The 72,089-nt window shown below is 47.1% G+C and overlaps 1 protein-coding gene across 2 annotated transcripts; it reads left to right on the top strand.

Moving 5' to 3' along the window:
- The first annotated feature begins 14,380 nt into the window (after positions 1-14,380).
- TMEM230 (transmembrane protein 230) lies at positions 14,381-60,602 on the top strand. 2 transcript variants are annotated; one of them, XM_063932055.1, is made up of 5 exons: positions 14,381-14,538; positions 16,888-16,991; positions 19,977-20,095; positions 57,807-57,929; positions 59,545-60,602. In XM_063932055.1, the coding sequence occupies exons 1-5, from the start codon at positions 14,450-14,452 to the stop codon at positions 59,683-59,685; spliced, it is 576 nt and encodes a 191-aa protein (XP_063788125.1). In that variant the 5' UTR covers positions 14,381-14,449; the 3' UTR covers positions 59,686-60,602. The 2 variants fall into 2 exon arrangements, with proteins under 2 accessions (XP_063788125.1, XP_063788126.1); XM_063932056.1 differs by lacking the exon at positions 16,888-16,991 and having other exon boundaries at positions 14,383-14,538.
- The last annotated feature ends 11,487 nt before the right edge of the window (positions 60,603-72,089 follow it).

The raw sequence follows: 72,089 nt of genomic DNA, 5'->3' as shown, positions 1-72,089 counted from the left end.
ATAGTCAAAGCTTTAGCCTGTTGGTGCCTCTGGATCAAGATCCAACTCTACACCCGATGTATTCCCTGTGGAACCCAGTGTACCTCGCAGAAAGAGATTTAACTACGGTAAGTCTACCATAAATCTTTTTTTTTCCCAGATATGTCAATAATCAACCTTTATCCTAGGGGGTGCCATGAAACAAATGCTGATACTCTAGGGCGCTGTGATTCAAGAAAGTTTGGGAACCACTGGGCTAAGAAGGACCCAGCATCTGTTTCCAGCATGGGGAGAGATGTTCTCTTCAAGTGCATGCACTGCACCTGTGTGTAGTGTGATCGGCATGATCCTGGAACTATTCTTTTTCCTCTGTGGTGCCAATCCTGGTATGTCTTAGGTCTGACCTGGTTTGGAACTTCCAAATCTGTTTGGTCCAGGACCTCAGCGGAAAAGGGGTATAACTGTGCAGGTTTTAGTGAGATCCAAGCTTCAGCACAGGTGGTTAAAGCGAATCAGAATAACTGAGGTACTAATTAAGTCACATACTTAAGCTTGGATATCACTGAACCTGAACTGTTAGTGTACCTTCAGGGCTGAGGTTAGGCTTCCCCGATTTAGGGGGTAATTCAGACCTGATCGTAGCAGCGGATTTGTTAGCAGTTGGGCAAAACCTTGTGGGTCATTCCGAGTTGGGTCAGGTCTGAATTACCCCCTTAAGCATTAGGATTCATCGTAGATGTAAAGTAGGGGTGGCTATTGACCATGGATTATTTGAAATTATCAATTATCTATGGTCAATTGTAACTACTTTTCTGCAGCGGGGTACACTGGTATTCCACAGGGAATAACATTGGGGTGTACAGTTGGATCTTGAGCCGAGGCACCAACAGGCTAAAGCTTTGACTGTTCCTAGGATGCACTGCACCACCTCCTCTATAGCCCCGCCTCCAGGCACTGGAGCTCAGTTTGTAAGTTTGTGCCTGCAGTGCAGGCAGCTAACAGGTGGGGCTGCGCTAGGCAGCCCTGAAAAGAGCTTTTTTTAAAAAGAAAGAAGACTTCAAGGGCTGCAGCACAGGCATGTCAGTCTGAAACTCTGTGCTGCAGCTCCCTTAGCGGCGCTGCATACTCCCGCACCCTGGTTGCCGGGTACTTGCAGCGGAGGCTCTCCGGTCTCCTTAAGGCACATATCACCGCTGCTGCTCTCCTGGATCGCATGGCCGCGCTTCAAGGAGGTGCTAAGAGGGGCCGCTAGCTGGGACCCGTCGAAATCGCTATCCGGTCGCGGTCCCAGGAGACGGACCGCGCCGCTGGCGTGGACACTGTGGCTGTGCAGGGACCCCACTATATCCACCAGGGCAGGGAGCACAGGTCGGATTTACTAAAATCCATTTAACATATGCTCCATAGTACCCGGTGGTGAAGTCCAGCAGAGGGGATAAGGTGCTGACCAGTAGCCCCTCCCCCAGCTCCAGGCGCCATCTACAGCAGGTGTTCCCGCCCTGGAGCTGCATCTCTCTCTCTCTCCCTCACTCCCTGTCAGCGTTTGGGCGCCATTTCACAGAGCTGCGCTGATCCTGGGACTGCTAGGCACTGTCTCCTCTAAAGCCACCTATCTCATCAGCGCTGTGCATTTACAGGACACTTAAGTATTCTACATGTCGTTTAGACAGCGTTAGTTAAGAACAAGTGCACTCTATATGAATATTTCTCTAACGTCCTAGTGGATGCTGGGAACTCCGTAAGGACCATGGGGAATAGCGGGCTCCGAAGGAGGCTGGGCACTCTAGAAAGATTTAGGACTACCTGGTGTGCACTGGCTCCTCCCACTATGACCCTCCTCCAAGCCTCAGTTAGATTTCGTGCCCGGCCGAGGTTGGATGCACACTAGGGGCTCTCCTGAGCCCTTAGAAAGAAAGTATAATTTTAGGTTTTTTATTTTCAGTGAGACCTGCTGGCAACAGGCTCACTGCAGCGAGGGACTAAGGGAAGAAGAAGCGAACTCGCCTGCTTGCAGCCGGATTGGGCTTCTTAGGCTACTGGACACCATTAGCTCCAGAGGGATCGACCGCAGGCCCAGTCCTTGGTGTTCGGTCCCGGAGCCGCGCCGCCGTCCCCCTTACAGAGCCAGAAGCAAGAAGAGGTCCGGAAAATCGGCGGCAGAAGACATCAGTCTTCACCAAGGTAGCGCACAGCACTGCAGCTGTGCGCCATTGCTCCTCATGCACACTTCACACTCCGGTCACTGAGGGTGCAGGGCGCTAGGGGGGGGGGGGCGCCCTGAGCTGCAATAAAAACACCTTGGCTGGCAAAAATACCACAATATATAGCCCTAGAGGCTATATATGTGGTAAATTCCCCTGCCAGAATCCAGAAAAAAGCGGGAGAATAGGCCGCGGAAAAGGGGCGGAGCTATCTCCCTCAGACACACTGGCGCCATTTCTCCTTCACAGATCCGCTGGAAGGAAGCTCCCTGGCTCTCCCCTGCAGTCTACACTTCAGAACAGGGTAAAAACAGAGAGGGGGGGCACTAAATTTGGGCGCAATACATATATAATATAAAAAGCAGCTATAGGGTACATAACTTAGTTAGTCCCTGCATTATATAGCGCTCTGGTGTGTGCTGGCATACTCTCACTCTGTCCCCCCAAAGGGCTTTTGTGGGTCCTGTCCTCATTCGGAGCATTCTTTGTGTGTGTGCGGTGTGTCGGTACGGCTGTGTCGACATGTTTGATGAGGATAATGATGTGGAGGAGGAGCAGATGCCTTTAGAAGGGATGTCACCCCCTGCGGGGCAGACACCTGAGTGGATGGGCTTATGGAAAGTAATGAGTGCACGTATAGACTCCTTATATAAGAAAATCGACGACATGCCAAATGTGGGACAGCCGACTTCTCAGCTCGTGCCTGCCCAGGCATCGCATGGGTCGTCAGGGGCTCTAAAACGCCCGCTACCTCAAGCAGACCCAGATGTCGACACGGATACTGACACCAGTGTCGACGACGATGAGTCAAACCTGATGCCCACTAAGGCCATTCACTGTATGATTGAGGCAATGAAAGAGGTGTTAAACATTTCTGATATAACTACTGGTACCACTAAAAAGGGTATTATGTTTGGAGAGAAAAAACTACCCGTAGTTTTTCCCCCATCAGATGAATTAAATGAAGTGTGTGAAGAAGCGTGGGCTTTCCCTGATAAAAAAATTGGTAATTCCTAAGAAGGTACTAATGGCGTTCCCTTTCCCGCCAGAGGATAGGTCACGTTGGGAAACACCCCCTAGAGTGGATAAAGCGCTCACACGTTTGTCTAAAAAGGTGGCACTACCGTCTCCGGATACGGCCGCCCTCAAGGAACCTGCTGATAGAAAGCAGGAGGCGATCCTGAAGTCTGTATATACACACACAGGCATTATACTTAGGCCAGCTATTGCGTCAGCTTGGATGTGCAGTGCTGCCGCTGCGTGGTCAGATAAACTGTCAGAAAATATTGACACATTAGACAGAGACACGATCCTGTTAACCATAGACCATATAAAAGACTCAGTCTTATATATGAGAGATGCACAAAGGGAAATCTGCCGATTGGCATCAAAAGTAAGTGCATTGTCCATTTCTGCTAGGAGAGGCTTATGGACTCGCCAGTGGACAGGAGATGCAGATTCAAAAAAGCATATGGAAGTGTTACCATATAAGGGTGAGGAATTATTTGGGGATGGTCTCTCGGACCTAGTTTCCACAGCAACGTCTGGGAAGTCAGCATTTTTACCCCATGTCCCCTCACAGCCTAAGAAGGCGCCGTTTTATCAGGTTCAGTCCTTTCGGACCCAGAAAAACAGGCGTGGAAAAGGCGGGTCCTTTCTGTCCAGAGGCAGAGGTAGGGGAAAAAGACTGCAACAAACAGCAGGTTCCCAGGAGCAAAAGTCCTCCCCCGCTTCTTCTTCCAAGTCCGCTGCATGACGGTGGGGCTCCACAGGCGGAGCCAGGTACGGTGGGGGGCCGCCTCAAGAATTTCAGCGATCAGTGGGCTCGCTCACAGGTGGATCCCTGGATCCTTCAAATAGTATCTCAGGGGTACAAACTGGAATTCGAGGCGTCTCCACCCCACCGGTTCCTAAAATCTGCCTTGCCGATTGCTCCCTCAGACAGGGAGGCGGTGCTAGCGGCAAATCACAAGCTGTATTCCCAGCAGGTGATAATCAAGGTACCCCTACTTCAACAAGGCCGGGGTTACTATTCCACACTATTTGTGGTACCGAAACCGGACGGTTCGGTGAGACCCATTTTAAATTTGAAATCCTTGAACACATACATAAAAAAATTCAAGTTCAAGATGGAATCGCTCAGGGTGGTTATTGCGAGCCTGGACGAGGGGGATTACATGGTATCCCTGGACATCAAGGATGCTTACTTGCATGTCCCCATTTACCAACCTCACCAGGAGTACCTCAGATTTGTGGTACAGGATTGCCATTACCAATTCCAGACGCTGCCGTTTGGACTGTCCACGGCACCGAGGGTATTTACCAAGGTGATGGCGGAAATGATGATACTCCTTCGAAAAAAGGGAGTTTTAATTATCCCGTACTTGGACGATCTCCTAATAAAAGCGAGGTCCAAGGAACAGTTGTTGGTGGGAGTAGCACTATCTCAGGAGGTGCTGCACCAGCACGGCTGGATTCTGAATATCCCAAAGTCACAGCTGGTTCCGACGACACGACTACTGTTCCTGGGTATGATTCTGGATACAGTCCAGAAAAAAGTGTTTCTCCCGGAGGAGAAAGCCAGGGAGTTGTCATCTCTAGTCAGAGACCTCCTGAAACCAAAACAGGTATCAGTGCATCGCTGCACGCGGGTCCTAGGAAAGATGGTGGCTTCTTACGAAGCAATTCCCTTCGGCAGGTTCCATGCCAGAATCTTTCAGTGGGACCTGTTGGACCAGTGGTCCGGATCGCATCTTCAGATGCATCGCTTGATAACCCAGTCTCCAAGAACCAGGGTGTCACTACTGTGGTGGCTGCAGAGTGCCCATCTTCTAGAGGGCCGCAGGTTCGGCATACAGGACTGGGTCCTGGTGACCACGGATGCCAGCCTTCGAGGCTGGGGGGCAGTCACACAGGGAAGAAACTTCCAAGGACTATGGTCGAGTCAGGAGACTTCCCTTCACATAAATATTCTGGAACTAAGGGCCATCTACAATGCCCTAAGTCAAGCAAAATCCCTGCTCCTACAACAGCCGGTGCTGATCCAGTCAGACAACATCACGGAAGTCGCCCATGTAAATCGACAGGGCGGCACAAGAAGCAGGATGGCGATGGCGGAAGCCACAAGAATTCTCCGATGGGCGGAGAATCATGTACTAGCACTGTCAGCAGTGTTCATTCCGGGAGTGGACAACTGGGAAGCAGACTTCCTCAGCAGACACGACCTCCACCCGGGAGAGTGGGGACTTCATCCAGAAGTCTTCCAGATGCTGGTAAACCGTTGGGAAAAACCACAGGTGGACATGATGGCGTCCCGCCTCAACAAAAAGTTAAAAAGATATTGCGCCAGGTCAAGGGACCCTCAGGCGATAGCTGTGGACGCTCTAGTGACACCGTGGCTGTACCAGTCGGTTTATGTGTTCCCTCCTCTGCCTCTCATACCAAAGGTATTGAGAATAATAAGAAAGCGAGGAGTAAACACCATTCTCGTGGTTCCGGATTGGCCAAGACGAGCATGGTACCCGGAACTTCAAGAGATGCTCTCAGAGGACCCGTGGCCTCTACCGCTCAGACAGGACCTGCTACAACAGGGGCCCTGTCTGTTCCAAGACTTACCGCGGCTGCGTTTGACGGCATGGCGGTTGAACACCGGATCCTAAAGGAAAAGGGTATTCCGGAAGAAGTCATTCCTACGCTTATTAAGGCCAGGAAAGATGTTACGGCAAAGCATTATCACCGCATATGGCGGAAATATGTTGCATGGTGCGAGGCCAAAAAGGCCCCAACAGAGGAATTTCAACTAGGTCGATTTCTGCATTTCCTGCAAGCAGGAGTGAATATGGGCCTAAAACTAGGCTCCATTAAAGTACAGATCTCGGCTCTGTCGATTTTCTTTCAAAAAGAACTAGCTTCAGTACCTGAAGTTCAGACATTTGTGAAAGGAGTGCTGCATATTCAGCCCCCATTTGTGCCTCCTGTGGCACCTTGGGATCTCAACGTGATGTTGAGTTTCTTAAAATCACATTGGTTTGAGCCACTAAAAACCGTGGATCTGAAATATCTCACGTGGAAAGTGGTCATGTTATTGGCCTTGGCTTCAGCCAGGCGAGTGTCAGAATTGGCGGCTTTATCATGTAAAAGCCCTTATCTGATTTTCCATATGGATAGGGCAGAATTGAGGACTCGTCCCCAGTTTCTACCTAAGGTGGTGTCAGCGTTTCACCTGAACCAGCCTATTGTGGTGCCTGCGGCTACTATGGATTTGGAGGACTCCAAGTTGCTAGACGTTGTCAGGGCCCTGAAAATATATGTTTTCAGGACGGCTGGAGTCAGAAAATCTGACTCGCTGTTTATCCTGTATGCACCCAACAAGCTGGGTGCTCCTGCTTCTAAGCAGTCTATTGCTCGCTGGATTTGTAGTACAATTCAGCTTGCACATTCTGTGGCAGGCATGCCACAGCCAAAATCTGTAAATGCCCATTCCACAAGGAAGGTGGGCTCATCTTGGGCGGCTGCCCGAGGCGTCTCGGCTTTACAACTTTGCCGAGCAGCTACTTGGTCAGGGGCAAACACATTTGCAAAATTCTACTAATTTGATACCCTGGCTGAGGAGGAGCTGGAGTTCTCTCATTCGGTGCTACAGAGTCATCCGCACTCTCCCGCCCGTTTGGGAGCTTTGGTATAATCCCCATGGTCCTTACGGAGTTCCCAGCATCCACTAGGACGTTAGAGAAAATAAGAATTTACTCACCGGTAATTCTATTTCTCGTAGTCCGTAGTGGATGCTGGGCGCCCATCCCAAGTGCGGATTGTCTGCAATACTTGTAAATAGTTATTGTTAACTAAAGGGTTATTGTTGAGCCATCTGTTGAGAGGCTCAGTTGTTTTTCATACTGTCAAACTGGATATAGTATCACGAGTTGTACGGTGTGATTGGTGTGGCTGGTAAGAGTCTTACCCGGGATTCTAAATCCTTCCTTATTATGTCTGCTCGTCCGGGCACGGTGTCCTAACTGAGGCTTGGAGGAGGGTCATAGTGGGAGGAGCCAGTGCACACCAGGTAGTCCTAAATCTTTCTAGAGTGCCCAGCCTCCTTCGGAGCCCGCTATTCCCCATGGTCCTTACGGAGTTCCCAGCATCCACTACGGACTACGAGAAATAGAATTACCGGTGAGTAAATTCTTATTTTAGTACAAGTATTCTGTGATATATATCCAGTGTTTACTGTGCATTGTTATATCTGTATCCATACATAGCTATATATAGTATTACTAATCCAGTGCAGTTTTATTGATTATATGTAATAATTTCTCAGTGTGTGTTTCAGTCACTTGATACCGCTTAAATCCTCTGTGAATTTGCGGTCACATAACACAGGGGTTTTTGTCAGGTATTGTGTTTGTCTGGCTATATTGTACTATTACGCCCTACGGCTACATTCCCAATAATGTCTGCTACACAGGGTGGGAAATCCGCAGACGCTCCTGCATCATGCAGTGCTGACGTCACGGATTTATCTGAGAAAAAGATTTCTGCTGAGGGTTCAGGTAGTGGGTGTTCAGCCCCCCCTAGTCAGCCCGCAGCACCTGTGGCACATCAAGACCCACCTTGGGCTGCATTTTCCAATATGCTGACTATGCGTGTAACATGGCTTACGCCCCCTGTGGGACCTCCTGTGCTATTACAGCCACATATTGTCTCTGTATTTAATCCACCATGGGCAGATACTCTGTCAACCCAGTTACAGCAATTAAATCACTCCTTGATTAAACAAAAACCTAACCCTCGCCCTACTGGGACCAAAGGGTCATCTAAGCGGACCATTTCTTCCTCACAATCTACTAATATTTTGGATGATTCTTCCGATTCTGATCCATCAGACGCTGATACTGCTGCTTCTGATGATGATTCTACAATACAGGTTGATGTCCCTGACCTAGTGGAGGCTATCAAGCTGATTCTTCAGATTGATGATGATGTTGACCCTCCTGACACGTCTAAGAAACCTGATAAGTTCAAACGTCAGAAGGTTACTAAATTCGTTTTTACCACATTCTGACCATTTAATTGACGTACGTCAAGAATCGGTCTTCTACAGGAAATACATTTTCCCTGTCTAAAAAGATGCTAGCTCATTATCCTATTTCTGCGGATTTGATTAACAAGTGGGAAACCACGCCACCAGTGAACTCACATGTAGCCCGTCTTGTGGTGTCATCTACTCTGCCTGTCACCACTGTCACCTCGCTGAAGGAACCGACAGATAAACGTGTGGAAGGTTGCTTGAAGTCTATTTACACCCTTACAGGTGCTGTACATAGACCCACTATGGCAGCCTCTTGGGCTGCAAAATGCATTGAAGCATGGGTTCAAGCTATTGAGGAAGAGCTACCTCTTAATTTTTCTGACACTACCAGACAATATCTGTCATATATTACCACAGCCTCCAATTATATTCAGGAGGTGGCCTCTATGCAGGTGTTATGGTGGCTATGGCATCTACTACGTCTATCCTAGCTCGTCGAATTCTGTAGTTACGGTCCTGGTCGGTGGACCTGGACTTTAAGAAGACCTTGGAGGTGCTCCCTTTTAAGGGAGAGATACTATTTGGGGAGGATCTGAACAAGATTGTGACCGACTTGGCGTCGGCCAAGACTGCGTTTCTCCCAAGTACTAATCCTTCGGCTCCGAAGGCTAAGAGTACTACTTTTCATTCCTTTCGCCCTCCGGGTAAAGCAAAGGGACAGGCGTACCCGAGACAGTCTCGCACTTCCAAATCCTCTAAGCCCAAACCTAAACGTTCTTGGGCCGCCCGTCAGCCTTCTTCCAAACCAGACAGTCCTGCTGCATGATGGGGCAGGCCTTCCCCTGGGGGACCCCAGGGTGAGAGGCTGACATCTGAAGTTTGCCCAAGTATGGTTAAAGACCACTTCAGACGCCTGGGTGCAGGAAGTGGTCTCTCACGGGTACGCGCTCTCATTCAGGAGTCGTCCCCCTCGCCAGTTTTGCTTGACGGTTATCCCTTCGGATCCGTTAAAAGCACAAACTCTACATTTGGTTGTAAAATCCCTCCTGGATACTGGAGTAATTGTGCCTCTGTCTCAGAGAGGCAGGGCATACTATTCGAAGCTGTTTCTGGTTCCGAAACCGAATGGATCCTCCCGGCCTATACTCAACCTCAAATCTTTGAACGAATTTGTCAGGGTATCCAAATTCCGTATGGAAACCCTGCACTCTATTGTAGTGGCGGAACCCAAGGACTATATGGTATCCCTGGACATACAGGATGCTTACCTACACATACCTATTGCCATGTCGCATCAGCAATATCTGCGGTTTGCTATTGGCAACCTACATTATCAATTCCAAGTCTTTGCCTTTCGGACTGACCACGGCTCCTTGGATCATCACCAAGGTCATGGCGGTCATGACGGCACTTCTCCGCCGTCAGGGTATCAGGATCCTGCCGTATCTGGACGACTTGTTGATCCTGGCGAACTCCCCAGAGGTTCTTCTCCGTCATCTGGAGCTGACGGTCCAAGTCCTACAAGCCCACGATGGCTCATCAACTGGAAGAAATCCTCGCTGGTCCCTGCTTAGAGCATGGTGCACCTGGGGGCATTACTGGACACACACAACCAACATTTGTTCTTGTCTCCAGAGAAGGTCCTAAAACTTCAGGACAGAATCAGATGCTTCCTCTCTCGTCCAAGAGTGTCGATACACTCGGCGATGCAAGTACTAGGCCTCATGGTGTCGGCTTTCGACATGGTAGAGTACGCTCAATTTCATTCCCGCCCCCTACAGAGATTAATCCTTTCCAAGTGGGACGGCCTGCCTAACCGGATCAGGTCTCAAATGATCTCCTTGACTCCAGAGGTCCGTCTGTCACTGAGCTGGTGGCTACAGGACCAACAATTGAGCAGGGGTCGTCCCTTCTGGATCTCCAACTGGGTCCCCCTAACGACGAATGCCAGTCTGCGGGGTTGGGGTGCGGTGTTGGAGCAACACTCTCTTCAAGGTCGGTGGACCAGGGAGGAATCACTCCTCCCGATAAATATTCTGGAATTGCGGGCAGTGTTCAATGCGCTAAAACTTGCCCTGCCTCTGGTACAGAACAGGCCTGTTCAAGTACAGTCAGACAACGCCACCACGGTGGCGTACATAAATCATCAAGGCGGAACTCGAAGCCGCATGGCAATGATGGAAGTGTCAAAAATCCTTCAATGGGCAGACCGCCATCTGCCAGCGGACTTCCTCAGTCAGGACGTACACGCCGGAGAGTGAAGTCTTCATCCGGAAGTCAATTCCTAGTGGACAAACGGAGCCTACCAGATGTAGACCTGGTGGCGTCTCAACACAATCACAAGGTTCCGGTCTTCGAAGCAAGAACAAGGGATCCTCAAGCAGCGTTCGTGGACGCGCTGGCAATTCCATGGAACTTTCGGCTGCCATACGTGTTCCCTCTGGTGTTTCTTCTGCCCAGGGTGATACGGAAATTTAAGCAAGAAGGAGGAATACTACTTCTAGTCACTCCAGCGTGGCCCAGACAGCACTGGTACTCAGACCTGCAGGGTCTCTCGATAGAGCGTTCTCTTCTACTTCCTCAATGACCAGACATCCTCGTTCACGGCCCTTGTGTCTACCAGGACCTGGCACGACTGGCTTTGACGGCGTGGCTCTTGAAGCTTCACTCCTGAGGGCCAAAGGATTCTCTGAGGCGGTCATTCAAACTATGTTAAAAGCCCGTAAACGAGCTTCAGCTCGGATTTATTATAGGTTCTGGAATTCTTACTTCGCCTGGTGTGCTACTAAGAATTATGATGCATGCAAGTTTAGCACTGCCAGACTTCTGGCTTTTCTTCAACAAGGCCTGGACTTAGGCCTTCGTTTGGCCTCCCTCAAGGTTCATATGTCTGCCTTGTCGGTGTGGTTTCAGAGAAATATTGCGTCTCTTCCTGATGTTCATACTTTCACTCAGGGTGTTTTACGGATTCAGCCTCCCTATGTCCCTTCTGTGGTTCATTGGGATCTGTCTGTTATTCTGAATGCCCTGCAAGAGTCTCCATTTGAACCTCTTGACTCTGTGGACCTTAAATGCCTTACACGTAAGGTCATTTTTCTGTTGGCTATTGCCTCTGCTAGGAGGGTGTCGGACTTAGGCGCTTTGTCCTGTCGTCCACCCTTTCTAATTTTTCACCGTGACCGTGCAGTTCTTAGAACTCGCCCTGGTTATCCACCCAAGGTGGTGTCATCTTTCCACCTTAATCAAGAGATTGTGGTTCCGGCCTTTATCTCTCCTGGTTTGTCTTCCAAAGAGCGGTCTTTGGATGTGGTACGGGCTCTTCGTATATATGCGGAGAGGACTGCCTCCATCCGGAGGTCAGATGCTCTTTTTGGTTTTCACAAACGTGGCTGGCCTGCGAATAAGCAAACTTTGGCCAGATGGATTAGAATGGTGATTGCACAAGCTTATGCACAGGCTGGGCTCCCAGCTCCTGCTGCTATCCAGGCCCATTCTACTCGATCTGTTTGACTTTCTTGGGCTGCACGCTGTGGCGCGTCCCCGGAACAATTGTGTAAGGCAGCTACGTGGTCCTCAGTGAACATGCTCATCTGGTTCTATGCTTTTGATACTTCCGCCTCCCAGGATGCTTTCTTTGGACACCGGGTTCTTGTACCCGCTACAGTGCGTCCCCTCCCATGAGGAACTGCTTTAGGACATCCCCGATGTTATTCCCTGTGGAAGACCAGTGTACCCCGCTGCAAAAAAGGAGATTTATTGTAGACTTACCATAGTTAAATCTCTTTCTGTGAGGTACACTGGATTCCACAAGACGCCCACCTTGACGCACTTAGCTTCTTTGGGTTTGTATGCCATTAGCCACTGGTACCTTCTCCTGTTGTGAGAATGTGGGTCTATGTGGCTAACATCTACCATCTCTATTTTACCTGCTACTGCATTGGACTGGTTAACGAAACTGAGCTCCAGTGCCTGGAGGTGGGGCTATAGAGGAGGTGGTGCAGTGCATTCGGGGAATAGTCAAAGCTTTAGCCTGTTGGTGCCTCGGATCAAGATCCAACTCTACACCCCGATGTTATTCCCTGTGGAATCCAGTGTACCTCACAGAAAGAGATTTAACTATGGTAAGTCTACCATAAATCTCCTTTTACCATTGATGGGTTAGAACCAGATGATTTCCCACCATCGATGATACAGAGCTATCAAATAAAAATGGTAACTACTAAATACAATATGTAAATATCTGTGACCAATGGTAACTACTTTTACCATTCATGGGTTAGAACCAGATTATTTCCCACCATCGATGATACAGAGCTATCAAATAAATATATATTTAAAAAAAACATAATCCAGGGTGTTGGGACACAGCATAGCTCCACCCACTGATACCCATGAAGCCACTCACCCATGCCTGGATTGGCCTGCAACTCACTGAACATTAAATTAGGGTTTACCATCAGTCTGAGAAACCATTGATGGTTTCTTTACGAATGGTTTTACACCATCAAGGTTATCCATCGATGGCCATCCCATGTGAAGCCATGAACATTTTTATGTGTAGGCTGACCATATTATCCCTTTAACCTGGGACACTCATGAATTACACAGGTTCTGTGGCTGCTTAAAACCAGGTAAAATGCAGGCTTGTAGTCAGCCAGCCACAGAACCTGTGAAATTCATGAGTGTCCCAGGTTAAAGGGATAATATGGTCAGCCTATAATACAGTCAAGTTTTTGCATGGTTCTGCCAAAAGATAACCATTCAATGAGCCTTAATATACAGTCTAGATGGTGTTGCAGGGATGAACTTTAAATTGGGAGTCAGCTGGGAAGATTTTGTGTGCAATGTATATGCAAGAGGTTCCTAAACTCGGTCCGCAAAGCACCGTAACGGCCCAGGCTTTAAGTATATCTATGTTTCGCCACAGGTGGCGTGATTAGTACCGCAGTCAATTTAATGTAACCATCTGTGCTAAGGCATGATTGCTTTAAAAACTGGTCCGCATTGGGAGCCCATGATATGCCACTGTGTGATGATGGGAGCAGGAACTTCATATAATCCAGCTCCGCCCCTGGCTTCTAAGTACCTACCTGGCATCACTAACGTGGCCCAGTCACCTATACGGTGGAGGGGTCTTTACTTGCAGGTGAAATCACTATGGAGCCCATCTATGCAGGTTGTTATGTCACCTATGGTACCGTGACCATATTATCCCTTTTACCTGGTACGCTCATGGATTACACAGGTTCTGTGGCTGGCTGACTTCAAGCCTACATTTCAGCTGGTGTCAACCAGCCACAGACCCTGTGTAATCCATGAGCGTCCAAGGTAAAAGGGATAATATGGTCACTCTACCTATGGCCAGTGTGGCTGCTGAGGTGGGTATCCGTTCACATGGTCGACCATGTTATGGTCGACAGTCATTAGGTCGACCACTATTGGTCGACATTGACATGGACACATGGTCGACACATGAAAGGTCGACACGTGAAAAGGTCGACATGATTTTTTTAACTTTTTTTTCTTTTGGGGAACTTTTCCATACTTTACGATCCACATGGACTACGATTGGAACGGTAAAGTGTGCCGAGCAAAGCGCTAGCGGAGCGAAGGCACCATGCCCGAAGCATGGCGAGCGAAGCGGTGCACTAATTGGGGTTCCCAGTCACTTTACGCAAAAAACGACACCAAAAAAAGTTAAAAAACTCATGTCGACCTTTTCATATGTCGACCTTTCATGTGTCCATGTCGACCAATAGTGGTCGACCTAATGACTGTCGACCATAACATGGTCGACCATTCATACCGGAACCGCTGAGGTGCCTTGTTCGGCTCTATAAAGAGAGCATCAGTCTCATGAATAGTAGTTCTGCTGCTCCATACACTTGCAGCAGTCACCCCGTAACCTTACGTGTGGGTAAGAAGCAGCTGTAGCCTCACAGTCAGCAACAGCTGAGGCCCTTACATCAGCTAGTGTTAGCTTAGGCCTGCCTGCTCAGCCCACAGCAGCTCCAGGGCGGATGTGCTCTCTCTGACCCCATAGACAACTTTATAATTAGTACACACAGAGCTTTCACTCCGTTGGACATCGATAGTTTCAAGCGACATCTACATTAACAGACAGTGTATTACCGATGGCCATTTTATTACTTCCGCCAGTAACAGGGCACGCAGAGTGACAGGTGATCCCGCCTATCAAGCCTCCAGCAGCGGGGAGGCGGGGCAGCACGTCATGTGACTGACCATGCGCAGATGGTGGGGAGCTGGCAGCAATTTCCTGTTACACCTTAACCCGGGGTCTTCTGTGTGTACGATGGCCGCGCAGAGCAGCAGGTACACGCGTTACTATTATACTGGGCCCTGCCGGGCAATCACTTGAGCGACACAGACGCATCTAGTAACTGCACTGCGTAGCAAAGGCTCAGCAGCAGCTCCCTCCCACTGCCTGTGTACTGCTCTGTTCCCATGCAGAAGTACTGTACTTGCCATATAGTACTTGTACAATTACACGCTTGTGTATGCTCATTGTTGTGGTTTCTTTTTATTTTAAGCCAACCTGCTATATTAGTAGTGATAGGCAACGTGATGGGTGGCTTAGTGCCCTTAGAAAGGGCCACACAGACAAAGGGGGATATGTACTAAGCAGTGATAAAAGTGGGTAAGTTGCCCGTGGCAACCAATCAGCTGCTCTGAATACTTTTATCGTATGCAAATTATTAATGTTACGTCAATGCTGATTGGTTGCCATGGGCAACTTCTCCACTGGCTCACCTCCACTTTTATCACTACTTAGTACATCTACCCCTTAATCACAATGATACATTTAATACAAGAAAGAGACCCCTGTCTGTATTATTGTAAGCAGAAAGCTGTTCTGCAGATCGCTGAACTGTATTTTGAAAAGCACAGCAGCATTAGTCTGGCCTGTATAAACCGGCTTACCATACTATCCCTTTAAACCGGGACACTCATGAATTACACAGGTTCTGTGGCTGGCTGACTTCAAGCCTCCATGTCACCTGATTTTAATCAGCTAGAGAACCTGTGTAATTCATAAGTGTACCAGTTTAAAGGGATAAACCTAAGCCTATATATAAATAACTGGCAATAAATGGCAAACATCTGACAATAATGCAGGATAGAGCTGCCGACCATAGGCTAATAAGCCCTGTATATCAGCGATGGATTAAGGCAGTTCTCCGATCCCACAGGAATATCCAACATGTTTGATTTTCCCAATTTGCAGATCTTGACCAAAAGTTATCTCGATCGGCAATTTTTAACATGCAGAAGTTTCCAGAAGCCTAAATGAATCGCCGACCATCAATGGCCACCGCTCGGCGTTTTTGATCAACAAAATGTATTGGATCGGGGAGTTGGTACCCTGATGTCTGACACACACAAAACTCACGTGCCACATACCCATCACTTCTAGATTTCCTCACAAATAAAGATTTAGAGGGAAATGCATAAAACCTTCTAAAGTGGAGAAGTTGCAGCCAATCAGCTTCAAGCTAGTACAGTCTAAAAAAATGTAAGGTAGAAGCTGACTGGTTACTATGGCAAATTTTCCACATGTCCACTTTTACACTTTTTAGAAGGCTTGACATATCTCCTTCTAAAGGTGCATACACACTTGACAAGAAAATCAGCGACGTTGCTAATTTTCACCCTTCCTGAGCGATGTTGCTCATTTTCTTGGCAAGTGTGTATGCCGCTGTCGACCAGTGATGCCCAACCCTGCGGGTCGTTATCGACCCTCTCTGTTGGCCGTGCAAGCGGCTCAATCTGGACTGCCGTCCAAGAGCTGCCTGCCCAGCCGATGCATGACGTCACTAAGCTATATGACCGTCATGTCGCTCGGTGTGTATGCCCGGCATGGGAGGGAGTAACACTAGGCGACGTCGCTCATAGATCACGTCGCCTAGTGTCTACCCACCTTTAGTATGAAGCGGTATATTTACTAAACAGCTGTTTTGCCATTGGTTTTAAAGCAATGATTGATTGATTTAGACAATACATAGTGTTTAGTAAAAATAACTCCAAGTGTGTCTGTGGAAGATAACATGGTGTGTGCTGACCTTTGAGCACTGTGTGGCTTAATATAAAGACATCAGTAAAGCAGAGTTGCACCAACACAATGGTCTCATATTTAAAAAAAAAAAAAAACACTAGTCACATGAGGAATACAGTATATAATTTATATGAATCTCTGACACAGTGGGAATTGATAGGTAGAGTGCAATGCGGGAACAGTAGAAGAAACTAATTACTTGCATTATTTAATGTGGCAGCTGTGTTTGTAAAAGGTTGAGAGAGCCTGTATTGCTCTCCAACAAGGTGACATTTGTAGTAAGGGGTAGAAGAAAAAAAAGCATAAGAAGTATAGAAAGTCCCAATCAAGTGATGAAATAAAGCTGGTCTGAGTAAAACACAATCCACAATAACATTTGCTAAAGGGCAAACAGAAAGCACATTGCACAATCAGTACATAAGAGTAGCACAAAGGATATAGGCCCTCATTCCGAGTTGCTCGCTAGCTACTTTTTGCAGCCGTGCAAATGCATAGTCGCAGCCCATGGGGGAGTGTATTTTCGCTTTGCTAGTGTGCGATCGCATGTGCAGCCGAGCGGGACGAAAAAGTTTCTTGCAGTTTCTGAGTAGGTCTGAACTTTTACTCAGCCCTTTAGATCACTTCAGCCTGATCGGTCCCGGAATTGACGTCAGACACCCACCCTGCAAACGCCTGGACACTCCTGCGTTTTCCCTACCACTCCCAGAAAACGGTCAGTTGACACCCATAAACGCCCTCTTTCTGTCAATCTCCTTGCGAACGGCTGTGCGAATGGAATCGTCGCTAGAAGCATTGTACAGCAACAATGCTGTTTGTACCCGTACGACGCGCCTGTGCATTGCGTTGCATGGGCAGTAGTAACCTGATCGCTGTGCTGCGAAAATCGGATGCGTGCGATCAACTTGGAATGATGCCCATAGGCCCTCATTCCGAGTTGTTCGCTCGCTAGCTGCTTTTAGCAGCTTTGCACACGCTCAGAGCCGTAACTACGTGTGTGCCAAGGGGGCTTGGCACACAGCGCAGTTGCCCTGGGGGCGCACGGCCAGCGGCATGTAATGAGTCAAATTGACTCATTACATGCCGCCTCTAAGTCTCTGCGCCGTGCGCCGCTCTGTGAAGCTAGAAGACATCAGCGCCGGAGGAGGGAGGGGGAGCAGGGAGCCGCAGCAGCGCTATGTTATTGGTAGTAAGCGCCGCTGCAGCATCCCCCTCTCCTTCCGTATTGGCTGCCCGGCAGCCAATACAGAAGGAGAGGGGGATGCTGCAGCGGCGCTTACTACCAATAACATAGCGCTGCTGCGGCTCCCTGCTCCCCCTCCCTCCTCCTCCTGCTCATCTCACTGCCTGCACCGAGGGAGCAGCACGAGGAGCCTGTCAGCGGGGAGAAGGTAAGTATATTCCCCCCCCCCTCTCTCTCTCTCTCGCTCGCTCTCTCTCTCTCTCTGTCTCTCTCTCGGACACCGCCTGCCGCAATGTGTAAAAAATGGGACTGGCTGCCACAATGTGTAAAAAATGGGACTGGCTGCCGCAATGTGTAAAAAATGGGACTGGCTGCCGCAATGTGTAAAAAATGGGACTGGCTGCCGCAATGTGTAAAAAAGGGGGATGGCTGCCGCAATGTGTAAAAAATGGGGATGGCTGCCGCAATGTGTAAAATGGGACTGGCTGCCGCAATGTGTAAAATGGGACTGGCTGCCGCAATGTGTAAAATGGGACTGGCTGCCGCAATGTGTAAAATGGGACTGGCTGCCGCAATGTGTAAAAAATGGGACTGGCTGCCGCAATGTGTAAAATGGGACTGGCTGCAGCAATGTGTAAAATGGGACTGGCTGCCGCAATGTGTAAAAAATGGGACTGGCTGCCGCAATGTGTAAAAAAGGGGGACTGGCTGCCGCAATGTGTAAAATGGGACTGGCTGCCGCAATGTGTAAAAAATGGGACTGGCTGCCGCAATGTGTAAAAAATGGGGTCCTGGCTGCCGCAATGTGTAAAATGGGGTCCTGGCTGCCGCAATGTGTAAAATGGGACTGGCTGCCGCAATGTGTAAAAAATGGGACTGGCTGCCGCAATGTGTAAAAAAGGGGGACTGGCTGCCGCAATGTGTAAAATGGGACTGGCTGCCGCAATGTGTAAAAAATGGGACTGGCTGCCGCAATGTGTAAAAAATGGGGTCCTGGCTGCCGCAATGTGTAAAATGGGGTCCTGGCTGCCGCAATGTGTAAAATGGGACTGGCTGCCGCAATGTGTAAAAAGGGTCTATCTGCCGCAATGTGTAAAAAGGGGGACTGGCTGCCGTAATGTGTAAAAAGGGGGACTGGCTGCCGCAATGTGTATAAAGGGGGACACCGTCTGCCGTAATGTGTAAAAACGGGGACGCTGTCTGCTGTAATTGTAAAAAAGGGACGCTGTCTGCCGCAATGTGTAAAAAGAAGGACCGGCTGCCGCAATGTGTTAAAAGGGAGACTGGCTGCTGTAATGTGTAAAAAGGGGGACTGGCTGCCGCAATGTGTAAAAAGGGTCTATCTGCCGCAATGTGTAAAAAGGGGGACTGGCTGCCGCAATGTGTAAAAAAAGGGTCTATCTGCCACAATGTGTAAAAAGGGGGCCTGGCTGCCGCAATGTGTAAGAAAGGGTCCTGGCTGCCGCAATGTGTAAAAAGGGAGACTGGCTGCCGCAATGTGTAAAAAGGGGGACTGGCTGCCGCAATGTGTAAAAAGGGGGACACTGTCTGCTGTAATGTATAAAAGGGGCTCTACCTGGTGTAGTGGCGCTACTGTGCAGCGTAATTTGAATAATGTAGACTACTGTGCACCGTAGTATGAATTGCTATTATTTTGTGGCCACGCCCCTCCCCCGTGAAGCCACGCCCCTAGAAATTTTTTTGCACGCCTACGGCGCGCACTGCCCCTGTCTTACATGGGGGGGGGGGGGGCGCCGCTGCCGCCTACTGGGAGTGAATCTTAGCTTTGCAGAATTGCGAACGAAAGATTCGCAGAATTGCGAAAAGAAATTTCTTTGCAGTTTCTGAGTAGCTCGACACTTACTCTGCCACTGCGATCAGTTCAGTCAGTTTCGTTCCTGGTTTGACGTCACAAACACACCCAGCGTTCGCCCAGACACTCCCCCGTTTCTCCAGCCACCCCCGCGTTTATCCCAGAAACGGCAGCGTTTTTTCACACACACCCATAAAACAGAGTTTCCGCCCAGAAACACCCACTTCCTGTCAATCACACTACGATCACCAGAACAAAGAAATTTCTTCGTTAAGCCGTGACTAAAATACCAAACTTTTTAGCAAATTTACTTGGCGCAGACGCACTGCGAACATTGCGCATGCGCAGTTTGCGACAAATCGCTCCGTGCGAAAAAAAATAACGAGCGAACAACTCGGAATGAGGGCCATAGTGCAGTGGTTCCCAAACTCAGTCCTCAAGGTACCCTTCAGCTGGTTACACACTGAGCGATATGTTGTCTGATCCGGGTGATCGGACAGACATATTGCTCACATAGTCGCATACCGTCAGTGTGTATGCCCGAAATGCACGTGGCTGAAGTCGCTAGCGACATCATCAGGTTTTAATGTGCTCAGTCTTGTAATTAAACTTGGTCTTCTCGCTGTTTTTTGTTGTTTTTTTAGCAACATTTCAGACAGAATTGCAAATGATTGGTCTTTGTTTAATGTTATTTTATATTCTAGGAATTAAGTTCTCCCTATATGCAATGATGCCCTCAAGGAGTAGCGCAACTGTAATGCCAAATAGCAAAGTGAAGTACTCCAAGCTTTCTGACACAGATGATGGCTACATTGATCTTCAGGTATGGTTACATTATGTGGAAATTAAACATCAGATCAGTATCTCTTGACCCAGTATATGTACAGCACTGGAATAGACACATGGGGCACCTTGCGGTATCATTGTAAACAGTTTGTTAGACGCTCTGTTACTGTTTTCTAAAGAGCCATGCATAATCCATATCTGGCAAATGGGAATGTGGTACAATGCCCGCGCCCATGTAAATCTGTGTCCCTTCTGTGAGCTAGGCTAGTACCATTACTGTGGCACATGCTTTCAACCACACCTGAGTATAGGATGGTGGTGTCTGTCTTGTTGATTCCAAATGCTAGAGTATAATGGCAATAAAGGTGACACACACCTGTTTTGAATAACAAGAACAAAAATTCTTCCACCTGCACTAAAAGTAACAGATATACAGTACAAATAAATCGGCTGTGAAATAAGTGGAAAAACACAGATCACTAAGGGGGGATTCGCCATGGGCTAATTGAAGCAGTGGGGGTATTCAATTATACCCCTTTTCCACTTGCTAGCACGGGTCGCAGCCAGGAGCCTGACACGGCTGCGACCCGTGCTAGAGCCCCCTTCTACACTGAGCTCACCAACCCGGCATATTGCCGGGTTGGTGACGCTGCTGCTGACGCCGCCCTTCCATACACTGTGAACGGGAGCCGTGTCGCATCCGTTTACACTACACAGCTTACCGCAAAGCTACCCGGGTAGGATTCCCGGATCACTTGATCCGGGAATTTGCAGGGGGAACCTTCTCCACTAGAAGAAAAACCGGGTAAATGCGCGCCCCCGCGCATTAACACGTGTTTTTAGAGCTAGTGGAAAAGGGGTATTAGCCCTGAAGACAGCCCACAGGCTGCAGTTCACAAGGATTTTTTTTCAAGCCTGAGCTGGTTCGAAAAGAAATCCCAGGGCGAGAAAAAGAATATTCATAGAAGTACTTGTTGGAGAAGGCCAACAAAAGGAGTAGATTGCTTTTTTGGAGCACTCTTTTCAAATGTATTATATGACTAATTTGACATGTTTATGGTAATATAAAACTTAACCTTTAATATACTTCCATAAAATAGAGTGGGGTAATTAAACAGCAATGTCCATAAATGAACACACTAAAGTCAATGCGCGATCTGTAATGCACCCCCTATCTATTATGGGTGCCAATATCCATTATCAAATAACAATACATTTGTGTGGTGAATTTATTATGCAAATTATTCCTATATCCTTGGACGTCTATAATCATCCTGTTAAATAGTCACTAACAAATTACTCAACGTGACATTAAATTAGTGGACGTATGTAATTGTCCTTAAATAATAACAGCAAATTGCTTAAAATGACAATAAGTTAATTCATAGTCAAAGCCAATGTTCCAATTATATTCTCAGCATAGAAATTTTCTAAATTTATCACCACTATTTATCACCGCTACAACAAGAATCTATTGCAATACAATACCACTTCTACTGTCAAATAAATCGATTAATAATCAAAAACAGTATCCAGCGATATTACCAGCATAGAAATTTTCCATTTGTTACTGCTACCACGTATGTATACTGCTGTTCAATGCAAATCCTACTATCTAACATATTACAGAGCTAAATGCAACATTGTTTCATTAAACATGGTAAGTACAAATGGTGTTTAAAAATCCCCACAGGGCGTCACATTAAACATACTCCGGCTGCCTCTATATAGTATGAGTCATATCGAATTATCCACTGAGTATGTTTGTTATAATAGACCAGGGGTGGCCAACCAGTCAGAGACAAAGAGCCAAGAAATCTTGTTAGGTATATCAAAGAGCCGACTTTGAGCCGAAGACGCACTTGCAAAAATGGGGTGTGACCTTGTGCCTGCTAGGCCACACCCCTGGTATAAAATACATTGAAAAAGCCAGATCCAACATAAAATACAATGAAAAAGCCAATTCTACATCAAATAATTGATAAGCCAGATCCGCATAATATGTATTGAAAAGCCAGATTCACATAATACACTTCAGTTACCCCATGTGTCACTCCAGCCAGCAGCCTCTTGTGTCACTTCAGACAGCTCCCCCATGTGTATTTGGCTCCCTCAGTTCTTAGTCTACGTAGTGCTGCTGCATGTCTGGCTGGAGTGCAGCGGTTTACAGATCTTTTGTGGTCACGTGACTTTGAGTGTTGGGAGCCACATTTGAATAAAGAAAGAGCCGCATGTGGCTCAAGAGCCACGCGTTGGCCACCACTGCAATAGACGTATCAAAGATATTGTGCTCCATGAAAATGTATCACAAATGTAACATCTCTTGTAACACTTGTCAGACTGCCATTAACTTAGGAATGCACATGTTATAATGTAACAACTTCGACTGCCATGGCGATGAGACACAGCGCAATCTCATGCAGATATATAGATACAGGTACTATATGAAAACAATTCTCATTAATTGCACCTACTACAACTCCTATTGCAGACATAGCAAGTACCACTCTGAGATCCTTATACCGCGTCTCACTGAATGCACTTGTTGTGTATAGAATTCAAGCTGTGTCTCCATACTACTTCAATAATGGTAATTGGTCCCCTGCCATTAATATGAAATTCCCTATGCACGGCATGTACCAAATACATTTATTTCGATTAGAAATCAAACTGTAATTAGAGGCCCTTTATTAGGCTGGTCAAAGGCTGTTGCCCGAAAGAAAATGTGACGCATTCAATATATTCAATCATATCCTTTTAGGACATGATGCCCTGTTAGTGTTCAAACATCAACACCATCTGTATCAAACCATATGAAAATATAACCACATTCAATATATTCAGTTATTTGTACTTTTCACAGTGTCACCATAGATACACTTTATGACATAATATATTCCATGGTGTATTAGTGCATATGTGGAGAATAGTAGTCCGTGGCGCAGTCACCCTCATCTGCTGCCCAATATCTTCAATGAGTGGATAATAGGTGAGAGTGAGGGTGATTGCCGGGCCGTTGGAAAAATAGATTTAGCATCACTGTGTCATCCTGTATCTGGTGTTAGATGTATCCTGTTACCTGCGGCATTGCAGGATTCAAATGCGCCAGCAGGAGACAGGTGAATGCCTGAAAAAGTTTTGAGAAGAAATATATATCACCTGACCATGGACGGCAGTGTTTCATGAGCTAGAGACAGGTATAATTATGAGTATAGTCTCAATGCTGTACGGCAATTACCTTATATACCTCACTGAATGATGTAACAACAAGCATGTATAAAGAGTAGCACAGTCCGAAATGCACTGCCCTCATCTGCTGCCCATCATCTTCAACCGAGCGGATGATGGGTGTGAGTGAGGGACATTGCCAGGCTGTTTAGAAAAATAGATATAGCACCACTGTGTCTTCCTGTATCTGGCGTTAGATGAGCCCTGTTGCCTATGGCATTGCAGAGTTCAAATTGTCTGCAGGAGACAGGTGAGTGCCTGGAAAAAATATTGTGTGCAAGTTGTAGTGTGAATTACCAGACCGTAGATAGCGGTATTTCACATGCCGGGACGAGTGTGTAGCAGCTGCGGATAGCGGTTAATTTCACATGTTGTGAGCAACTTCCCCCTGCAGTTAGGAGCCGGGAAGCTGTTGGCTGAAGTCCATAAACTGAACGTACGTTTCACCACGCTAAGGCTTGATCACCAGTTGACTAAAATAGGATTTTAATTACCTACCAGTAAATCCTTTTCTCGTAGTCCGTAGAGGATGCTGGTGTCAACATTAGTACCATGGAGTATAGATGGGTCCACTAGGAGCCACTGGCACTTTAAGAGTTTGATAGTGTGGGCAGGCTCCTCCCTCTATGCCCCTCCTACCAGACTCAGTCTAGAAAATGTGCCGGGGAGACAGACAACTTAGAGAGAAGGATTATACACAGATAGTGGCGAGATTCACACCAGCTCACACACAAGGCAAACCAAGCTAACTAGCTTAAAATATCAGCAACGGCTGAACAATATTACTTAACCAAGTAACAAAACCGTACTTAACCAAGAAATAAGCAGTACTGAACTAAGTAACCACTGCAGGATCACGAAGTGCTGGGCGGGCGCCCAGCATCCTCTACGGACTATGAGAAAAGGATTTACCGGTAGGTAATTAAAATCCTATTTTCTCTTACGTCCTGGAGGATGCTGGGGTCCACATTAGTACCATGTGGATGTACCAAAGCTCCCAGAACGGGAGGGAGAGCGCGGAGGCTCCTGCAGAATTGATTGACCAAACTTCAGGTCCTCAGAGACCAAAGTATCGAACTTGTAGAACTTAGCAAACGTGTTCGACCCAGACCAAGTAGCCGCTCGGCAAAGCTGTAAAGCCGAGACACCCCGGGCAGCCGCCCAGGAAGAACCCACCTTACGAGTAGAGTGGGCCTTAACAGACGTAGGACACTGCAATCCTGCCGTAGAATACGCATGCTGGATAGTGAACCTGATCCAGCGAGATAGTCTGCTTAGAAGCAGGACACCCAAGTTTCTTGGGATCATACAGGACAAACAGAGAGTCCGATTTTCTGTGACAAGCAGTCCTCTTCACATAGATTTTCAGAGCCCTTACAACATCCAAGGACTTTGATGAAATTGAGGAGTCAGCAGCCACTGGCACCATAATAGGTTGGTTGATATGAAATGCCGACACAACCTTCGGAAGGAACTGCTGACGTGTCCGGAGCTCAGCTCTATCTTGGAAGATCAAGTAGGGGCTCTTACAAGACAAAGCCCCTAGCTCCGACACACGTCTAGCAGAAGCTAAGGCCAACAAAGTGACAGCCTTCCATGTGAGAAACTTGACCTCAACCTCCTGTAGAGGCTCGAACCAATCCGATTGGAGAAATTGCAGCACCATGTTAAGATCCCATGGTGCCGTAGGCGGCACAAAGGGAGGCTGGATGTGCAGAACCCCTTTCAAAAAGGTCTGAACCTCCGGGAGGGAAGTCAGCTGTTTCTGGAAGAAAATGGATAGGGCCGAAATCTGGACATTTACGGATCCCAACCTCAGGCCCATATCCACACCTGCTTGCAGGAAGAGGAGAAACCGTCCCAGTTGAAACTCCACCGCAGGAAACTTCTTGGACTCACACGAAGATACATATTTTTTCCAAATAATGATGGTAATGTTTAGACGTTACTCCTTTCCTAGCCTGTATTAGGGTAGGATTAACCTTGTTCGGAAATGCCCTTCCGAGCTAATATCTGGCGTTCAACCTCCATGCTGTCAAACGTAGCTGCGGTAAGTCTTGATAAGCGAACGGCCCCTGCTGCAGCAGGTTCTTCCGAAGAGGAAGAGGCCTTGGCTCTTCTAGCAGTAGATCCAGAAGATCCGCGTACCAAGCCCTTCTTGGCCAGTCCGAAGCGATGAGTATAGCCTGAACTCTTGTTCTCCTTATGAGCTTTAGAATTCTTGGAATAAGTGGAAGTGGAGGAAACACGTACACTGACTGGAACACCCACGGAGTCACTAGGGCGTCCACTGCCACGGCTTGTGGGTCCCTCGACCTGGAACAATACCGCCCAAGCTTCTTGTTGAGATGAGAGGCCATCATGTCTATGATCTGTTACCTCTGTGAACACCTCCGGATGGAGTCCCCACTCTCCTGGATGGAGATCATATCTGCTGAGGAAGTCCGCTTCCCAGTTGTCTACTCCCGGAATGAAGATTGCTGACAGTGCCAACGCGTGCTTTTCTGCCCAGAGGATGATTCTTGTTACCTCTGACATTGCAGCTCTGCTCTTTGTTTCGCCCTGTCGGTTTATGTAAGCCACTGTCGTTACGTTGTCCGACTGCACTTGAACGGCTCGATCCCTCAGAAGATGGGCCGCTTGGAGAAGACCGTTGTAGACTGCTCTCAGTTCCAGAATGTTTATTGGTAGGCCGGCTTCCAGACTTGACCACCTTCCTTGGAAGGTTTCCCCTTGAGTGACTGCACCCCAGCCACGGAGACTTGCATCCGTGGTTAGAAGGATCCAGTCCTGAATCCCGAACCTGCGGCCAGAAGGTGATGTAATTGTAGCCACCAGAGGAGTGAAATCCTGGCCTTTGGCGACAGACTTATTCTCTGGTGCATGTGTAGATGAGAAACCCGACCACTTGTCCAGGAGATCCAGTTGTAAGGGTCGAGCATGAAACCTCCCGTACTGCAGAGCCTCGTAGGAGGCCACCATCTTCCCCCGAAGGCGAATGCACTGATGAACCGAAACCCGGGTTGGCTTCAGGACATCCCGGACCATTGTTTGTATCACCAACGCTTTCTCCTCCGGAAGAAACACCCTCTGCACTTCCGTGTTGAGGATCATTCCCAGAAAAGACAACCTCCTGGTCGGCTCCAAATGTGATTTTGGAAGATTCAGGATCCAGCTGTGTTCCCTGTGTAAATGGGTCGTGAGAAAAATGGACTGTAACAGCTTCTCCTTGAAGTTGCCTTTATCAGCAGATCGTCCAGATATGGAATTATGTTCACCCCCTGTCTGCGGAGGAAAACCATCCTCTCCGCCATCACCTTGGTGAATACCCTCGGTGCTGTGGAGAGGCCGAATGGCAGGGCCTGGAATTGAAAATGACTGTCTAACAGTGCGAATCGGAGAAAAGCTTGATGTGGTGGTACGCATCCTTGATATTCAGAGATACCAGGAATTCCCCCTTCTCCAACCCTGATATTACTGCCCTCAGAGACTCCATTTTGGACTTGAACTCCCTCAGAAAGGGGTTTAACGATTTTAAGTTCAAAATGGGTCTGACCGAACCCTCCGGTTTCGATACCACGAAAAGGTTTGAATAATAACCTTTGTTTTGCAAATGGGGTGGAACTGGTACAATGACCTGTGACTCCACCAACTTCTGGATGGCTGCGCTCGCCATGCTGCGAGCACGGTGGCGCGCTATGCGCGCCACTCTATCTATTCTCCCTCCAGGGAGGTCGTGGACCCCCAAGAGGGAGAAAAGATGTCGGTATGTCGGCGCCGGTATGGTGGTCACCGGGAGCTTGGCCGCCGGCAACCTGAAGACCACCCGTCCGAAAGGACTTGGATGCAGCTAAAGAAATAGGCTTCTTCGTAGCAGGTGCAGCTGAGGGTAGAAAAGGTGACTTACCCGCTCTAGCTGTGGAAATCCACGCATCCAACACTTCCTCAAAGAGAGCCTGACCTGTGTAGGGTAGGGTCTCCACACCTCTCCTGGATTCCGCATCGGCAGACCACTGACGCAGCCAACATCCTCTACGAGCTGAGACAGACATGGAAGATATCCCTGCAGCCATAGGCAGATCCGGGAGGGGGGGGGGGGGCACTCGGGCCCGTGCCCCCCTGTCGTTTCTGACCTTTTTTTTTTTTTTTCCCCAAAAGGAGAACAGCAGCAGCTACTGCTATTTACGTCAGTCAGATTTGATAAAAGAGCCGGCAGGCACTAGGACCCGCCGCGGCTCTAACAGCAAGTCCGTGTGGTAACCAATGGGGAGGCAGGAGCTGCAGCTCCAGCCTCCCCCTACTCACACCACAACCTACCTCCCCCACTGCCAGCCGGCTAGATTCCAGCCCAGACGCAGGGTTCAAATGCCAGCATTGAGTAAGACTGTTCCTTATGACGGCGCAGAAGGCTTCATTAGCCCTCATTGCACCGCACAGTTTCCCAGTACTTCCTTTACCACCATGCTAGGTGCAGTCAAACTTAGCTCAGCTTTGACAAGGCGGCCTGTGTGATTGTGGCAGGGCTGTCCTGCAGATGTCTTATGCTGCTTGTTGGAGATCCAGTTGGCTGCTTCTGCTATTCAAAGATGGGCAGTTCGTGTCCTGCAGTCTGAGTCTCAGTGCAGTGCCCAAAACAAGGTATGCTGCACCTGCCACCACCAACTAAAAACTATAATAATTATGTTGTGCTGGGGTGCATGCCAGGCTCCCATAACTAATGGAACAGGTGACCAACATTTCAAGGCCCAATCAACCTTTTCATCAGGGTAAAACATTGGCAGTAAACCAGGGTGCGCTCCTACAGCCAATCATTACCTGACGGCGTATTCTGTGAGGCCACGCCCCGTGTGATACCACTCCTCTTATCTGGGAGCACGCGTGCCTTAGGTGCATGTAGATATAACTATTACCATTCCCCTATCATGGTGCCCCCCCTTTCATTTTCTTCTGGATCTGCCCCTGCCTGCAGCCATCAACCGAGGTTTTTCATGGATTCCACCATAAATCCTGCAGAATCCTGAATGTTACGTAAAAACAATTCAACGTCACTTTTATCCATTGTATCCAAATCCTCTAGTAACGTGCCTTACCACTTTACTATAGCTTTGGAAATCCATGCACAGGCAATAGTAGGACGTTGTATCGCCCCTGAAGCCGTGTATATGGATTTGAGCGTAGTGTCAATTTTGTGATCAGCTGGTTCTTTTAACTCTGTAGATCCGGGGACAGGTAAAACCACCTTTTTTGAGAATCTGGATACAGATGTGTCAACTATGGGTGGGTTTTCCCATTTTTTTTCCTATCCTCAGGGAAAGGGAAAGCAACCAGAACCTTTCTAGGGATCTGAAATTTTTTCTCCGTGTTTTCCCAGGCTTTCTCAAATAATAGCATTTAGGCCCTCATTCCGAGTTGTTCGCTCGCAAGCTGCTTTTAGCAGCATTGCACACGCTAAGCCGCCGCCTACTGGGAGTGAATCTTAGCTTAGCAAAATTGCGAACGAAAGATTCTCTAAATTGCGAATAGAAATTTCTTTGCAGTTTCTGAGTAGCTCGACACTTACTCTGCCACTGCGATCAGTTCAGTCAGTTTCGTTCCTGGTTTGACGTCACAAACACACCCAGCGTTCGCCCAGACACTCCCCCGTTTCTCCAGCCACTCGCGCGTTTTTCCCAGAAACTGCAGCGTTTTTTCACACACACCCATAAAACGGCCAGTTTCCGCCCAGAAACACCCACTTCCTGTCAATCACACAACGATCACCAGAACGAAAAAACCTTGTAATGCCGTGAGTAAAATACCAAACTTCTTAGCAAATTTACTTGGCACAGTCGCAGTGCGAACATTGCGCATGCGCAATTAGCGGAAAATCGCTGCGATGTGAAGAAAATTACAGAGCGAACAACTCGGAATGAGGGCCTTAATTCCTTAGACGCAGGGAAGGTTAGGGAGGCTTTCTTATTGTCAGTGAAGTAAGCTTCCTCAACCTGCTCAGGTGTTTTATTAGCAATATTAAACACATCTCTAATGGCCTCAATCATCAACTGCACCCCTTTTGCAAGAGGTGCCGCCCCCCGCAACACATCCCCCTCACCGTCTACCGTGTCAGAATCGGTATCTGTGTCATCGTGCATAATCTGGGCAAGAGCACGTTTTTGAGAGCGTACATTAGGGGGCCCTGAGGTAACAGAACCGGGCCAAACTGCCATAGAGTTCTGTAAAACCTGAGTTGCCCTCATTTTGTACAACTCTAGTATAAATCTGAGAAATCATACATTTAAGAGAGGCTAACCACTCAGGCTCCCTTGCTGGGACCTGCGCTAACACAGTGCAATCCTGATTACATGGAATGGGATCATCCTGAGTGGACATTTCCTCTGCAGCATATGACACAGAGTCCCTGGACATAGCTGAATGGAGACCACACACACACACACACACACACACACACACACGGAAGGGCAGACAGAGTTTCCCCCCAAGAATGGCAAGAGAGACACAGATTGGAGCCAACCCACACACAGCGCTACAGTACAGATATACAGCCTCCCCCCCTTCTACAACCCCCCGGTACCGTATATGAGAGCTGGAGTTGATTTGGAGGGACAGCTCTCACTCACAGCGCTTCTGCAGGCATAAAAATGGCACTGAATGCTGCCGGGTCCGCTCTGAGAAGCCCCGCTCCCTTTCATGGCGCTGCTTTGCACTCTTATACTGGCCTGAGGAAAAGTGCTGGCAGCGATCCTGGGACCCTGACAGGCTTGGTGGTCAGTGTAGGGTGTAGGCGCTCGCTCAGGGCACCCATCACAGCGCCGCACTATGTACCGCTGAGCCCCGGAGCGCAGTTAGTACTGCGCTCCCTACCCTGTTGCAGCCATCTTCACACCACCTCCCCGCTTGCCAGGGGGGCCGGTGACTAACTCGCCACTGATTCCGTCCCCTGTGAGTGTCTGAGTACGGAGGATTCTGACGCTTGCCTGGGGATTCAGTCTCCGGTTAGCATCTGTGTAACCAGTGTAGGGTATTAAGACACTGGCTCAGGACGCCCCTCATAGCGCCAACACTGTGTGCCGCTGAGCCTTCCCGGAGTGCAGCTGCTCAGAGCTGCGCTCCTACCCTAGTGCCGCCATATCTCGCCATCTTCTGGCTCTGTAAGGGGGTGGTGGCATGCTGCTGGGGTGAGCGATCCCCTGTGGCGTGAAACGATCGATCCCCTCAGGAGCTCAGTGTCCTGTCAGCAGAGATAGTGGCTCAGACCCCGCAGGGCGGACACTACACCCCCCCACCCCCTCCTTAGTCCCACAAAGCAGGGGGGCTGTTGCCGGCAGCCTCCCTGTAAAATAATAAACTCTAAAAAAAGCTTTTTCTAAAGAAGCTCTGTAGAGCTCCCCTAGATGTGACCGACTCCTCCGGGCACATTTTCTAAACTGAGTCTGGTAAGAGGGACATAGAGGGAGGAGCCAGCCCACGCTCTCAAACTCTTAAAATGCCAGTGGCTCCTAGTGGACCCGTCTATACCCCATGGTACTAATGTGGACCCCAGCATCCTCTAGGACGTAAGAGAAATCTATTTTTCCAACGGCCCGCCAATCACCCTCTCTCTCACCTATTATCCGCTCGTTGACGATATTGGGCAGCAGATGAGGGTGACTGCGCCACGGACTGTACTATTCTCCACATATGCACTAATACACCATGGAATATATTATGTCATAAAGTGTATCTATGGTGACACTGTGAAAAGTACAAATAACTGAATATATTGAATATGGTTATATTTTCATATGGTGTGATACAGATGGTGTTGATGTTTGAACACTAACAGGACATCATGTCCTAAAAGGATATGATTGAATATATTGAATGTGGTCACATTTTCTTTCGGGCAACAGCCTTTGACCAGCCTAATAAAGGGCCTCTAATTACAGTTTGATTTCTAATCGAAATAAATGTATTTGGTACATGCCGTGCATAGGGAATTTCATATGTATGGCAGGGGACCAATTACCATTATTGAAGTAGTATGGAGACACAGCTTGAATTCTATATACAACAAGTGCATTCAGTGAGACGCGGTATAAGGATCTCAGAGTGGTACTTGCTATGTCTGCAATAGGAGTTGTAGTAGGTGCAATTAATGAGAGAATTGTTTTCATATAGTACCTGTATCTATATCTCTGCATGAGATTGCGCTGTGTCTCATCGCCATGGCAGTCAAAGTTGTTACATTATAACATGTGCATTCCTAAGTTAATGGCAGTCTGCCAAGTGTTACAAGAGATGTTACATTTGTGATACATTTTCATGGAGCACAATATCTTTGATACATCTATTGTAACAAACATACTCCGTAGATAATTCGATATGAATCATACTATATAGCAGCAGCCAGCGTATCTTGTATGTTTAATGTGACGCCCTGTGGGGATATTTTAAACACCATTTGTACTTACCATGTTTAATGAAACAATGTTGCATTTAGCTCTGTAATATGTTAGATAGTAGAATTTGCATTGAACAGCAGTATACATACGTGGTAGCGGTAACAAATGGAAAATTTCTATGCTGGATATTGTTTTTGATTATTAATCGATTTATTTGACAGTAGAAGTGTATTGTATTGCAATAGATTCTTGTTGTAGCGGTGATAAATTTAGAAATTTCTATGCTGAGAATATTATTGGAACATTGGCTTTGACTATGAATTAACTTACTGTCATTTTAAGCAATTTGCTGTTATTATTTAAGGACGATTACATACGTCCACTAATTTAATGTCACGTTGAGTAATTTGTTAGTGACTATTTAACAGGACGATTATAGACGTCCAAGGATATAGGAATAATTTGCATAATAAATTCACCACACAAATGTATTGTTATTTGATAATGGATATTGGCACCCAGAATAGATAGGGAGTGCATTACAGATTGCGCAATGACTTTAGTGTGTTCATTTATGGACATTGCTGTTTAATTACCTCACTCTATTTTATGGAAGTATATTAAAGGTTAAGTTTTATATTAACATAATCATGTCAAATTAGTCATATAATTCATTTGAAAAGAGTGCTCCAAAAAAGCAATCTACTCCTTTTTTTGGCCTTCTCCAACGAGTACTTCTATGAATGTTTAGTTCATGATTGCAGGAACACCTCCAGCTTTTTGAATTATTATAATCCCAAATTAGGGTATATAATCTTAGCTGGTTTTTTTGAACAGTTAATGACAATTTACTATTACTATATGTCCAGTGCTGGATATAAATATTAAACTGAGAAAAAGAATATCCCTGGGCATTTAAGCTTCCACCCTTTTTCAGCCGCAGTACATGACCGCATGTAATTGAATTCCCCCCAAATCTAATAACTATATGTACTGTAGACCTCCTAGAAAATCCCCCCGAACATTCTAATTGACTAAATACATAAAAATAATATTGGCTTGACACCAGAGTAGTAATATTAAAACTTAAATGTACTCCATTAAAAAAATCAATCTGTAATAGTTTATGGGCCCTACACACTTGCCGACTGGCCGCCTAGCTGCCCGACGTCCGGTACGGCTGTCGTACAACCCGGGGAGGATCACGGGGGGAGTGAAGTTTCTTCACTCCCCCCATCACCGGTCTCCATAGCCCTGCATGCTAATATGGACGAGATTGTCCATATTGGCCTGCAGGTATGAACGAGCTGGCACCAACGATGAACGAGCGCGGGGCCACGCATCATTCATCATTGGTGCATACACATTGAAATATATCTTTCAGTGAAATCTTTCAGTGTGTAGGGCCCTTTAGTGCTGTTTATAGATAACACCAGGGTTGGCTCGAGGCACGTTCCTTAGGGGCAGCTGTGTTGGGTGCCGGACACTTAAGGCCAGCAATCATCCGACTTGTCAGACAACTGAAATCAGGCATAGGTTCGTCAGCCAATAAGACCTCGCGTACTGGCAGCGGCGGTTCCTTATTGGCTTCCGGACAGCAAGCCTTCATTGGCTCACGAACCGGCGCCATTTTTTGAGATGGCAGAGAGACGGACTGAAGGGCAGGAGAGGCATGCGCTGCACTCTCCTCCCCTCAGCCACGGTGACAGCAGCAGAGGAGCCCGGGGGCAGTGACAGCAGCAAAGGAGCCCCACACTGTGGGGGCGTCATGTGTATCTGGCAATGTGGTGGAGTTATGTGTATCTGGCACTATACCGGGGGCGTTATGTGCAATTGGCACTATACTGCCGACGTTGTAAGGCTGCTAATTGTGTGTGTGTGTGTGTGTAGATATCAGTGTTATATTATATCAAACCAATATATATATATATATATATATATATTTCTCTATCGTCCTAAGTGGATGCTGGGGTTCCTGAAAGGACCATGGGGAATAGCGGCTCCGCAGGAGACAGGGCACAAAAGTAAAGCTTTTACAGGTCAGGTGGTGTGTACTGGCTCCTCCCCCTATGACCCTCCTCCAGACTCCAGTTAGATTTTTGTGCCCGGCCGAGAAGGGTGCAATTCTAGGTGGCTCTCATAAAGAGCTGCTTAGAGAGTTTAGCTTAGGTTTTTTATTTTACAGTGATTCCTGCTGGCAACAGGATCACTGCAACGAGGGACAGAGGGGAGAAGAAGTGAACTCACCTGCGTGCAGGATGGATTGGCTTCTTGGCTACTGGACATGAAGCTCCAGAGGGACGATCACAGGTACAGCCTGGATGGTCACCGGAGCCACGCCGCCGGCCCCCTCACAGATGCTGAAGCAAGAAGAGGTCCAGAATCGGCGGCTGAAGACTCCTGCAGTCTTCTTAAGGTAGCGCACAGCACTGCAGCTGTGCGCCATTTTCCTCTCAGCACACTTCACACGGCAGTCACTGAGGGTGCAGGGCGCTGGGGGGGGGCGCCCTGGGAGGCAAATGAAAACCTTTAAAAAGGCTAAAAATACCTCACATATAGCCCCAGAGGCTATATGGAGATATTTACCCCTGCCTAAATGTACTAAATAGCGGGAGACGAGCCCGCCGAAAAAGGGGCGGGGCCTATCTCCTCAGCACACGGCGCCATTTTCTGTCACAGCTCCGCTGGTCAGGAAGGCTCCCAGGTCTCTCCCCTGCACTGCACTACAGAAACAGGGTATAACAGAGAGGGGGGGCAGAATAAATGGCAATATATTAATATAAAAGCAGCTATAAGGGAGCACTTAATCATAAGGCTATCCCTGTCATATATAGCGCTTTTTGGTGTGTGCTGGCAGACTCTCCCTCTGTCTCCCCAAAGGGCTAGTGGGTCCTGTCTTCGTATAGAGCATTCCCTGTGTGTCTGCTGTGTGTCGGTACGTGTGTGTCGACATGTATGAGGACGTTATTGGTGTGGAGGCGGAGCAATTGCCAAATATGAGGATGTCACCTCCTAGGGGGTCGACACCAGAATGGATGCCTTTATTTGTGGAATTACGGGATAGCGTCAACTCGCTTAAGCAGTCGTTTGCCGACATGAGGCGGCCGGACACTCAATTAGTGTCTGTCCAGGCGCCTCAAACACCGTCAGGGGCTGTAAAACGTCCCTTGCCTCAGTCGGTCGACACAGACCCAGACACAGGCACTGATTCCGGTGGTGAAGGTGACGAATCAACCGTATTTTCCAGTAGGGCCACACGTTATATGATTTTGGCAATAAAGGAGATGTTACATTTAGCTGATACTACAGGTACCACTAAACAGGGTATTATGTGGGGTGTGAAAAAACTACCAGTAGTTTTTACCGAATCAGAAGAATTAAATGACGTGTGTGATGAAGCGTGGGGTGCCCCGATAAAAAACTGCTAATTTCAAAGAAGTTATTGGCTTTATACCCTTTCCCGCCAGAGGTTAGGGAGCGCTGGGAAACACCTCCTAGGGTGGACAAAGCGCTAACACGCTTATCAAAACAAGTGGCGTTACCCTCTCCTGAGACGGACGCACTTAAAGATCCATCAGATAGGAGGATGGAAAATATCCAAAAAGGTATATACACACATGCAGGTGTTATACTACGACCAGCTATTGCGACTGCCTGGATGTGCAGTGCTGGGGTAGTTTGGTCAGAGTCCCTGATCGAAAATATTGATACCCTGGACAGGGACAATATTTTACTGTCGTTAGAACAAATAAAGGATGCATTTCTTTATATGCGTGATGCACAGAGAGATATCTGCACACTGGCATCACGGGTAAGTGCTATGTCCATTTCGGCCAGAAGAGCTTTATGGACACGACAGTGGACAGGCGATGCGTAGAGGAGTTATTTGAGGTCGGTCTATCGGATTTGGTGGCCACGGCTACGGCCGGGAAATCCACCTTTCTACCTCAAGTCACTCCCCAACAGAAAAAGGCACCGACCTTTCAACCGCAGCCCTTTCGTTCCTTTAAAAATAAGAGAGCAAAGGGCTATTCATATTTGCCACGAGGCAGAGGACGAGGGAAGAGACAGCAACAGGCAGCTCCTTCCCAGGAACAGAAGCCCTCCCCGGCTTCTACAAAAGCCTCAGCATGACGCTGGGGCTTCGCAAGCGGACTCGGGGGCGGTAGGCGGTCGTCTCAAAAATTACAGCGCGCAGTGGGCTCACTCGCAGGTAAATCCCTGGATCCTGCAGATAATATCTCAGGGGTACAGGTTGAAATTAGAGACAGAGCCACCTCGCCGTTTCCTGAAGTCTGCTTTACCAACGTCCCCCTCAGAAAGGGAGACGGTTTTGGAAGCCATTCACAAGCTGTATTCTCAGCAGGTGATAGTCAAGGTACCTCTTCTACAACAAGGGAAGGGGTATTATTCCACTCTATTTGTGGTACCGAAGCCGGATGGCTCGGTAAGGCCTATTCTAAATCTGAAGTCCTTGAACCTATACATAAAGAAGTTCAAGTTCAAGATGGAGTCACTCAGAGCAGTGATAGCGAACCTGGAAGAAGGGGACTTTATGGTATCCTTGGACATCAAGGATGCGTATCTCCACGTTCCAATTACCCCTCACACCAGGGGTACCTCAGGTTCGTTGTACAAAACTGTCACTATCAGTTTCAGACGCTGCCGTTTGGTTTGTCCACGGCACCTCGGGTCTTTACAAAGGTAATGGCCGAGATAATATTTCTTCTTCGAAGAAAAGGCGTATTAATTATCCCATACTTGGACGATCTCCTAATAAGGGCAAGGTCCAGAGAACAGCTAGAGATGGGTTTAGCACTATCTCAAGAGGTGCTAAAGCAGCACGGATGGATTCTGAATATTCCAAAATCCCAATTAATGCCGACAACTCGTCTGCTGTTCCTGGGGATGATTCTGGACACAGTTCAGAAAAAGGTTTTTCTTCCCGAAGAAAAAGCCAAGGAGTTATCTGACCTGGTCAGGAACCTCCTAAAACCAGGAAAGGTGTCTGTACATCAATGCACAAGAGTCCTGGGAAAAAATGGTAGCTTCTTACGAAGCAATCCCTTTCGGCAGATTCCATGCAAAGGGATCTGTTGGACAAATGGTCAGGGTCGCATCTTCAGATGCACCTGCGGATAACCCTGTCGCCGAGGACAAGGGTATCCCTTCTGTGGTGGTTGCAGGAGGCTCATCTATTGGAGGGCCGCAGATTCGGCATACAGGATTGGATCCTGGTGACCACGGATGCCAGCCTGAGAGGCTGGGGAGCAGTCACACAGGGAAGAAATTTCCAGGGAGTGTGGTCGAGCCTGAAAAAGTCTCTTCACATAAGCATTCTGGAACTAAGAGCAATCTACAATGCTCTAAGCCAGGCGGAACCTCTGCTTCAAGGAAGACCGGTGTTGATCCAGTCAGACAACATCACGGCAGTCGCCCATGTAAACAGACAGGGCGGCACAAGAAGCAGGAGGGCAATGGCAGAAGCTGCCAGGATCCTTCGCTGGGCGGAGAATCACGTGATAGCACTGTCAGCAGTATTCATCCCGGGCGTGGACAACTGGGAAGCAGACTTCCTCAGCAGACACGACCTTCACCCGGGAGAGTGGGGACTTCATCCAGAAGTTTTCCACATGCTATTAAACCGTTGGGTAAAACCAATGGTGGACATGATGGCGTCTCGCCTCAACAAAACACTGGACAGGTATTGCGCCAGGTCAAGAGATCCGCAGGCAATAGCTGTGGACGCGCTGGTAACACCTTGGGTGTACCAGTCGGTATATGTGTTTCCTCCTCTGCCTCTCATACCAAAGGTATTGAGGATTATACGGCAAAGAGGAGTAAGACTAGTGGCTCCGGATTGGCCAAGAAGGACTTGGTACCCGGAACTTCAAGAGATGGTCACGGACGATCCGTGGCCTCTACTTCTGAGAAGGGACCTGCTTCAGCAGGGTCCTTGTCTTTTTCAAGACTTACCGCGGCTGCGTTTGACGGCATGGCGTTGAATGCCAGATCCTAAAAGGAAAAGGCATTCCAGAAGAAGTCATTCCTACCTTGATAAAGGCAAGGAAGGAAGTCACCGCGAAGCATTATCGCCGTATTTGGCGAAAATATGTTGCGTGGTGCGAGCAGCGGAGTGCTCCGATGGAGGAATTTCAACTGGGTCGTTTTCCTACATTTCCTGCAATCAGGATTGTCTATGGGTCTCAAATTGGGATCTATTAAGGTTCAAATTTCGGCCCTATCAATATTCTTCCACAAAGAATTGGCCTCAGTCCCTGAGGTCCAGATTTTTATCAAAGGAGTACTGCATATACAGCCTCCTGTGGTGCCTAAGGTGGCACCGTGGGATCTAAATGTAGTTTTAGATTTCCTCAAATCCAATTGGTTTGAACCACTAAAGAATGTGGATTTGAAATATCTCACATGGAAAGTGACTATGTTACTGGCCCTGGCTTCGGCCGGGAGAGTATCTGAACTGGCGGCTTTGTCTTATAAAAGCCCTTATTTAATTTTCCATTCGACATAGGGCAGAGCTGCGGACGCGTCCGCATTTTCTCCCTAAGGTGGTATCAGCGTTTCACCTGAACCAGCCTATTGTAGTGCCTGCGGCTACAGACGACTTGAAGGACTCCAAGTTGTTGGACGTTGTCAGAGCCTTAAAAATATACATTTAAAGGACGGCTGGAGTCAGAAAATCTGACTCGCTGTTTATACTGTATGCACCCAACAAGTTGGGTGCACCTGCTTCTAAGCAGTCGATTGCTCGTTGGTTTTGTAACAAAATTCAACTTGTACATTCTGTGGCAGGCCTGCCACAGCCTAAATCTGTTAAGGCCCATTCCGCAAGGAAGGTGGGCTCATCTTGGGCGGCTGCCCGAGGGGTCTCGGCATTACAACTCTGCCGAGCAGCTACGTGGTCAGGGGAGAACACGTTTGTAAATTTTTACAAATTTGATACCCTGGCAAAGGAGGACCTGGAGTTCTCTCATTCGGTGCTGCAGAGTCATCCGCACTCTCCCGCCCGTTTGGGAGCTTTGGTATAATCCCCATGGTCCTTTCAGGAACCCCAGCATCCACTTAGGACGATAGAGAAAATAAGAATTTACTTACCGATAATTCTATTTCTCGGAGTCCGTAGTGGATGCTGGGCGCCCATCCCAAGTGCGGATTATCTGCAATACTTGTACATAGTTATTGTTAACTAATTCGGGTTATTGTTTAGGAAGCCATCTTTCAGAGGCTCCTCTGTTATCATACTGTTAACTGGGTTTAGATCACAAGTTGTACGGTGTGATTGGTGTGGCTGGTATGAGTCTTACCCGGGATTCAAAATCCTCCCTTATTGTGTACGCTCGTCCGGGCACAGTACCTAACTGGAGTCTGGAGGAGGGTCATAGGGGGAGGAGCCAGTACACACCACCTGACCTGTAAAAGCTTTACTTTTGTGCCCTGTCTCCTGCGGAGCCGCTATTCCCCATGGTCCTTTCAGGAACCCCAGCATCCACTACGGACTCCGAGAAATAGAATTATCGGTAAGTAAATTCTTATTATATATATATATATATATATATATATATATATAATATATATATTGGTTTGATATAATATAAAATTATGAGACCATGCCCACTGTCCCAGGAGCGCGCGTGCGCATTGAGAGGCGGGGAGGTTATGGCAGACTGAGTGATAGTGGGTGAGAGATATTTGGAGTCTGCCACTGTAAACCCATACCTGTGTGGTACGCTCTTGCTCGGGATAAATTACCAGCAGTCGATTCTGATGAGATGAAGCATCTTGCCTTTTGAATCATTTGAATACTTTGAAACATTGGCTGTTAGCCTCTGTCCATTCGGACAGGATACAGTGTCAGAGAATCTGACTAATTACTACACCTGGGAGCCAATCATTAGTAGTAAAGGAATGTATAGCCTGTGGATTTAAATTTCGGAACATTTGGTTCTTGACATTTATAACCAATTTGGCAAGAGAGGTGGCTAAGTTTAATTTGAATACAGAGTCTTGGATTCTAGTTACATTTGTAGCTAATTGTGAATAACAAATTATAACTACTTGAAAGATGAACAATTTGGAAGATGAGCGATTTCCCTTGAACTCCCTGACAAACGACATTTGAGTGTACACACTGAGCGATTTTACAAACTATCTGAATGACAAGCGATCTGCTCTGCTAGGATTTGAACTACATGCATGGAAGACTGACGACCTGCTTCAAACGAGCACGGGTGCGCTCATCGTTCGCTGTGTACACACTAAATGAATTGAACAATCGATCATTCAAAACCGTTATCACTCAAATCGATGGAAAAGAATCTTCTAGCATGTATGGGCCTTTAGATTTTGGTGGGGTATGTCCAAAGTGAAATCTTAATTGCAGTGTAAAAATAACGAAAATCTGACTAGCATGTGTGTGCTACATGCAAAAGCAGCCAGTATTTACCCTGCACAGAAAACATATAATCCACACAAATTGAACTGTCTCTGCACATGTTACATCTGCCCCACCTGCAGTGCAGCATGGTTTTTCCCAGTTGATTGCTTTTTTGCTTTACTTACAAACATGACTCAGGCCCTGAGTGTAAACAAATGCAGAATTTAGTGCATTGGTTTCCAACCTCAACCTTAAAGTTTTCCCAACAGGTTATGTTTTGAGGATTTCTGTCTGTGGAAGCAGGTGGGATAATTATTAAACCAGCAAAATAGACTATCTAACCTGTGCATGATTAAAGACATCCAGCCGTCATGACCTGTTGGTGATACTTGGAGACGGGAGTTGAGAACCCCTAATTTAATGTGTTTATAAAGCCAAAACCATCTAACTCGTTTTCTGGCAAGGATACATCAGGTGTTTTTTTTTAAAGTTTTTTATTTAGCTTATACTTGATGAAGAGCTCACACAACTGACTGCTAAGTATCGATTGCTGAGCATAGTAAAGCCACACAAGGGAATTTGCAAGGGAATATGTTAATTGGTTTGGGCAAGGAAACGCATTAGTTTCTCTAACGTCCTAGTGGATGCTGGGGACTCCGTCAGGACCATGGGGAATAGCGGCTCCGCAGGAGACAGGGCACAAAAGCAAGCTTTTAGGATCACATGGTGTGTACTGGCTCCTCCCCCTATGACCCTCCTCCAAGCCTCAGTTAGGTTTTTGTGCCCGGCCGAGAAGGGTGCAATCTAGGTGGCTCTCTTAAAGAGTTGCTTAGAAAAAGTTTTTAGGTTCTTTATTTTCAGTGAGTCCTGCTGGCAACAGGCTCACTGCATCGAGGGACTTAGGGGAGAGATTTTCAACTCACCTGCGTGCAGGATGGATTGGATTCTTAGGCTACTGGACATAGCTCCAGAGGGAGTCGGAACACAGGGCTCGCCCTGGGGTTCGTCCCGGAGCCGCGCCGCCGACCCCCCTTGCAGATGCTGAAGATGAAGAGGTCCGGAACCAGGCGGCAGAAGACTCTCAGTCTTCATCAGGTAGCGCACAGCACTGCAGCTGTGCGCCATTGTTGTCAGCACACTTCACACAGCGGTCACGGAGGGTGCAGGGCGCTGGGGGGGGGGCACCCTGGGCAGCAATGTATAATACCTGTATGGCGAAAAATACATCACATATAGCCCTTGAGGCTATATGGATGTATTTAACCCCTGCCAGATATCTAAAACTCCGGAGAAGAAGCCCGCCGAAAAGGGGGCGGGGCCTATTCTCCTCAGCACACAGCGCCATTTTCCCTCACAGAAAGGCTGGTGGGAAGGCTCCCATGATCTCCCCTGCACTGCACTACAGAAACAGGGTTAAAACAGAGAGGGGGGGCACTGATTTGGCGATATGTATATATATTAAAATGCTATAAAAGGAACACTTATATAAAGGTTGTCCCTGGATAATTATAGCGTTTTGGTGTGTGCTGGCAAACTCTCCCTCTGTCTCCCCAAAGGGCTAGTGGGTCCTGTCCTCTATCAGAGCATTCCCTATGTGTGTGCTGTATGTCGGTACGTGTGTGTCGACATGTATGAGGAAAATATTGGTGAGGAGGCGGAGCAAATTGCCTGTAATGGTGATGTCACTCTCTAGGGAGTCGACACCGGAATGGATGGCTTATTTATGGAAATTACGTGACAATGTCAACACGCTGCAAGCTGGTTGACGACATGAGAGGGCCGGCGAACAAATTAGTATCTGTCCAGGCGTCTCAAACACCGTCAGGGGCTGTAAAATGCCCATTTACCTCAGTCGGTCGACACAGACCCAGACACGGACACTGATTTCAGTGTCGACGGTGAAGAAACAAACGTATTTTCTTTTAGGGCCACACGTTAAGGGCAATGAAGGAGGTGTTACATATTTCTGATACTCCAAGTACCACAAAAAAGGGTATTATGTGTGAGGTGAAAAAACTACCTGTAGTTTTTCCTGAATCAGATAAATTAAATGAAGTGTGTGATGATGCGTGGGTTTCCCCCGATAGAAAATTATTGGCGGTATACCCTTTCCCGCCAGAAGTTAAGGCGCGGTGGGAAACACCCCTCAGGGTGGATAAGGCGCTCACACGCTTATCAGAACAAGTGGCGGTACCATCTACGGATAGGGCCGTACTTAAGGAGCCAGCTGATAGGAGGCTGAAAAATATCCTAAAAAGTATACACACACATGCTGGTGTTATACTGCGACCAGCGATCGCCTCAGCCTGGATGTGCAGAGCTGAGGTGGCTTGGTCGGATTCCCTGACTAAAAATATTGATACCTTTGACAGGGACAGTATTTTATTGACTATAGAGCATTTAAAGGATGCATTTCTATATATGCGAGATGCGCAGAGGGATATTTGCACTCTGGCATCAAGAGTAAATGCGATGTCCATATCTGCAAGAAGATGTTTATGGACACGACAGTGGTCAGGTGATGCAGATTCCAAACGGCACAAAGATGTATTGCCGTATAAAGGGGAGGAGTTATTTGGGGTCGGTCCATGGGACCTGGTGGCCAGGGCAACTGCTGGAAAATCCACCGTTTTTTACCCTAAGTCACATCTCTGCAGAAAAAGACACCGTCTTTTCAGCCTCAGTCCTTTCGTCCCTATAAGAGTCATATCTGCCCAGGGATAGAGGAAAGGGAAGAAGACTGCAGCAGGCAGCCCATTCCCAGGAACAGAAGCCCTCCACCGCTTCTGCCAAGTTCTCAGCATGACGCTGGGACCGTACAGGACCCCTGGATCCTACAAGTAGTATCCAAGGGGTACAGATTGGAATGTCGAGAGGTTTCCCCCCTCGCAGGTTCCTGTAGTCTGCTGTACCAATGTCTCCCTCCGACAGGGAGGCAGTATTGAAAACAATTCACAAGCTGTATTCCCAGCAGGTGATAATAAAATTACCCCTCCGACAACAAGGAAAGGGGTATTACTCCACACTATATGGTGGTACTGAAGGCTAGGTGAGACCTATTCTAAATCTGAAAAATTTGAACACTTGCAAGGGTTCAAATCCAGATGGAGTCACTCAGAGCAGTGATAGCAAAGAACAAGGGGACTATATGGTGTCCCGGGACATCAGGGATGCTTACCTCCATGTCCCAAAATTTGCCTTTTCTCACCAAGGGTACCTCAGGTTCGTGGTACAGAACTGTCACTATCAGTTTCAAGACGATGCCGTTGGATTGTCCAAGGCACCCCGGGTCCTTACCAAGGTAATGACCGAAAGGAGGATTCGTCTTCAAAGAAAATGGACGACCTCCTGATAAGAACAAGGTCCAGAGAACAGTTGGAGGTCGGAGTAGCACTATCTCAAGTAGTTCTACGACAGCACGGGTGGATTCTAAATATTCCAAAACCGCAGTTGTTCCGACGACACGTCTGCTGGTCCTAGGGATGATTCTGGACACAGTCCAGGAAAAGGTGTTTCTCCCAGAGGAGAAAGCCAGGGAGTTATCCGAGCTAATCGGGATCCTCCTAAAACCAGGAAAAGTGTCAGTGCATCATTGCACAAGAGTCCTGGTAAAAATGGTGGCTTATTACGAAGCGCTTCCATTCGGCAGATTTCACGCAAGAACTCTTCAGTGGGATCTGCTGGACAAATGGTCCGGATCGCATCTTCAGATGCATCAGCGGATAACCCTATATCCAAGGACAAGGGTGTCTCTCCTGTGGTGATTACAGAGTGCTCATCTTCTAGAGGGCCGCAGATTCGGCATTCAGGATTGGATGCTGGTGACCACGGAGGCCAGCCTGAGAGGCTGGGGAGCAGTCACACAAGGAGTGTGATCAAGTCTGGAGAATTCTCTCCACATAAAGATACTGGAGCTAAGAGCAAATTTATAATGCTCTAAGCTTAGCAAAACCTCTGCTTCAAGGTCAGCCGGTATTGATCCAGTGGGATAACATCACGGCAGTCGCCCACGTAAACAGAAAGGGCGGCACAAGAAGCAGGAGGGCAGTGTCAAAACTGCAAGGATTTTTCGCTAGGCGGAAAATCATGTGATAGCACTGTCAGCAGTGTTCATTCCGGGAGTGGACGACTGGGAAGCAGACTTCCTCAGCAGGCACGACCTCCACCCGGGAGAGTGGGAACTTCATCGGGAAGTTTTCCGCATGATTGTGAACCGTTGGGAAAGACCAAAGGTGGACATGATGGCGTCCCGCCCGAACAAAAAATGGGACAGGTATTGCGCCAGGTCACGAGACCTTCAGGCGATAGCTGTGGACGTCCTGGTAACACCGTGGGTGTAACAGTCGGTGTATGTGTTCCCTCCTCTGCTTCTCATAACCAAGGTATTGAGAATTATAAGACATAGAGGAGTAAGAACTATACTCGTGGCTCCGGATTGGCCAAGAGGGACTTGGTAACCGGAACTTCAAGAGATGCTCACAGAGGACTAATGGCCTCGGGAGCTAAGAAGGGATTTGCTTTCAGCAAGTACCATGTCTGTTCCAAGAGGAACCGTGGCATCGGCCTTTAAGAAAGGACCTGCTCCAGCAGGGACCTTGTCTGTTCCAAGACTTACCGCGACTGCGTTTGACGGCATGGCGGTTTGAACGCCGGATCCTAAGGGAAAAGGCATTCCGGAAGAGGTCATACCTACCCTGGTCAAAGCCAGGAAGGAGGTGACCGCACAACGTTATCACCACATGTGGTAAAAATATGTTGCGTGGGTGAGGCCAGGAAGGCCCCACGAAAAAAATTTCAACTAGGTCGATTTCTGCACTTCCTGAAAACAGGAGTGTCTATGAGCCTCAAATTGGGGTCCATTAAGGTTCAAGTTTCGGCCCTATAGATTTTCTTCCAGAAAGAATTGGCTTCAGTTCCTGAAGTCCAGACGTTTGTCAAGGGAGTATTGCATATACAGCCCTTGTGTGCCTCCAGTGGCACCGTGGGATCTCAACGTAGTGTTGGGATTCCTCAAATCATATTGGTTTGAACCACTCAAATCTGTGGATTTGAAATATCTGACATGGAAAGTGACCATGCTGTTGGCCCTGGCCTCGGCCAGGCGATTGTCAAAATTGGCGGCTTTGTCTTACAAAAGCCCATATTTGATTTTCCATTCGGACAGGGCAGAACTGCGGACTCGTCCCCAGTTTCTTCCTAAGGTGGTGTCAGCGTTTCACCTGAAACAACCTATTGTGGTGCCTGCGGCTACTAGGGACTTGGAGGACTCCAAGTTGCTAGACGTTGTCAGGGCCCTGAAAATATATATATATATATATATATATATATATATATATAATTCCAGGACGGCTGGAGTCAGAAAGTCTGACTTGCTGTTTATATTGTAGGCACCCAAAAAGCTGGGTGCTCCTGCTTCTAAGCAGACTATTGCTCGTTGGATTTGTAGTACAATTCAGCTTGCACATTCTGTGGCAGGCCTGCCACAGCCAAAATCTGTAAATGCCCATTCCACAAGGAAGGTGGGCTCATCTTGGGCGGCTGCCCGAGGGGTCTCGGCTTTACAACTTTGCCGAGCTGCTACTTGGTCAGGGGCAAACACGTTTGCAAAATTCTACAAATTTGATACCCTGGCTGAGGAGGACCTGGAGTTCTCTCATTCGGTGCTGCAGAGTCTTCCGCACTCTCCCGCCCGTTTGGGAGCTTTGGTATAATCCCCATGGTCCTGACGGAGTCCCCAGCATCCACTAGGACGTTAGAGAAAATAAGATTTTACTTACCGATAAATCTATTTCTCATAGTCCGTAGTGGATGCTGGGCGCCCATCCCAAGTGCGGATTGTCTGCATTACTTGTACATAGTTATTGTTACAAAAAATCGGGTTATTATTGTTGTGAGCCATCTTTTTTAGAGGCTACTTCATTGTTATCATACTGTTAACTGGGTTCAAATCACAAGTTGTACGGTGTGATTGGTGTGGCTGGTATGAGTCTTACCCGGGATTCAAGATCCTTCCTTATTGTGTACGCTCGTCCGGGCACAGTACCTAACTGAGGCTTGGAGGAGGGTCATAGGGGGAGGAGCCAGTACACACCATGTGATCCTAAAAGCTTGCTTTTGTGCCCTATCTCCTGCGGAGCCGCTATTCCCCATGGTCCTGACGGAGTCCCCAGCATCCACTACGGACTATGAGAAATAGATTTATCGGTAAGTAAAATCTTATTTTTTGATTCATTTAAATTCAGTGTAGAACTATCACATATGACAACTAATAATTAATTGCTGTACATTGTGAGCCTGCGAGACTACACAAGGAAAATGACAATTCCTTCTGCTGACTAGACTGATTTAGGAGAGATAAGAGGAGGTGCATTTCATAGTTCTGTGTGTATAGTGCATCTGGGACACACAGGGGTCTATTTACTAAGGTGGTCATTCCGAGTTGTTCGCTCGTTGTTGATTTTCGCTATGCTGCGATTTGTTGCTAAATGCGCATGGTATGCAGGGCGCATGCGCTTAGTTATTTAACTAAAAACTTATCAGTTTTGCTGTTGTTCATGCGGCGCTTTTCAGTCGCACTGCTGAGCGGTGAGTGATTGACAGGAAAGGGGCGTTTCTGGGTGGTAACTGAGCGTTTTCCGGGAGTGTGCTAAAAAACGCAGGCGTGTCAGGTAAAAACGCGGGAGTGTCTGGAGAAATGGGGGAGTGGCTGGCCGAACGCAGGGCGTGTTTGTGACGTCAAACCAGGAACTAAACGGACTGAGCTGATCGCAATCTAGGAGTAGGTCTGGAGCTACTCAGAAACTGCAAGAAAATATTTAGTAGCAATTCTGCTAAGCTAAGATACACTCCCAGAGGGCGGCGGCCTAGCGTTTGCAATTCTGCTAAAAGCAGCTAGCGAGCGAACAACTCGGAATGAGGGCCTAAGTCATGGATGGAGATAAAGTACCAGCCAATCAGCTCTTAACTGACATTTTTCAAACACATCCTGTAACATTACAGTTAGGAGTTGATTGGCTGTTACCTTATCTCCATCCAAGGTTTAGTAAATAGCCCCCATAGTATCAAATCTGTACAAAAATCTTTTTTTTTTTTTTTCAACTATAGCTGCTGGAGAGCATTCTTATTCATTTTGGTAATTTACATTATCATACTCGAAGGCAGGGGTGGGCAGTAAGCCACTACAGATCCCAGCATTCCCGGATAGCAAAACTGGTTAGTTCAGTTACCCAGGAGTAAGTATGGCTACATGCCGCACTAACGGTAGCTCCAGACTCGCAGATTTGTGCATGCAATGCCAATTGGACCCCTCGTGGCTTACTGAATTGACCCCAATAGTTCTTGAATTTAGTATACATGCTGATGCATTTTCATGTCTGTGCTATTTGCAGCAGTAGTGATCTGTAGATTAGTGTGGCCTATTGCTATGAAACACACTTTGCTTTACAAATACCACTGTTTTTGTATATTATATGGCCAGTCTTATTTTTCACAATTAATATTGGACATATGGGGGTATATGTATTATAGCGCCACTTACCGTAATGCTATAGCTCTTCCTGATTCGCCTCTTTACCGACCAGATGTATTAACATCTCGCCCACCATTGTGGTGGAGGGAAAATTCCCCCCATCTACGATCCCTGCCAGCGCCACATGATGCGCTGTCTCTCGCCTCACAAACGGCTCACTGGGCAATGCGCGAGATCTCGCAAACATTGGGAGATCTCACATGAACAACCCAGACCCCAGTAGCCCCTGCAGGTATGTACACATATGTGAATAAATGGTAAGCAGCAAATATGCTCTTATAGTTTTTAATACATCTGGATGATTTTCCACCACAAAATCGTTAGGTGTTTGCAGATAATGTAGAGAAAAGTGATCATTGTAAGTGTCAAATAGCGCTGGTTATAGTGCGTTTGACACTTACCACTTCTTCCTACCTCTCCCCTATAGTTTTTTTTTTTAAACATTGTATATTGAGTTAATTGTATCCAATGGTTTACTGTAGAAGTGTCTGTTGTACATGCATGTATTAAGTAAGTAAATCAATTGTATAGCATTAACTGAGGTGTGATCTAAATTGGATATTATTTGTTAAAACAAAGTCCATATTTATGACGTTACTGTATTTATTTCTACACTATTGCTGTAAGAAGTCACTAATCAATAAATTATTTCTGTGTTTAATGTGTCAGCTATTAAATATAAATCACACATTTATTTTAACTGTGCAGAACAGATTAAGTTGCCTTCATTGTCTAGCAACTGTACAGGTATGTGATACAGTACTATGATTTTTAATGTAGCATTGCATTATTTTACCACTAGATGGCATCATACTTCTAACATACACAACCGTGAGTAAGGTCTGCAGTGCAAAAGAGGAATATTGTAATAGGGGTTATTGTGGACGCAACGCTACTGCAACCAATACCAATTCCTGTACCAGGTGTTTTCATGCATATAAAGACTATTACATAATCCCCCCCCCCCCCCTCCCCATCATCTTTAAAAGCTGTCTCGTATGCCATTCGTATTCCTAAATAAATAACTAAAAAGGCATGTGTGCGCTGTAGTCTCTCCACTGCACAATCTCCCTAATTTATCTTCTCTCCCAATTTATGTCTAGGTCAGGGATGTGCAGTCAGAGAAGGCAGTGCCTCCCCTGTTATTAATGATTAAAATAATACAAAGATACTTATGACACATATTCTGTGTCATAAGTATCACCTTTATATTATTTTAATCATTTTTCGCAATTAATTTGGGTTTGGGAGGCACCGATAGTGGTACCTCCCGTTGTCGAAGGGAAAGGGGCCGAAGCGGGGTGCGGGGCCATGTCGCGGGCTGTAAAAGCCCATTAAAAATTCAATGTAAAGCGGCACTTCTAGAAGTGCCTCGTTGACACAGGGACGTGCTTTCAACCCATGAAAGCACATCCCTGTCAGTGAGGCCAGATGTGATTGGCCAGCGGATCCGTCACTGGATCCGCTGTCATCACTGGGTGGGCAGCGGGCATCAGCGGTGGAGGTGCTGGCATTAGCGGCAGGCAGGGATCCGTGATCACTGCCTGCCATTCTGCAGAGTTTGGAAACTGTACCAGTTTCAAAAATGGCACCTCAGCGTCACTTTTGGAATTCAATATGGCCGACGTGAGCCAATCACGGCTTGCTGTGACATAGCTCCGCCCCCTCTGGCTAACTTTTATATAAGTTAGCGTGAGGGAGGGGTTGTCAGTCCGGCGACGGCGGAGGAGCAGTGAAGAGCTCCTGAAGATAAAAGAGCCAATTGAAGTCCTGGATGGGCAGCGGTCATGAAAAAGTGCTTAAAGGCTGCAACCCACAAGGTGAAGACGCCCGAAACCCTGGGGAGGCGGCGGCCAGGAAAAAGAGCTTAAAGGCCGCCGCCCCCCAGGTAAAGACCCTGTATAATAAAAACCTTTTAAACGAAAACATGTTTTGTATTTTTATTTAATTATTCATTTTTTTTACAGGCGGACTACGGGTGCCAGCGGGCCCTTAATATCCTGGCATGCTGGCACTTGTGGTTCTCCAAGTGCCAGCATGCTGGGGCAGGCTTGCTGGGACCTGTAGGTCGCCTGCCAAAAAAAAAAAAAAGTGTCCCATCATGAACCCCGCACTCACCGCCACCAGGGGTAAGGGGCATAGCACTGCTGTTTGTTGCTCGGGAGGGGGGACCCCATTTTTATTTTTGGGGTCCCCACTTTCTGAGGAATTCCAGCCCTGGGTTGACTGGTTTGGGGGGTGTTTAATGCTGTGGCACGGGGACTCCATACTGAGTGTCTCCCCTGCTTACAGCATTATCCCCTCCCCTGGCTGGTTCAGCCTGGTGCTGGTTTTGCTTGCTTTTTTTTTTGGGTGGGGGGCCTGAACAGCCAGTACCTAACCAGTCACTAACCTCACCGCACGTCACTGGTCTAGTTCCCTGCTAAGTCCCTGTGCAGCAAAACTTTATGCTTACTACGTTAGTGTTGCTTACAATAGCAGGTACAGTGATGTAAGTTTATGTACCAGTGTCATTATATTTACTTGTGTTTCTATTTCTGCTGGTAAATTATAGCACATACAGAAAGTTAAACCGAGTGCTAAGGCTGAGTCTTATTCGGTTTCAGCATGCACATTAAAAATGTCCCACTCAAGTGCTGAAGGTATGCTTAAAATGTAATCAGTGCTGAGGGGGGCAGCATGGGGGTAGGCTGCATGCACACGTGTGAGCTAGCTGGGAAAGGAAAACATCCATAGTGATGGTGGGGAGTCCGCTGTACTGGCACTTAGGGGCACCTTTTTGTGAAAGAAAGGAATCTCCTATGGCCCCATAAAAGTTATTGTCTGATGATCAGTGTGACCTAATCATAGCCTCCTGCACTGCAAAACACAAAGACAGGCAGACCCCCCCCCCCCCCCCCCCCCTCCCCATCCAGTCTTCCATTAATTCGGGACCCACATTTGCACATGAGTAGTCTCCTGTACGGGATATGGCCATTCAGTAGTTATTGCCTGATGATTACCAGACATTATCACCCTGCACTGTGGAAACCACTACATTTTTGATTGTTGGCCTGATATTTCATTCCTACACCTTGTTAGTGTTTAGTTTAAGATTTAGTTTAAATGCTATACAAAAAAAAATACATTATCGTTCTTTAGATTTAAATTTCATTATGAAAACCCACGTATAGTATCCTGCTTTTTGATGAACCATAAAAGCGTCATTAACTAAATTGAACCAGTGTTCAACCGATCAACTTTCAGGGAACCAGTGACCTCACTGAGGCGTTGTCTAATGTTCATGAGACCAGACACAAGGTTTTGGTTCCTAGTGAATTGCTAAAGTACAGTGTTATTAATAGTTGAGCTAATATAATGCCACTCCCTGACATGCACTTGTTACATACTGACACCGGGGGCAGACCTTACTGGGTGCAAATGTTATTCATACGAAGGTAGCCTATAAAGTATTTATTCCAGATGAGGTACTGATTTATTGCTAATGAATAAGCATCTTCTAATTATGCTGACAAAATGGATATCTTCACATTATAGATGACCCGTGCACGTTATCATGAGTCATGTTGGAGAATGAGCTGTATATAACTAAAATTATGATTAATAAGGCAGTGGTTCTAAAACTGTGTTCCGTGGCACCCTGGGGTGCCTTGGGGTACTTGCAGGGGTGCCTTGGATTGGTGGTCCTGGACCAATTCAAATTATTTATAGTCAATATAATAGTCAAAACGAGTGCTGGTGGCTGCCAATAATAAAATATGTGGACAAACAGAAGTGAATCTTGTCCCCACAGCTACACCTAAGGATGACATATAAACACAATTTACTTAATTTTTTTTCTTCTAAATTTCTCAATAAGAAACTTTTGTCCTAGGGGTGCCGTGAAAAGGTTCTGTAACTCTAGGGTGCCGTGACTTAAAAAAGTTTGAGAACCACTGTAATAAGGATAATTTCTCCGGCAGGGTCCACAGGTTATCCACAGGATAACAATGGGATATGATGGAGCGACAGCAGATTTGCACCACTCAGTCAAAGCTTTCCGGCCTCCCAGCATGCAACGGGCCCGTCCATATATCCCCGCTCCCTGGCTCAGACAAATCAGTTTTTTGTTTGGTGCGGCAGGAGCCGGACCATGGTCAGAGGGCTGCTGGTTTGTTAGCAGCCCCAAGCTTTCTTGTTTTATTTTTATAGTCTTACTATTTTTTGAGTGATTTTTCTAAACAGCGTCTTATACTCATATTGGAAAGAGTCGCACCAACAACTCTCCGCCGGGTCACGACAACACCTATGAGTACAGTGCTGTTTAGGCGGGCGTCTGTGTCGGATATACTAGCAGGTCCATCAGACGTTACCAGGCTGTGGCCGGAGCACGGGGAGAAGGTAAGGCACGGGTCTGAGTAGCATGTATGGAATACAGACACAGCCGCACTGTTTTGGGAGGAGACTACCAAACAGTAGCTGACGCGCCGCCACCACGGGTGCTCCAGCGCTGGCCTTAGGGATCATAGGCTCCAGGAATAGCATGAGGCCGCGATCCCTAGGGTTGATGTCAGCAGTGGGGAGTCAGACGCTCTCTTGGTCACCCCTCCCCCCGGTTCATGACCAGTTCCCGCCGAGTCTCCTGCCATGAACTGTTTCCTCGCTTCCATCTCAGGCGCTACCAGCTATACTGGGAGACAAGGGGACCCGATCGCAGTATAGGCGGCTGTGTGACCGGGGCGTCTGTGTTCACTGATTGCTACCACAAGGAGACACGGTCGCAGCATAGGCGGCTGCGTGACCGGTGCGTCTGAGTTCACTGAGGGCTCGGTCGCAGCATAGGCTGCTGTGTGACCGTTGCTTCTGTGTTCACTATAGGTTCATGGAGCGGCAGTGTACACTAGTAGCGTCTGGATCCACTCAGCGTTCGCTAACGTATTGATCGATCCTGGAAGCGGGGTGAGTCTCCCTGTACCCCACTCTACTGAGTATGGACTATACAGCACTAAGTCTCTATCTACTGTTTTGAGTACGAATAGTTAGATAAGTGCCTTTTGCATATGAGTCTGTATGCCATTACTGTTGTTTCTGTCGCATTGCGTCTGAATACGTTAGATATGTTAAACATGATTCAGTAAATGTGTTCTCCTACATACTTAAAATATTATTGTAGCTAACGATGTGCTCAAATTGCTTAATATACTAATGTATAACATGTGACTGACTGCTAGTATGATGCTGACTTTGCTACATGTTTGTCAGTTTGTTTTACAGATCCTCAATGCTGGTGCATGAGTAGGATGGAATGGATATAATTTTAAAGAAAAAAGGTTAAAGTGATACAGTCACAAAATTGTGTAGTACACGGGAAGTGCTGATTATTTATCATGTAATAAAGCGGCAATGGTGAGGACACTCATACCATGTTTTGAAGCTGTATTATCCTCTTATGATCTGGTTCGGGATGGCTTGTATGCATAGCTCAGCAGGCAAGGCGGATGCAGGTACAAGTGTATCCACCTTGGGCTATATGTACACAAGCTTAATCCAGTAAGTTTGATGGATAATCCCCCAAAATCCTGTACCAGGAATAGGTTTACAAGCCCTTGCATACAGCAGCAGCTTCTCAGAACCAGTGGTAAGTAAACTTTCACCCTCGCAGGCTACACATTGTTTAGATTCATCAGAAGATGAAAGCCCAATTATTCTACTTCATCATATGAAAAAGAGGTAGGTCTCGGCTCTCGAATATAGCTGAGTTAATTGAATGCAATGAAGCCATCGTATCCTTAAAGGATACAGCAAAGCCTATGTTAAAAACCAAGGTACCTGTGTTTAAACATCCCAATACTTGAGTTCCAAGATCAGTGAACGGAAATCATGGAAGAGGTTTGGGTTACGCCCAATAAAAAGTTAGAATTCCTAAGAATGGAATTCCTATGATCTGCTTACAGCTGGGGATTGTTTAAAAAAAGGGGAGATGGCTCCTAAAGTAGATAAGGAGAATCTACAAGAGCTTTGCTTTCAATTTTCCTGTCTAGGGCAGTCATGAGGCCAAGCCTTGGCTTCGGCTTAAATGGCAAAGGCAGTGATTGCCTGGGCTGATGCAATGGAAAGAGATTTTTCAGTAGAGCGAGAATCTCATATGGCTCATATAAAAAACTGCAATGTTCCTGGAAGCATTGGATATGGGCAAAATATTAACTCCAGGGCATCAGCCCTAACTATACCTGCTCATAGAGCAATTTAGCTGGGTAAGTGGAAGATCCACAGCCACACCACACTGAATATGCCCAATCTCACCAGATCTTGGAAGCTATGCAGTGTGGGTGGGGCCTGGTGAGAAACATCTGCGAATACCAGGTGCTGTAGGTGGAATCATTGTCTTGTTCTGAAAATATTCCTTTTTTGTAAGAATTGACAGATTTTCTTGGAGTCTGCTTCTGACTCCAGAATGTCAGGTTCCTTCCACATACAGTTCACGTGTTGGTATTACACTATCAATGAAGCCTGTCATAGTCTGAATCCCACGTCAGTGTGATAGTGGACTAGGAAACCATTGAGCTACCAGAAGATCTACAGTGTGGGAATACCAGGTGCTGTAGAACGATTAAACCATCAGCTGATGGTGTGGGTTCCGCCTGGGAGACCCCAGGTTTGGGGGGCCGACTTCCTCAGGTCACACAGACCCTGGCATGGTATCTCTAGTTATGTTTTCGCCTTCAAGACAGCCTATCTCGGCTATAGACGAAGGCCTGGCTTTGCAAGAAGCAGGTCAGAAATTTGCTTCGGTCAGAAATAGTCATTCCAGTTCCTCTGGCAAACAAGGACAAGGTTTTACTTCAGCCTGGCTTAGTGGAAAGCCAAATGAGGCATTTCAACTCATGCTCAATCCGAAAAATGCTGAGCAAATACATTTGGAAACATGGAATCATACGTTCCTTATGTGTGGCATGGAGCCAGGGGTTTTTATGGATCCCTGGAGATACAGGAGGCTTACCTACAGGTTCCTATACCATTGTCCATCAGTGTTATCCAAGGTTCTGCTATCCTCCAGAAAAGCATTTTTCAGTTTTAGGCTTTACCCTTTGGGTTAGCCACAGTCCCCAAAGTATTTACCAGAAATATGGGGGTAACAACACTTTATCTCCGCCAGCAGGGGTTAAGGTTTTTCCCATATCTAGGATCTTTTAATCCTGGCACAGTCACAGAGATTGCTCTTTGTCATCGGCAACAGCAATAATGAGTTTGCAGGGGCAAGTGACTAATAACTTGGGGAAAATCGTCTCCAGTTTCGTCACATCGGAGGACTCACTTGGGGGCTGTACTGGATCACGTCTGCAGAGAGTAGTTTTTTTTACCTCGCAACAATAAATCCAGGGTTCAATATTGGATTCAAGAATCGCCACACAGTCAAACGGTATCCATTCACGCAGCAATGCGGGGATGGGTTAGATGGTATCTGCATCGACAGGAGGGAGTATGCATAATTCCACTCTAGGTCTCTGCAGCGTCTGATTCTTACCTAGTAGAATCTACAACCACACCGGATATGCCTAGACTTCATTGGTTCATGCAAGATCAGCAGTGTGGGCCTGGTTGGTACCTGGAGGGACCAGCTGGGAATACAAGGTTTGGTAAGTATTAATGGATTGCATCAGATAATAAAGACCGACTATGGTACTTACGATAAAAGTAAGAAGGTCATTAGTCTGGTGGCTACAGACATCCCAGCGGGACAAAGTAAAATCCTTTTAATATCAGATTGGGAAGATTCTGACACTAGGATTAGTGTCGGGGAGATTGTGTTCCCAAAGTGGTGTCTACCAACAAAGGTTGAAACCTCGGGCCATATACAGGGCACCGGTGTAGGCAAGGAACAGTCTTCATGTAAAACCAGTCCAGTTCCGATCGGACAATGCAACGGCAGTAGGGTACCTCAACATCAGGGAGGAACTCTCAGCCGAAAAGGGGATGAAGAAGGTAAGTCACATACCTAAGAGGTAGGATTTCATTATCCAACCTTGTCCGCCGTTCTCAGTCCGAGAATCATAAATGGGGAAATTTACTTTTTCATGTCGGTACACCATTCAGAGGAGTGAATGGGCTCTACGCCCAGAGATCTTCCGGACTCTGGAAAACAAGAGGTGCATGCTAGAGATGTATCTCAGAACGTCTTGGCTGAACAACAAAGTGCTCACATACGGGTCAAGAACAAAGGATCCCAGGGCGATCGTTGTGAATGCCTTATCGGTGAGACAGGACCTTCATCTGGCGGATGGGTTTTCCTTTAATTACCCTATTACCCAGGGTGGTGAGAAAGTTTAAACGGGAAGAACAGCAGAGAATGGCAATGGATGCTCTACTTCTACTCCCTCAACGTCCAGACCTACTAATGCAGGGTCCTGGTTATTACAGACATGTGGGTCGACTGTCTTTGACAGCGTGGCCATTGAAACCTCTATCCTCAGGTCAAGAGGATACTTTCAAACAGTTTTCAGAACAAGGAAACCTTCCTTAGCTCACATTCATCACCAAATATGGCAAGCCTATATTCATTGGTGCAGTGAAAGAAAATCTACAGCCACACCACACTGGATATGCCCAATCTCACCAGATCTGGGAAGCTATGCAGTGTTGGGCCTGGTGAATACTTGGATGGGGAACATCTGCAAACACCAGGTGCTGTAGGTGAATGGGACCCTAAATGTTTTTCAGAGTTTCCAGGGTCTTAGCATTCCTTCAGACAGGAATAGATGGCTTCCTTGAGAGAAGCAAGGGTCGGCATCGACTGTAGAGTTCCAAAAGTAAATGACCAGTTTACAGGATGTGCGTACCTTTTTGTCCAGGGTATGCTGCGCATTCAACCTTTGGTTGTTTTTCCTACAGTGCCGTGGGACTTGTTTAGTCCTGAAAGTCCTTCAAGTTGCCTCATTTGAACCACTTAAAAATATGGATTATAAATGGTTGACAACTAAAGTGTCTTTTCTACTGACTAAGTCGTCAGCTAGAAGAATATCAGACTTAGAGATTGTTCCCCATTTCTGATGTTTATCCAGATAAAGTAGTTCTCAGAACTAGATCTGGGTATCTTCCTAAGATGATGACTAAGTTCCACCTTAACAAAGGAATGTTAGGGCCTTTTAGGGTCTGGACCGTTTCTGCAGGAGATGCATCACTGGACGTGAACCGTGGATTGTACCAGTGTCATCAGAAAAGCATATTCTCTTTTCATTCTCTATGTATTTCATCAGAGAGGATGACCTGCTGGTAGGCAGACATTGACAAGATGACTTCGAATGATGAAGCATATTTTCAAGCTGATCTCCCTGTTCTGGCTAATGTCTCTGTTCACTCTACTCGTAGGGTAGGTCCTTCATGGGCAGCACAATAGGGTGCTTGAACAGAACAGATATGTAAGGCAGCCATATGGTCTACCGTTTACACATTCATTAAGACATTAGGCCTTGGATACCTTTGCTCTCACGATGCTGAATTCGGGCGAAGGAATCTATTGAGCATCAGGAGCGTCCCCACCACTAAACTGCTTTGGGAAATCCCATTGTTATCCTGTGGATAACCTGTGGACCCTGCCGGGGAAATATACGTTATGGTAAGAACTTACCGTTGATAACGGTATTTCTCCTAAGTCCACAGGTTCCACAGGGATCCCACCCTGACTCACCTGATTTGAGGATCCTTCTACTCACTAACCTCTTCCTTCTTGTACGGAAGGGTGTGCATGTGTGTTCTCGCCTGATTAGGGTTCTACATATTGCTCCTGCCTTGAGCTTTGGAATACAACTGATTTGCCTGAGCCAGGGGGCAGGGATATATCTGGACGGGCCCGTTGCATGCTGGGAGGCCAGAAAGCTTTGACTGATTGGTGCAAATCCGCTGTCGCTCCATCATATCCCATTGTTATCCTGTGGAACCTGTGGACTTAGAAGAAATACCGTTATCAACGGTAAGTTCTTACCATAACGTATATATTTTCCAGCAGGCCTAGGGAATTAGTTACACCTTTCCTACCACCCCTCATCTTCAGAACTGCAGCGTTTGTTCTTATCCTTGTAGTTATGACCATCGCACATGGCCTGAATTTGGCTAGGTGATGGAGCTACATTGTGATACTAATCAGCTAGTGTATCATTAGTTACATTTCATAGGGGGAGGTAGAATAAAAGTGATTTTTATTTTTAACTTTTGTTTTTTCCTAAAAAAAAAAAAATTTCTCTAGTTTAAGAGGAGCCCTCCAAAAATTCCTTACAAAGCCATTGCTTTGGCAACTGTCCTGTTCCTGATTGGTACTTTGCTGATTGTGATCGGAGCCCTCCTAATTACTGGCCACATTAGTAATGGGGTAAGCCATCCTCTCATTTACTCTTATAATTATTTCAACACATAATCATCTGTCTTTCCTCAAGCCATTACATTTTAAAATACATATAAGCACATGTGAAATGATATAGAACAATAAATACAGTATATACTGTGACTGCTTTCTAATATGTTGGAATATTTGCATACCATAATGAGAGATCTTTGGGTACCCAAGTCTAAGCACAGAATGCATTTAGGTTTCATGGACTCCTATGCACACAGCCTGAAGGTCATGTTCTACAATAGTTTTTATAATTCTGTGCATTAAGGAAAGTTTGTGTACATACACAAAATGTAGTTAGGTTTTTTTATACACCTTGTAATTTTCTACAATATTTTCCAATATTTGTAATAATTATGTGCAGTAAACAAAGTTAGAGTACATTGATCCAACAGAAAGCAAATCTGCCATTATCTCAGTGTTTAAAAAAAACCTGTATTTTGGAATATTCTTTAGTTTGGAATTCTGAATATAGGAGACTCAACCTGATAACTAACATGAATTATCTTTGGGAAAGTATGCTATGTTAAAGTCGTTAAATAGAATATGCAGATCGAGAGAGGCTATAGGAATAGGGAATAATGGGGCTAATTCAGATGTGGTTGGAGTAGCTGTCGCTGCTGCTTGATAGCTCTGTATGTAAATTACACGTAGACTCTTCTTGCTGAAGTAGTGATCTGAGCTGTGTCCTAAGACGCAGCATCGGATCACTGACACCATCGGGTGGCTTGCGGAACCCATGGGTTCTGCAAACCACCCGTTGCAGCTCTTCATAAGAGGCCAGTTAATCTCCACCCAACTACGGAGATCCTGACCTCTTCCTTCCCCTAAACGGCGGCTTCACGCTTCTGTTTTTACAAACTAAGGCTGTCGCCGTCCCCTCCCTGCCCCCATACGGCTTCAGACTGTCAGTCACTGACAATCTGGTGCCGTACTGTGTCCTGTGTTGCATGACCTGTTTGTGCATGAGCAGAATGAGTCCTGCGCATGTGCAAAGTACAGAACATCGGTAGTTTGCGCATCAGGACGCAGATCCTTTGGGATCTGATTTAGCCCCAGTGTGCTTATGGTATAAACCTGAATTCCTGACTACACACTGCCATAGTCTATCCTGTGATCCAGAGCACTTTGTTGAATTAATAAGTAACATGATAGCTTCCAGTAACTAATTTTAGAGCTCGTAGAATTGACAGAAGCCAGCTTAAGAGGGGTATTTATCACTTTCTCATGTGTGAATTAGGGGCATATGTATTAAAGCTTGGAGAGAGTTAAAAAGTAACGATAAGCCCCTAACTGCCATTTTTAAAATACAGCCTGTAACATCGCTGATAGGAGCTGATTGGGTGGTGCTATATTTATCCCACTTTATCTCGCTCCAAACTTGATACATATCCCTGTTCGTCTGTTATAGATACACATTAAATGTGTTTCCGACTTTATTATTGGCAGACCATGGGCAGGAAAGGTGTATAGTTCTTCTGCAAGGTATATAATATTGTAGACTAGGATGGAATATATTTAGTGCATTGGTACAATTGGCTGTTAGCAAAGTATTTACAGATTATATTTTTTGTAACATTTTGTATTGTTACAGGGGAATGAACGTGCCATTCCTATACTGATCATTGGAATTCTGGTTTTCCTGCCCGGATTTTACCACCTCCGAATCGCTTATTATGCTTCTAAAGGATACAGAGGTTATTCGTACGACGACATTCCAGACTTTGATGACTGAGCCGCTGTGGGAACGGCACGTATGATAGGGCTGCACTTGGAGCCTGCCGATAGAAGTAGGACAAGCAGAAGCAGACCCCACTGTACATACAATGTGGCTTCAGTGTAGCTGTACAGTTGTGAAAATTAAGTAGATTGCTGCTTCTAACATTGTAAACACCTTTCTGCAACTATCCAAAAAGTTTTGGAAGGTGGGGCCATCCCATAGCTGCGATAAGATCACAGCAGACTTTCTTTTAAACAAATGATTATACCGGCAAGTAAAGAACTGTATGCAATAAGAGCAAATATGTAAACACCTGGACAAATCCAGACTATATTTCATGACTTGGACATGTACCAACATTTTTCAGTCCCACCAAAAGGACATGTAGTCATGGACATGGGAAATTGAACTGTACTAATTTCATTTTTTTTTTTTTAATCGATCAAATCCATGGGATGAGAGCTATACGAGCTGTACAGGTGTATCTATAGAAATGATTCTGTTTACAAAACACAAATGCAGACCTGTCACGTGCTTCCCTACCATGATTCTGTGTACGACATTGAAGTAACTTATATGAAGGTGGGTGCTGTTCTATTTGTGTCCCCCATTCATCATGGCGCTGCTGCTTTACATAATGCATTTTCATTCTTGCACACACCAAAGTATAACATGCTTCGTGTCCAGGTAAAAGACATGGGGCGGGATGTATTACCAGCCAAACTGACTTTTTTTTTTTAAAGGGGCAATCACTTAAAGGGCATGGTTTTGCCCTGTGATTACCCCTTTAAAAAAATGTCCGACTTTGGCCGACATCCCGCACGGCGGCCGAACTGTGGCGGCAGTAGATCCCGCCCATGATCTGACATCTTTGTGCCGTACCTTAATTGCTGCCCTTTTAAGTTGAAATAAATGTTAATTATTTAATTGAATGTTTTGCTCTAGAAGGGAACAGTGTCCATTTTCCTACGACTCCGCTACAATTTATCACACACACTCTTGCAATGTGTAATAGAGCTTTATGTTTACTATGCTGACATACATTTCTTCTTGTCTTCATAGTTCTGTATGAAAGTTATTCTGTAGTGTATGATAAGTAGAAAACAAATCCGGAGACGCCCTCTGGTGAAGCTGAAGCGAAAGATTGCCCAAACTAGGTTCCAGATGGGGTCATTGATAATTGTTTATCAGATAACCAGCCATAGTTTGGTCTTCCTGACCCTCAGTATGGAAGGTGCACCGTATCAGTCCATTTCCAAATCCAAGATTTATTTAAATCCAATAAAAATATATGTACAAAAAATATCAAGACAATGATTTATCTGTAATTCTGGTATAAGGTAAAAGTACAGGTACATTATACCGTGTCCGTTTCATTGACCAAAAACAATTATCTAGAGTTGAGTTAGGCAACCTGTGACACATTGCTGTTACAGAGAAGCATCAGGTAGCATTCGGGGACCTGCTCATACACACCGGTTATGCTGAGAGCCCGTTCTAGCACTGTGCAGTAACCTGCTAACTAGACGGCACTCTCCTCACTCTGCAACATCACAGTCGCTGGGAAAAAGGACAAGATATGGGAAATGTCTCTGCCCTGTTGGGCAGCATATTGTCTCTTTGAAGGGTGCCTGGCATCCCCACACTTACAGATGTGGACCTGTTGAATTATTCTGAAGAGTAATGCTCAGTATCCTGCCCTTTTCCTTATGATTCTGATGTGGAAATAGCCGCACAGAACATTACTACAGCTTGTATAGTATAGTATATCAGTTTTTCACGTTACGGTAAGTTTGTTTCAAGATGTGACCAGCAGTTTGGTTGTGTAAAAATGGCCTGCTGATTATCTGAAGTCATAATACATTGCTTACAGTCCTATCCGTGCAGTATTGGGGTCAAGGTAAGGGTATGGTACAGCTAGCTTGAAAATTAAAGGGCCACAAATTACGCCCCCGATTAATACTGCGCTCTCAGGATTGTGAATAATCATGTTACATTTACTACATTGGCGCATTAGCCTACCTTGGTAGCCTTAAGCTACTTGGATTGGTACAATAAAAGTACTAAATAAAACACACCCTCATTTATCAATTTATTGCTTTCACAACGACAGGCAATTGGGTCAGAAAGCCGGTACACACCAGGAGGATTTACTTGATGACAGAACGATCACTGTTCCATCCTTTATTAATATTCATAGTGCCGCATGAGATATTGTCCGGGTTGGCTGAGCAGCATCAGACAATATTCACGATTTGCCGTTCTGATACTGCGAATTGTGCCGATATCGGCCGGATGTGTATCCACCCTAATTGGAGTCCAGGAGGTTCTTTATCTTTCTGCTATCCTGTAATTCAGTTAAGAGCAAACAAAAAAACAGATGAAGCTACTGATAGTCTGGGTTGCCTCAAGAAATAAAAGGGAGATTCCAAACATGATACAGTTTTATAATTGCAAACCCAACCCCCCACCACCACCCAACAATCTAATAATGTAAATCCCTATTAAAGGGAAAAGTGACAATAGCAGTATCTGGCAGCGCTACCAGGCATTAGGTGCTTTGGGCCTAATTCAGACCTGATCGCAGCAGCAAATTTGTTAGCAGTTGTGCAAAACCATGTGCACTGCAGGTGGACAGATATAACATGTGCAGAGAGAGTTCGATTTGGGTGGGGTGTGTGCAAACTGAAATCTAAATTGCAGTGTAAAAATAAAGCAGCCAGTATTTATCCTGCACAGAAACAAAATAACCCACCCAGATCTAACTCTCTGCAAATGTTACATCTGCGCCGCCCCCCCCCCCCCCCCCCTGCAGTGCACATGGTTTTGGCCAACTGCTAACAAATTTGCTGCTACGATCAGGTCTGAATTACCCCCTTTGTACAATAGGAGAACAAAAGGAAAAGAGAAAATAAGAATTTACTTACCGATAATTCTATTTCTCGTAGTCCGTAGTGGATGCTGGGAACTCCGTAAGGACCATGGGGAATAGCGGCTCCGCAGGAGACTGGGCACAAAAGTAAAGCTTTAGGACTACTTGGTGTGCACTGGCTCCTCCCCCTATGACCCTCCTCCAAGCCTCAGTTAGGATACTGTGCCCGGACGAGCGTACACAATAAGGAAGGATTTTGAATCCCGGGTAAGACGCATACCAGCCACACCAATCACACCGTATAACCTGTGATCTGAACCCAGTTAACAGCATGATAACAGAGGAGCCTCTGGAAAGATGGCTCACAACAATAATAACCCGATTTTTGTAACAATAACTATGTACAAGTATTGCAGACAATCCGCACTTGGGATGGGCGCCCAGCATCCACTACGGACTACGAGAAATAGAATTATCGGTAAGTAAATTCTTATTTTCTCTGACGTCCTAGTGGATGCTGGGAACTCCGTAAGGACCATGGGGATTATACCAAAGCTCCCAAACGGGCGGGAGAGTGCGGATGACTCTGCAGCACCGAATGAGAGAACTCCAGGTCCTCCTCAGCCAGGGTATCAAATTTGTAGAATTTAGCAAACGTGTTTGCCCCTGACCAAGTAGCTGCTCGGCAAAGTTGTAACGCCGAGACCCCTCGGGCAGCCGCCCAAGATGAGCCCACCTTCCTTGTGGAATGGGCTTTCACAGATTTTGGCTGTGGCAGGCCTGCCACAGAATGTGCAAGCTGAATTGTACTACAAATCCAACGAGCAATAGTCTGCTTAGAAGCAGGAGCACCCAGCTTGTTGGGTGCATACAGGATAAACAGCGAGTCAGATTTCCTGACTCCAGCTGTCCTGGAAACATATATTTCTCTATCGTCCTAGTGGATGCTGGGGTTCCTGAAAGGACCATGGGGAATAGCGGCTCCGCAGGAGACAGGGCACAAAAAGTAAAGCTTTTCCAGATCAGGTGGTGTGCACTGGCTCCTCCCCTTATGACCCTCCTCCAGACTCCAGTTAGATTTTTGTGCCCGGCCGAGAAGGGTGCAATTCTAGGTGGCTCTCATAAAGAGCTGCTTAGAGAAAGTTTAGCTTAGGTTTTTTATTTTACAGTGATTCCTGCTGGCAACAGGATCACTGCAACGAGGGACAGAGGGGAGAAGAAGTGAACTCACCTGCGTGCAGGATGGATTGGCTTCTTGGCTACTGGACATCAGCTCCAGAGGGACGATCACAGGTACAGCCTGGATGGTCACCGGAGCCGCGCCGCCGGCCCCCTTGCAGATGCTGAAGTAAGAAGAGGTCCAGAATCGGCGGCTGAAGACTCCTGCAGTCTTCTAAAGGTAGCGCACAGCACTGCAGCTGTGCGCCATTTTCCTCTCAGCACACTTCACACGCAGTCACTGAGGGTGCAGGGCGCTGGGGGGGGGCGCCCTGGGAGGCAAATGTAAACCTATATAAAGGCTAAAAATACCTCACATATAGCCCCCAGAGGCTATATGGAGATATTTAACCCCTGCCTGTATTCACAAAATAGCGGGAGACGAGCCCGCCGGAAAAGGGGCGGGGCCTATCTCCTCAGCACACGGCGCCATTTCCTCTCACAGCTCCGCTGGTCAGGACGGCTCCCAGGTCTCTCCCCTGCACTGCACTACAGAAACAGGGTAAAACAGAGAGGGGGGGCAAATTTAATGGCAATATCTTGATATATATAAAGCAGCTATAAGGGAGCACTTATTATAAGGCTATCCCTGTCATATATAGCGCTTTTTGGTGTGTGCTGGCAGACTCTCCCTCTGTCTCCCCAAAGGGCTAGTGGGTCCTGTCTTCGTTTAGAGCATTCCCTGTGTGTCTGCTGTGTGTCGGTACGTGTGTCGACATGTATGAGGACGATATTGGTGTAGAGGCGGAGCAATTGCCAAATATGGGGATGTCACCTCCTAGGGGGTCGACACCAGAATGGATGCCTTTATTTATGGAATTACGGGATAGTGTCAACACGCTAAAGCAGTCGTTTGACGACATGAGGCGGCCGGACAATCAATTAGTGCCTGTCCAGGCGCCTCAAACACCGTCAGGGGCTGTAAAACGCCCTTTGCCTCAGTCGGTCGACACAGACCCAGACACAGGCACTGATTCCAGTGGTGACGAATCAACCGTATTTTCCAATAGGGCCACACGTTATATGATTTTGGCAATGAAGGAGGCGTTACATTTAGCTGATACTACAGGTACCACTAAACAGGGTATTATGTGGGGTGTGAAAAAACTACCTATAGTTTTTCCTGAATCAGAAGAATTAAATGACGTGTGTGATGAAGCGTGGGTTGCCCCTGATAAAAAGCTGATAATTTCAAAGAAATTATTGGCATTATACCCTTTCCCGCCAGAGGTTAGGGAGCGCTGGGAAACACCTCCTAGGGTGGACAAGGCGCTAACACGCTTATCAAAACAAGTGGCGTTACCTTCTCCTGAGACGGCCGCACTTAAAGATCCATCAGATAGGAGGATGGAAAATATCCAAAAAAGTATATACACACATGAAGGTGTTATACTACGACCAGCTATAGCGACTGCCTGGATGTGCAGTGCTGGGGTAGTTTGGTCAGAGTCCCTGATTGAAAATATTGATACCCTGGACAGGGACAATATTTTACTGTCGTTAGAACAAATAAAGGATGCATTTCTTTATATGCGTGATGCACAGAGGGATATCTGCACACTGGCATCACGGGTAAGTGCTATGTCCATTTCGGCCAGAAGAGCTTTATGGACGCGACAGTGGACAGGCGATGCGGATTCAAACGGCATATGGAAGTTTTGCCGTATAAAGGGGAGGAGTTATTTGGAGTCGGTCTATCAGATTTGGTGGCCACGGCTACAGCCGGGAAATCCACCTTTCTACCTCAAGTCACTCCCCGACAGAAAAAGGCACCGACTTTTTAACCGCAGCCTTTTCGTACCTTTAAAAATAAGAGAGCAAAGGGATATTCATATCTGCCACGAGGCAGAGGTCGAGGGAAGAAACAGCAACAGGCAGCTCCTTCCCAGGAACAGAAGCCCTCCCCGGCTTCTACAAAAGCCTCAGCATGACGCTGGGGCTTCTCAAGCGGACTCGGGGACGGTGGGAGGTCGTCTCAAAAATTACAGCGCGCAGTGGGCTCACTCGCAGGTAGATCCCTGGATCCTGCAGATAATATCTCAGGGGTACAGGTTGGAATTAGAGACAGATCCACCTCGCCGTTTCCTGAAGTCTGCTTTACCAACGTCCCCTTCCGAAAGGGAGACGGTTTTGGAAGCCATTCACAAGCTGTACTCTCAGCAGGTGATAGTCAAGGTACCTCTTCTACAACAAGGGAAGGGGTATTATTCCACTCTATTTGTGGTACCGAAGCCGGATGGCTCGGTAAGGCCTATTCTAAATCTGAAGTCCTTGAACCTGTACATAAAGAAGTTCAAGTTCAAGATGGAGTCACTCAGAGCAGTGATAGCGAACCTGGAAGAAGGGGACTTTATGGTATCCTTGGACATCAAGGATGCGTATCTCCACGTTCCAATTTACCCCTCACACCAGGGGTACCTCAGGTTCGTTGTACAAAACTGTCACTATCAGTTTCAGACGCTGCCGTTTGGTTTGTCCACGGCACCTCGGGTCTTTACAAAGGTAATGGCCGAGATGATGATTCTTCTTCGAAGAAAAGGCGTATTAATTATCCCATACTTGGACGATCTCCTAATAAGGGCAAGGTCCAGAGAACAGCTAGAGATGGGATTAGCAATATCTCAAGAGGTGCTAAAGCAGCACGGATGGATTCTGAATATTCCAAAATCCAAATTAATGCCGACAACTCGTCTGCTGTTCCTAGGGATGATTCTGGACACGGTTCAGAAAAAGGTTTTTCTTCCCGAGGAAAAAGCCAAGGAGTTATCCGACCTGGTCAGGAATCTCCTAAAACCAGGAAAGGTGTCTGTACATCAATGCACGCATCTTCAGATGCACCTGCGGATAACCCTGTCTCCAAGGACAAGGGTATCTCTTCTGTGGTGGTTGCAGAGGGCTCATCTATTGGAGGGCCGCAGATTCGGCATACAGGATTGGATCCTGGTGACCACGGACGCCAGCCTGAGAGGCTGGGGAGCAGTCACACAAGGAAGAAACTTCCAGGGAGTGTGGTCGAGCCTGGAAAAGTCTCTTCACATAAACATTCTGGAACTAAGAGCAATCTACAATGCTCTAAGCCAGGCGGAACCTCTGCTTCAAGGAAGACCGGTGTTGATCCAGTCGGACAACATCACGGCAGTCGCCCATGTAAACAGACAGGGCGGCACAAGAAGCAGGAGTGCAATGGCAGAAGCTGCCAGGATCCTTCGCTGGGCGGAGAATCACGTGATAGCACTGTCAGCAGTGTTCATCCCGGGAGTGGACAACTGGGAAGCAGACTTCCTCAGCAGACACGATCTTCACCCGGGAGAGTGGGGACTTCATCCAGAAGTTTTCCACATGCTAATAAACCGTTGGGAAAGACCAATGGTGGACATGATGGCGTCTCGCCTCAACAAAAAACTGGACAGGTATTGCGCCAGGTCAAGAGATCCGCAGGCAATAGCTGTGGACGCGCTGGTAACACCTTGGGTGTACCAGTCGGTGTATGTGTTTCCTCCTCTGCCTCTCATACCAAAGGTATTGAGAATCATACGGCAAAGCGGAGTAAGAACGATACTAGTGGCTCCGGATTGGCCAAGAAGGTCTTGGTACCCGGAACTTCAAGAGATGGTCACGGACGATCCGTGGCCTCTACCTCTAAGACAGGACCTGCTTCAGCAGGGACCGTGTCTATTCCAAGACTTACCGCGGCTGCGTTTGACGGCATGGCGGTTTGAACGCCAGATCCTAAAAGGAAAAGGCATTCCAGAAGAAGTCATTCCTACCTTGATTAAGGCAAGAAAGGAAGTCACCGCGAAGCATTATCACCGCATTTGGCGGAAATATGTTGCGTGGTGCGAGGATCGGAGTGCTCCGACGGAGGAATTTCAACTGGGTCGTTTCCTACATTTCCTGCAATCAGGATTGTCTATGGGTCTCAAATTGGGATCTATTAAGGTTCAAATTTCGGCCCTGTCAATATTCTTCCAAAAAGAATTGGCCTCAGTTCCTGAGGTCCAGACTTTTGTCAAAGGAGTACTGCATATACAGCCTCCTGTGGTGCCTCCGGTGGCACCGGGGGATCTAAATGTAGTTTTAGATTTCCTCAAATCCCATTGGTTTGAACCACTAAAAAATGTGGATTTGAAATATCTCACATGGAAAGTGACTATGTTACTGGCCCTGGCGTCCGCCAGGAGAGTATCTGAACTGGCGGCTTTATCTTATAAAAGCCCTTATTTAATTTTCCATTCGGATAGGGCAGAGCTGCGGACGCGTCCGCATTTTCTCCCTAAGGTGGTATCAGCGTTTCACCTGAACCAGCCTATTGTAGTGCCTGCGGCTACAAGCGACTTGGAGGACTCCAAGTTGTTGGACGTTGTCAGAGCTTTAAAAATATACATTTCAAGGACGGCTGGAGTCAGAAAATCTGACTCGCTGTTTATACTGTATGCACCCAACAAGTTGGGTGCGCCTGCTTCTAAGCAGTCGATTGCTCGTTGGATTTGTAGCACAATTCAACTTGCACATTCTGTGGCAAGCCTGCCACAGCCTAAATCTGTTAAGGCCCATTCCACAAGGAAGGTGGGCTCATCTTGGGCGGCTGCCCGAGGGGTCTCGGCATTACAACTCTGCCGAGCAGCTACGTGGTCAGGGGAGAACACGTTTGTAAAATTCTACAAATTTGATACCCTGGCAAAGGAGGACCTGGAGTTCTCTCATTCGGTGCTGCAGAGTCATCCGCACTCTCCCGCCCGTTTGGGAGCTTTGGTATAATCCCCATGGTCCTTTCAGGAACCCCAGCATCCACTAGGACGATAGAGAAAATAAGAATTTACTTACCGATAATTCTATTTCTCGGAGTCCGTAGTGGATGCTGGGCGCCCATCCCAAGTGCGGATTATCTGCAATACTTGTACATAGTTATTGTTAACTAATTCGGGTTATTGTTTAGGGAGCCATCTTTCAGAGGCTCTTCTGTTATCATACTGTTAACTGGGTTTAGATCACAAGTTGTACGGTGTGATTGGTGTGGCTGGTATGAGTCTTACCCGGGATTCAAAATCCTCCCTTATTGTGTACGCTCGTCCGGGCACAGTACCTAACTGGAGTCTGGAGGAGGGTCATAAGGGGAGGAGCCAGTGCACACCACCTGATCTGGAAAAGCTTTACTTTTTGTGCCCTGTCTCCTGCGGAGCCGCTATTCCCCATGGTCCTTTCAGGAACCCCAGCATCCACTACGGACTCCGAGAAATAGAATTATCGGTAAGTAAATTCTTATTTTTCAGGGCCCTGACTACGTCCAGCAACTTGGAGTCCTCCAAGTCCCTAGTAGCCGCAGGTACCACAATAGGCTGGTTCAGGTGAAACGCTGAAACCACCTTAGGGAGAAATTGAGGACGAGTCCTCAATTCTGCCCTGTCCGTATGAAAAATTAGGTAAGGGCTTTTATAGGATAAAGCCGCCAATTCTGAGACACGCCTGGCTGAAGCCAGGGCCAACAGCATTACCACTTTCCATGTGAGATATTTTAAGTCCACAGTGGTGAGTGGTTCAAACCAATGTGATTTTAGGAACCCCAAAACTACATTGAGATCCCAAGGTGCCACTGGAGGCACAAAAGGAGGTTGTATATGCAGTACCCCCTTGACAAACGTCTGAACTTCAGGAACTGAAGCCAGTTCTTTCTGGAAGAAAATCGACCGGGCCGAAATTTGAACCTTAATGGACCCTAATTTTAGGCCCATAGACAGTCCTGTTTGCAGGAAATGCAGGAAACGACCCAGTTGAAATTCCTCTGTAGGGGCCTTCCTGGCCTCGCACCACGCAACATATTTGCGCCAAATACGGTGATAATGTTGTGCGGTTACATCCTTCCTGGCTTTGATCAGGGTAGGGATGACTTCATCCGGAATGCCTTTTTCCTTCAGGATCCGGCGTTCAACCGCCATGCCGTGAAACGCAGCCGCGGTAAGCCTTGGAACAGACAGGGTCCCTGCTGGAGCAGATCCCTTCTTAGAGGTAGAGGCCACGGTTCCTCTGTGAGCATCTCTTGAAGTTCCGGGTACCAAGTCCTTCTTGGCCAATCCGGAGCCACGAGTATAGTCCTTACTCCTCTCCTTCTTATGATTCTCAGTACCTTGGGTATGAGAGGCAGAGGAGGGAACACATACACTGACTGGTACACCCACGGTGTTACCAAAGCGTCCACAGCTATTGCCTGAGGGTCCCTTGACCTGACGCAATACCTGTCTAGTTTTTTGTTGAGGCGGGACGCCATCATGTCCACCTTTGGTTTTTCCCAACGGCTCACAATCATGTGGAAGACTTCTGGGTGAAGTCCCCACTCTCCCGGGTGGAGGTCATGTCTGCTGAGGAAGTCTGCTTCCCAGTTGTCCACTCCCGGAATGAACACTGCTGACAGTGCTATCACATGATTTTCCACCCAGCGAAGAATCCTTGCAGCTTCTGCCATTGCCCTCCTGCTTCTTGTGCCGCCCTGTCTGTTTACGTGGGCGACTGCCGTGATGTTGTCTGACTGGATCAGCACCGGCTGACCTTGAAGCAGAGGTCTTGCTAGGCTTAGAGCATTGTAGATGGCCCTTAGCTCCAGGATATTTATGTGAAGTGATGTCTCCAGGCTTGACCACAAGCCCTGGAAATTCCTTGGTGACAAGATTATCCGCTGATGCATCTGAAGATGCGACCCGGACCACTTGTCTAGCAGATCCCACTGGAAGGTTCTTGCGTGGAATCTGCCGAATGGGATTGCTTCGTAAGAAGCCACCATCTTTCCCAGGACCCTTGTGCATTGATGCACTGAGACTTGGCCTGGTTTTAGGAGATTTCTGACTAGCTCGGATAACTCCCTGGCTTTCTCCTCCGGGAGAAAACCTTTTTCTGGACTGTGTCCAGGATCATCCCTAGGAATAGAAGGCGTGTCGTCGGGATCAGCTGCGATTTTGGAATATTGAGAATCTAACCGTGCTGCCGCAGCACTATCCGGGATAGTGCTACCCCGACTTCCAACTGTTCCCTGGATCTTGCCCTTATCAGGAGATCGTCCAAGTAAGGGATAACTAAAACTCCCTTCTTTCGAAGGAGTATCATCATTTCGGCCATTACCTTGGTAAAGACCCGGGGTGCCGTGGACAATCCAAACGGCAGCGTCTGAAACTGATAGTGACAGTTCTGTACCACAAACCTGAGGTACCCTTGGTGAGAAGGGTAAATTGGGACATGTAGGTAAGCATCTTTGATGTCCAGAGAGACCATATAGTCCCCTTCTTCCAGGTTTGCAATCACTGCTCTGAGTGACTCCATCTTGAATTTGAACCTTTGTATGTAAGTGTTCAAGGATTTTAGATTTAAAATTGGTCTCACCGAGCCGTCCGGCTTCGGTACCACAAATAGTGTGGGATAGTACCCCTTTCCCTGTTGCAGGAGGGGTACCTTGATTATCACCTGCTGGGAATACAGCTTGTGAATGGCTTGCAATACTGCCTCCCTGTCTGAGGGAGATGTCGGTAAAGCAGACTTTAGGAAACTGCGAGGGGGAGACGTCTCGAATTCCAATTTGTACCCCTGAGATACCACCTGAAGGATCCAGGGGTCCACTTGCGAGTGGGCCCACTGCGCACTGAACTTCTTGAGATGGGCCCCCACCGTGCCTGAGTCCGCTTGTAAAGCCCCAGCGTCATGCTGAGGACTTTGCGGAGGCGGGAGAGGGCTTTTGTTCCTGGGAACTGGATGTTTGCTGCAGCCTTTTTCCTCTCCCTCTGCCACGGGGTAGAAATGAGGCGCCTTTTGCCCGCTTGCCCTTATGGGGCCGAAAGGACTGCGCCTGATAATACGGCGTCTTCTTAGGTTGAGAAGCTACCTGGGGTAAAAATGTGGATTTTCCAGCAGTTGCCGTGGCTACCATGTCTGATAGACCTACCCCAAATAACTCCTCCCCCTTATAAGGCAATACTTCCATGTGCCTTTTAGAATCCGCATCACCTGACCACTGCCGCGTCCATAAACCTCTTCTTGCAGAAATGGACAGCGCGCTAACTCTTGATGCCAGTCGGCAAATATCCCTCTGTGCATCACGCATATATAAAAATGCATCTTTCAAATGGTCTATAGTCGGTAATATACTGTCCCTATCTAGGGTATCAATATTTTCAGTCAGGGAATCCGACCACGCCCGCACTGCACATCCAGGCTGAGGCGATTGCTGGTCGCAGTATAACACCCGTGTGAGTGTATATACATTTTAGGATATTCTCCTGCTTTCTATCGGCAGGTTCCTTTAGGGCGGCCGTATCAGGAGAGGGTAGTGCTACCTGTTTAGACAAGCGTG

The sequence above is a fragment of the Pseudophryne corroboree genome, chromosome 6 (genome assembly GCF_028390025.1).
Source record: "Pseudophryne corroboree isolate aPseCor3 chromosome 6, aPseCor3.hap2, whole genome shotgun sequence".
NCBI lineage: Eukaryota > Metazoa > Chordata > Amphibia > Anura > Myobatrachidae > Pseudophryne > Pseudophryne corroboree.
This window is presented reverse-complemented; position numbering and strand designations above follow the sequence as displayed.

Bases quoted from the DNA above. Each gene is read 5' to 3' on its own strand.
- TMEM230 (XM_063932055.1), top strand. From the start codon at position 14,450: ATGCGCAGATGGTGGGGAGCTGGCAGCAATTTCCTGTTACACCTTAAC. The intron at 14,539-16,887 runs GTACACGCGTTA...ACTTTTACTCAG, and splicing joins ATGGCCGCGCAGAGCAGCAG to CCCTTTAGATCACTTCAGCC. The intron at 20,096-57,806 runs GTATGGTTACAT...AAATTTCTCTAG, and splicing joins ATGGCTACATTGATCTTCAG to TTTAAGAGGAGCCCTCCAAA.